Consider the following 52,897-nt stretch of genomic DNA (forward strand, 5'->3'; position numbering starts at 1 on the left):
GAATACCCAATACAATACTTTGGGTATTGTTCTGGGTACGTGGCAGGACTAAAAAAAATATATAACAAGACACTCCAAACAATTTCAGTGCATCAAAAAGCTAAAACAAAACACTCCAAATAATCTCAACACATTAAAAAGAAATAAAACAAAACAATAAGCCAGCACACAGAAATTAAACTACAGCAAAGAATTAAACATCCTAATTAGTTTAAACATCCACAGCCATATAAAAATATTAAGTTTTCAACAGTCCTTCCAAAGAGTAAGAAGCCAGCTCACACGAACAACCACCATTCTTCTGCCACGTAACTCCCTAAGCCAGCAGTTCAACCTTAGCTTTTTCCTAGCGTTCGCGAACTGAATCCCCTTCCTCAGTTCAGTTCTATCTCCTCTCTTCCGAACTTAGCCCTAGCCCAGGAGAGTACTCGTGACACCTGCCGACAAAAACTACGGCGAGATCTTCAGTCTTCCTTGACCCTGCACAGATAAACAATAAGGAGAGTCGGGAAAAAAAAAATCATCCATTAAACCAAAGAAAAAACATTAAAATAAAATAAACATTACGGGGGATCAGGGAAAGGTGTATCCGTGAAAGCCAGCTCCATTTTGTAATGTTCCTGGCGATACCAAATTTTAATCTCCTCTCCAAGATCAAATTTCCGAGCGCCGCTTGCCATCCAATTTTAATCTCCTCTCTTCATTTTTACTCATTTACCATACTCAATCACCATGGCCGATCGGACACCACTTTTCGTAAAATATTTGTCTAAGAAAGACATGAAAGACAATGTCGTATCGAGTTATCCGAAATCCGAGTTTAACTCATTTGTCAACACCATTCCTCCACAACTTTTAAACGTCTCTAATCCAAATGCTCATGTTGAAATCCCTACCTATATAATATTCAGAGAAGATGTCTATCATGAGATCTTATGGTATTAGTGTAATTACCGGTGACATTATACCATAATATGTCATGATAAACACTTTTTCTGAATCTAATGCAGGTAGGGATTCCAACGAGCAATCGGATTAGAATCATTTATAAGTCGTGGAGGAATGGTGTTGACAATCGAGTTAAACTCGAAACTCAGATAACTCGATATGACATTGTCATTCATGTCTTTCCTAGACATATTTCACAAAAAGTGATGCCCAATCGACCAGGGATTGAGTATGGTAAATGAGTAAAAATGAAGATAGAGTGGGAGGGTGACGGAGATAACAGCGGTTAAGGGTGTGCGTCTTTATATAGAGGGGCGGGGATAGCAGGAGATTTATAAAGAACATCATATTATGAGAGAAAGAGGAGAGCTTTTGGCGGAAAATAAGCATCATTTCCTTCATTTGGAAACTGGTAAATCGAGGGGTCGAATCCCAGAAGCATCCGGAAGAAGAAGAAAGAAAGGGACCTGCGTGGACCACTATGAGGAGAACAAGCCTTTTAATGTTCTTGTGAGAACGTCGGAAGTGGCGTGGCGTGTTCAGGTGTCTAGGACAGGGGGAAAGTCAGGTTTTTAAGAGCTGGTATTGACCGGAGGGATCTATTTGGGAAGGGAGGGATCCAAATCCTTAGGGCTACGTGGCAGGACTATGTTGGCAACTGCTTTATTTATTTATTTTTTAATTTTATAAATCACTTGTACGGTTCATTTACTACCCACTAATTTGTGGACAACTCACAGCATTTTTTATTTTTTTTAAGTGGACAACTCACAAATCACACCATTTAATAATCCACCAAACACACCTACTGTGTGCTTTCTTTCATTACTTACCATCAATGCTTTTTTTAATTAAATCACATTTAAGGAATTGTTTTGAATTTTATTTTAAAAAAATTATAATTTTACAATTTTAAATCAAGGATAATATGTGCTTTTTTTAAAAACAAATAATTTTAAAAAATAAATTATAATTTCAAAGATAAAATTACAATTTAAACGAATATTTAACTACATTTTCAAATTATATATTTTAAAATTATTATTTTTATATCGCACTATTTAAAATTATAAGCCGAAAAGTACCCTAAACAATCAATTGATGGAGAATAGCAAGATGTTTTTTAATTGTTTTTGGACGGTGAGAAAGAGAATCTGATCCACGCAAGAATATACCGCGCAGAGAGGTTGCTGTCCTGCTCCCTATGCTACCTGTACATGTATATACCTGTCACAACGCGCGTAAACGAGCGCGTGTACAGTTTCATATTATATGGACTTGTGATCTCCAAAAACTATAAAAGAATTATATATGGGTATAATGGGTAAAAAAAAAAAAAACTGTTTTGTTTTATCCATTCTAGGTTTTTTTTTACCTATTCTACCCCTGGCAGGGAAAAAATTATCCGTCGTGTATAGGGGTAAAACGGGAAAAAAGTTTTTCCTATCATGAAAAAATTGGCTTAATTTTTTAGCCTCCTGCCAAAAATCTGACTTGCCAGTGCGCGCCAGAAAAGGGAGAGGGAGAAGGGGAAGGGGGAAGATAAATATGAGAATGGCATGGCCGTTGATTTAAGATTTGTCTTTTGGAAAACATCCTAACCGTACTTCTGAGGATTCAATTATGATGTAAATCACGTGTCTCGGCAATGGGAAAGTCACCATTTACCGATGCTTTTCTTTAAGAGAGCTCCTCCATTATGATACACGCAAGTATTTTCCATCTCTTTCCTTTCAAAAACATGCCGCGCGGAAAGGTCGCTGTCGACTGTCCTATCCCTATGCTACTTGTATATATACCTGCGAGGCTGCGACAACGCAGAGGTTCGAAATTTACTTTATACGGGGAAGTCATGGATGACCCATCGTAAAAATGACTGTCAGTTACCTAAAAAAAAAAAAAAATGACTGTTAGTTTTGTACAGTGCAATAAATGAAGCCCGCTGTTATCTCTCTCCTGTCAGTTCAGCGGAGTGCAGACATTATTATTTATCACAGATGGGACGTAGCTTAAAGTCTCTTTTTCTTTTTATATTATTAATTGTATCTGTCTCATAAAATTTAATATTTATAAATGAAAAATATTCTAAACACTGAAACTTTCATTAATGCCAACTAATATACGGATGCGATGTAGGCTGAAGTCTCTTTTCCTTTCCCTTAAATATTAATAAATGATTTTTTTTTTTTTATATTAACAAAATAAATACAATTTCAAACAGACGAATACGAAAGCTCTCATAATTTGATTAAATATATGCCAATAGTAATTATTAAATGTATTTGTAATAGGTTTGAATCAAAATATACAAAAATACATGAATTCAAATATTTGTATAAAAATCAGTAAAATAAAATAACTATGTGTCCGTTCTAATTTTGTGAGATACAACATTTTTTAATTGTTAAATTATTAATTAATTGTTAATTTAGTATTTACCTTAACATTTGAAGATAAGTAATGATTTAACATATTAATAAAGCAAATTTTTTGAGTTTAAATCCTTCACTTTTTATTTCATATTTCAGTTAAATCGTGTTGGTCTAAATTATTAAGAGAGAGTCGGTGACTAATGGAGATAAATGACTTACTTATTTTTTTTCATTTTTGGTAAACCAATCATTTTTTATTAACTTGAATTTATAAGATAAATGGAATGATTTAATATGAATGAATAATTTCGTACTCAGCATTTGCCATATGATTTTGGTATATATATATATATATATAAGAAGAGTGTTATTTTTATTTTATTTAATTAAAAGAAATATGACCCATAAACTTCCTTCTATTAGAAGACACAAGGAGTTCAACATTTACGTGAATTACATGTTTTCTCCTCCAATATCCATTATTATATCATTAAAAAAAAAAAATTGAAGCTCGCAAACCCGAATAAAATTTTCATTAAGTTGAGTTAGAAATTTTTTCAAACTTAATTTATTAAATCAACAAGTGTTCGAAATATATATAATTTTTACATGCATTTTTAAAAATGCGTATAAAACTATAAATCGTATGTGAAGACATGTTGGCTCAATAAATAGGTGGGAGAAAATTCTTCAAAATGGGAATCAGGATGCAAACACAAAATTTATTCATTAGTTTGATAGTGGTCATTATAATTGGGAAAAAAAAAAAAAAAAAATCATATTCGGGGCTTAAATTTTTATCTGATTTGGATTTAGTTCTTAAGTTTTCAATTTAAAAAATAAGGTTCTTAGATTTTACCCAAATTTCAAATTAATCCCTCTATTACTTTACCGTCAAAGTGAACGATTTTTCATTTGTCACATTTGTTCATTTAACACTCTAGAGTTCATTTTAACACCCAATACAATGTCATTCAATATCCATGTCAGCGTCAAATTTAACAGTTTTTCATCTAATCTCAAATTTAGAAGATTAAGATGACAAATAATATGATTTTTGTTTCTAGAGTTAGGTCTTCTTTGTTTGGATGACTTGTCGCTTAATGATGTTTTATTGATATTAAGTGTTAATATAGATAATAATGTCTCAATTGAAACACACGTGAAATATGACAAATTATTAATTTAAAAAAAAAAATCAAATGATCTATTTAAAATTAATGTAAAATTTAAGAATCATATTCTTAAAATTAAATACTTAAGCACTAAATTCAAATAAGACAAGAATTTAAGAACTAAATATAATTTTTTTTTCTTATAATTAAGTTAATTAGTTGTCGACGTTTTTGTGAAATATTTATATATTTTATATATTCTTTTTTCTTGGAAACGTTGAACTAGAAAGACTCCAGTCACTCAACAACAAAAGTTCACGTTCATCATGTCAATTTGATAAATATCTCCTTGGCTGATCTACCACCAGCTAGCGCGTGGATTTTACGATGGAACTGATCAATAGTGATTTTAGAAAATAAAAAAAAAAAAAAAAAAAAAAATAGAAGAAAAAATAGATAAAGGCCTTGTTTGAAATCCCCATTCCCCTTCCCTCCCCTTCCCTTCACTTCTCCCAAAAAATATCAATTTCAAAATATTTTTACTTTTTTCACTTTTTATATCACATCAACACTTTTTTTATTACTTTTTAAATAAAAAACTCACTACAATACAAATTTTTTTCACTTTTTCATATAAATTATTTCAACTTTATATCACATCAATCATATTTTTTAATCATTAAAAAAAAATTCCAAAGGAAAGGGAAAGGGAAAGGGGATTTCAAACGGGCCAAAGACTGGAAGTTCATTCTCTGATATTAAAGGTTGAAAAGAGAGATTTGGGTGCACAAAGGCCAAAGCTCCATAAAAAGGATACTGACATTTTCAACGTACAAGAGTCGGTCCCTTTCTCTCTGATATGGTGTTCTTTATCTTCTGAAACAAGAAAGATCCCGGGAGATATCTGCGCTTTAAAGGACAACCTGCGGATCAAGAAGCCCTGGCAGACAGAAAAGATTCCGTCGACCAAGACGATCAATAGACGGAAAAAGACGGAATGCTTGTTATTATCTTTGTGTTTTCTTTTAAAAAAAAAAATGGATATAATTTTTAAAATTTTAATTAATTATTATTTAATTTTAATTCAATAATAATTTTAAGAGTTATATTAATTTTGAGGATAAAAAAAAATATAAATAAAATATGTAGTATTACTAATAAGACGACAAAAAAAAAAAAAAAACTAAAGAGGAACGACTTATTAAATAAAAAAGAAATTAATATTTTTAATTAGTTAAAATAGCAAACGTTGGTAGATATATAGTCTCATACTCTATGTTGCACAATGGCCAATGCCGAGGAACAAAGCCCCTAATGAGCCGGTCCTAAGTTTTGTTGAAATTTCCAACCCTATTTCATTTCATTCAATTGGAGCATTGGTAATTAAGGATGGTGGCCGTAAAAGCAAACCGCCTCAAATAATCAAATTACAGTAGGCAAATTTGGTCTTTCTCATTTACCTACGCAATAGAAGCATAGGGCATCCATGAAAAATAATGCCACCTATTTTTATTGGCATGTAATTAATGTAAGGTAAATAAGATGTATACTTCAGTATTCTTCTTATGCAACCCTCATAAAATATGGTGAAGTAAAAACTGTATTAATTGACGTGCTTTAATTTTTTGGACAAATGAATTACAATGAAATGTCAATTACTTGATCAAAATAAAAAATATAAATATAAATCATTTAAAATACGATTCTTGTTTGCACAAGCAGATGTGGTTATAAAAATTCTTATCCATATATGCAAATGTGAATAACAATTTTAGAATATATGAATGTAGTTAATAATGATATCCACGTACATTATATATTTTATTTAATAAATTCACGAAAGGCATGTAAAGTGACTTTTTATAGATTTGATTGTTTTTGCAAGGGCATTTTAATTGTGAACCATTAAGTTAGCGACAATATATATTCCAGTTAATAAGTACCCAACCCAAAAAATAAAAAAGTTAATAAAATTGGGGGCCAATTTGCAGTCTATTTATTGATACGAGTATGGAAATGAAAATGTTGGTAGTGGATAAATTTTGAAGGGCTCTCGAAGAGATATATATATATATATATATATATATGATTTGGATATGTAAATAAAATGATAAAACGACATTAAAGCCTTTCTTGAATATTAGATTAAATGTTAAGAAAACAAATTAAAAATTGTTCAATATATACTTTTAATTACTAATTATGGATTGTCACCTTAATTTAGTAAATGTTTTAGTAGCGTTGCTTGCTACATGTTTTTGTAGTCGTTTGTCTTCAATCTCTTCTAGGCATGGTGTAAACTGTAAAGGCATAAAAAGATAATTTCATTGATAGGAAAATCTCTTACAATACGTACGGACGTATATCAGATAGAGAAATGCTTGGTTGTACACTCTCATCCCACCCCTATCCCACCCGTGTGTACCTGGACCAATAATGTGAGAGATAGTCAATGATATTTCTTGGGATTGGTTTGTTGACCATCCTCAGCTTGTTGCGGAACAGTTGTTCTCAATGATTTCCTGATACTGGTACTATAAAACGATTTATGATCTATTTATTAAGGCATTCACAGAACTCTTCATTTTAAATTTTCTACTAAAATTTGATACAAAATTCAAAATTCAAAATTCAAAATTCAAAAAAAAAAAAAACTCATTTCATCAAATTCTTTATAATTTTTTTATTTTTTATTTTGGCTCATTTCAGAATTTCACTCTAAATTTAGTTCAAAATTTGCATGAGCTATTCAATATTTTAATCATTTTTTAGAATTTATCTTTCATTTCACTTCACTTTTCATTCATAAGAATTTCAGAAAATTAGTAGTGCCTTGAAAGTTTGGAAAATTATGCAAACAATTTTCAAAACAATTTTATTTTATTTTATTTATTTATTTGTTTTTAATGTGATTTGAAGTTTAGAAGTATTTTTGGGTAGTCCATATATGAAGAAAAAAAAAAAAAAATCTCTAAGTGCCCTGGCCTAACCTAAAGTGTTCAATTATCATCAGTTTTAATTTGTTTTTCCATTTTCTTTCCGAGACATGAGATATCAAATTTTAGATTTGCAACCCACTAGGTTTGAGCTAATATTTGGTACGTTAATAGTGCATCTTAACTCAGAGATTCAAGTTTAAGTGCCCCATTTGATCACTATCTGCCAATTGATGATATATATTACAAAGAAGATCCATACAATATCACCTCTTTTTCTTTTCGACGACCCAAAAAAAAAAAAAAAAAAAAAAAAAAAAAATTAGCACAAAAGAAAATAGGGAGATAACAAAGCGTGGGAGTACAAATTAATTTAAACGTTCCATAAAACAAAAGATAAAAGTCATCTGATGTGCATATTTTAACCCTATCAAATAGAAATTTAAAGGCTAATAATAAGATATTAACAGGACGTAAAAAAAACGACAAACTTAATTATTTTAATGCTTCCCTCACACAAGCATCCATTCCATGCATATATATAATAAATCAAGAATAACAGAAATGCTTTGTCACTTTGTGTTAGTCATACAATATTTATTATATTAATTAGAGGAAAAAAAATGTCACGTGTCACAAATCGGTTTGTAAGAAATTTTCTATAATCCACATATAATAAGAAGATTGTCTAAAATTGTGACACGTGACATTTTTTCCTCCTCCTATGTGTCCGTTGCTCTTAGTGAAACGTTGAAGCTATTAGTGAAATAACCATTTCTACACTTTCTTTTGTATTTAGCATTCCACTTTTAAGGCAATTATTACATGTGAAAACACCAGGCAAGCAACGTGGGTTCGTTCAATTTATCTTTAATTGGGGTAGCTTAATCGATTAAGGATCACACCTTTTGAAGCAAAAGTCATTACACTAATTCGAATCCCCCCTCACACCTCTTGTGTGGACATGTCAAAAAAAAAAAAAAAACTAAATTTTCCAAATATTTGTTAGGTTGGGTGAACAAAATATTTGACTTCCTTGGAGCATAGTCCTCCAAACAAACAGGCGGTATGTTTTACCTAGCAATTTCCAATGCTTTTTTTTTTTCTTGGTAATAGTCGTTTCTAAATATTATTTGAGAATTTTGTTTGACCCGAATACAACGCATGTTTTCACAAATATTTTGAACCATATGTAAAAACTAAAGAAAACATAAATCAATGAATGTCTTTATGCAATTTACTAAAATTCAAGTAGTAAGTGTTTATTTTTTGCTATACTTAGTCTTATTTCAATATTAAGATGATGCATGAAACAATGAATCGCAATTGATATGCAACTCTCATGAACATATAGTGATTTTTGTTTGTGCCAAACGATAGCAAAAATTGTGGTACCCATACATTCATATGTGATGGTTTTTGTTTGCTTTTGTTCACATTGCATTGGATTATGTATCCAACAGGCAATGGTCACAATATAATCCTATCTCCAAAATCTTACGAATTTTATTGAAATAGAAGAAAGTATACAAAAAGACAATTTTTTCTAATGTATTAGTATTTTATCATTTTCGGTTTGTCTTTATTAACTGTGGTTCTATTCCCCTGTTTCTGTTTTTTTGTTCTTATTTTCAGTTCTAATTTATATATCATTTTTAATTTATGTTCTAAAAGTAGTTTCTTTATATATATAAAGATGGTAAAAAAAAAAAAAAAAAAAATCTCTATGTCAAAGGACTTCTTCCTATCCCTATTAATTTATTTGGAATAGGGAAAAGTATATAGAAAAAAATATTTATTTTATATTATATTATTATTTTCCATTTTCCATTTTTTGTTTCTGTTTTTATTTTCTGTGATTTTCTTATTCCTTTCCATTGTTTTTCCTTCTAATTTATATATATATTTTTTGAATGAGTATTCAGTTGAATTTTTTTGCCGGGGCCATGTATTAGCATTTTCTATATATATATATATATATATATATATATATATATATATAATCCAGAGTTGTTTTGTCTTTGTGGGTTTGATTTAGTAAGTAGCATTCATACACTCATTTTCTTGTCTTTGGAAGGATAAGAGTTAATGATATATTTTGTTGTTATTTGTGAGAGAAACATGAGTAATTTTATTAGTACATTAAGTGTCTATTAAGTATTTATAAAAAAATGAAGTGATTTTTAAAATTACTATTAAGTGTATAATTGATTAAATGGTGATTTTAAAAGCCATTTTTTTTTTTTATGAACACTTAATAAATACTTATGCTCCGTTTGTTTTGACGTAAAATAGTTTCCGTCGTAAAATGGTTACAGGGAAATCATTTTTCTGGAAAATATTTTTTGCCGAAAGCATTTTTCGGTGTTTGGCGCGTACAGAAAATCACAAATATTTTTCATTCAATCATATTAATCTATAAAAATTAATTTTTATTCAAAACATATAAATATTAATATAAAATAATATAAAAATCATCGATGACGATATTCGGTCACTGACCGACAAGATTCTGACTATTTTTACTTGATTCCGGCTAATATAGCCAGAATTCGAGATAAAGGCTGGAATCCGGACAGTTTTGTCGGAATCTGGGATAGCTGGATTCCGGCGAAAGTGGCGGGTTCGGGCAGTTTCGCTAGAATCCGGCCGAAAACCGGCCTCTCTGGCCAGATCCAGCCAGATGGCCGGAATCCGGCCGGTTTGGCTAGATCCGGCCAGATTGGTCACCGGAATCTGGCTGACCTGATTCCGGTGAAGGTGGCCGGATTCCGTTGCTAGATTCCGGCGACATTAACCGAATGTTGTCGGATTCCGATACCGGCAATATTTCGATGGTGGTCGGCTGCTTGAACGTGAAGGTCGACTATGCCGTTTAAAATAGATCGACAGCGTCTGGCGTTTTCGGAAAACTATTTATGCTTTTAAAAAGCGTAAATTATTTTTTGAAATTTACTAAGTATTTTTGGTCAAACAAAAATCATTTTCCGGTTGACTATTATTTTCGCCCCTACCAAACACCGAAAAATGCCGAAATCATTTTCCAAAAATCATTTTATGCCGAAACAAACAGAGCATTAATGTACTAATAAAATTATCCGAGAAACATTAAGTTGTACACGTTTTTATTCCTTATGTTTCACCATTCTACGTGGATCTCTCCTAATTTGGGTGGTTAGGAGGGAAGGCTGCCCTATGTTCCGCGGATTTGAGGGTTACCCAATACCCACCTCATACTCTCATAGGCATCTTTTCTTTTTGGATCAGCTCTTAAGAGGGAGGCCCATGAATACTTTTTATTCGTTTTCCTTGTTCAGGGGATTCGACATAAATGTAGACATTCTTCCTTCCTCGTAGGTCGCATGGGAAAAAGGGGATTCTCTACACACTAGAGCCGCATGTAGGTCCAATGGTGAATCTGGGCTTTTATGGGCTTTAATCCTGGGCCGGGAGCACTCGTTGTGGGCCCTGCATTCGGGTACACCATTCTTTGATTCTCGTTCGACCCTCATATCGTCGAAAAGGCTGGGGAACCAACTAAAGAAGCCGAAAAGGATAGCTCTTGATTCTCTCTCTATTGCTCTGTTATTGGAACTCACTTTCCTGCGAAGGACGAAAGTGTATCTTCTCGTTAATGAGCTGATGAACAAACTTTTGGGTTAATTTAGGTGTGTCATTTTTTTATATTATTTTTAAACATAATTTTTTTCATATCGGTTTGAAAGAAATTTTTTTCAATTCATTCTATAAGTGTCTTTTAACACGTGATATATATATATATATATATATATATATATATATATATATATAATTTTTTTCAATTCATTCTATAAGTGTCTTTTAACATGTGAAATATATATATATATTTATATACACACATATATGTTGTTACAGTCTCCGTTTTGGTGATGCGTTTGCTCCTGGTTGGATCCTCCCTCCGGATTCTTCAAGAATTATACAAAATGAGCAAACCTAAGGGACCCTTCCGGGGGTCCCTTCCGATGCCTAAGTTAGCTTCTTGCTTAAAAGAGTCTGTTTCTCTCTCTAAAAAATTCAGTCTCCTTTTACATACCAGCTAAGCCTTCTATTTATAGGCTCTCTGAATTGCCTTGCGTGTGTATGGTCCCATTTCTCTTTGATTTCCAACCACTCATCATAAGGTGAACAGTGACAACAACTAGGCGCGGTGCTCAAGATTGACGCCTAGTCAATCTCCTGACTTGATTTGATAAGGTTCATAAATGCTACAAATTCTAATAAATGTTGAGGATCTTGGTTATACTTGATCTGTATACAATATGAGATCTACTGAGCATTTTCAACCTATACCCAACCCAAGGGTATATCCCGAGCGCGTGTTCTAGGGTTGTACAATCCGAGTGCCCAATCCGGGCTCACCTATCCTAAGGGGTAATTAATTTCCCCAACAATATATATTTTACGTTCTTTAATGGCCATTAACTCTCCTTCTACAAACTTTGGAACCCAAACATATTAAGAACACGTGCCATTTATTGGAGTAGATTGAAAGAAAATTATGTCTACTATTTTAAAATTATGAATACCGAGAAAATTAATGTCTTTCAGTTATTTACTAGAATTTGACATAATTAAGGCTGGTGATTGTGATAGATTATTTATTAGACTCATATGATAAAATAAAAATTAGGCTATCTAACTACTTATTCGGTCATGTGAATCTCATAAAAAAATTCGGACAAATTATTATAGATGATCTTAATCCATTTGAAAAAAGATTACCAATCTCAAGTTGAGCCCAATCAAGAGCTGCCCCGGCAGCTCGGATAGGCTCGGTAACTCCAGGTCGGCTCGAATTCAGACATTTGCCCAGCCCTAGTAGCATACAACGTTGAATAGAAATATTTGGTGGATGTATAAGCCTAAGAGTAGGTGGCCGGGGGGGGGGGGGGGGGGGGGGGGGGGCGTGGTGGGGAATGAAAACAGAAGAACCTCCTTGGCTGCACATCTGAAGCGATTCTTGTCTGCTTGAACCGACTTGAGTTATCCTCTATCCCATCAAATGTGATACCAAAAAACAAAATGGAACAATGTCATTCTTTTTGGGTTGGCAAGCATATCTATAAGGCTTTTATTATATAATATATTAGGCTAAGATGAGAATCCTTTTGCTAAAACAGAAACCCTTGAAAGTTATCCTTTTCATTAAACAAAGTCCAAAAAGAATCAAAATGGCCGGCCAAGATAACTCTCAATTCTTCTTTGATTCCATAAACACAAAGGAGAATTAAAAGAAAGTTATTCCTTTCCTAAATTCTAATCTTCATATAAATTGAAAAATGACCCATTGGTAAGCGACAAGGCAACCCAACAATCAAGCAAGTTGATAAACAATCTATGTCAAAAAACATTCCATTGCACTGACTAATCTGCCCTTCTACCATTCTGAATTACAAGTGCCCTCGGGTAATTAATTTGGATAAATTACTTGAAAGCATTTACTCGAGATTTACCCGTACCTTAGCGGAAGATGATTCAAAAAAAATATTTAATTTCATCTGACGGTGTATATGTTGATTTTCTTCTTTTAGTTTAACCTCCTTTTGACAATCTTTTACTAGTTTAACCATGTGATCCTTTTGACATGTCAGCAGAAGGGTATTTTGGTGACCAACGAATAAATGAGATCAAGAGAGGAATAATTTAGGACACAACATCAGCAAGAAAATAGGTAGCAGATTGGCCGACCAAACTTTGAAAGTTATTGAAACCATCATATCCAGCAGAGGAATCGGGGATATATAAATATATAACCATACTCCCAAACATGAACCTCAAGAAGACATATATAACAACTCTCTCTCTCTCTCTCTCTCTCTGGAGTTGTAATTCTAATCCAAGAAGCCATGGATGTCCCAGAGAAGCTTATGCAGTACAGATATCATTTCACCATAGCTGTCATTATTTCAGTGGTCCTTTCCTTACTGTTGTATGGAGCCCCTCGGCTTGTCACCATCCTGGCCTACTTTTGGCCTCTCTTTGCCTCCACAGCTGTGTTCTTGGTGGCAATAGTAGCCTTTGGCGGCCCTTCTCAGTTGGCAATCGATCGAGCTCACGGTGAAAAAGCAGGCGAAGGGATCCTGGATTATGTTCAAGGCCGACCAGAACATACTGAACAGCCTCAAAAATTGGAGTAAACTTTTAGGAGGTTCAACTATCAAGCTTTGAGAAGTGGGTACAGATCTTAGATTAGTGTCCGTTGATCTGTGACATCATATTCTCTGTAATTATGACTGCATGATAAGAAATTGCAAACTCCCACTTTGTTTGTTCTTTTTCTCATTCTAAATGTGAAAACGACTTGGATGGCAATGGAAAATGTAAACTCTGCAAATAAGGATTGCAAAGACAGTTGGGTTCTCTGTCTATATCTTCCTCTTCCTTTTGTTGTTTCTGACATAGAGACTCATACAGCGTATGATACCAAACATTACAACACATAGCCTGAGATTCACCAAACAAGAAAAATATTATGTGGAATTTTGGGAGGTCCAAAACTAAAAATATAAAATTTTGAAAGTAAAAATTAATTTTAAAGGATCCATTTTATACAGATACCTAAAATTTAGAAGTTTTCAAAATTTTGTGATTTTTTTTTTTTTTTTTTTGAAAAATTGGAGGGGCACGGAACCTTCTATGCCTTGGGCTGGTTCTGTCCCTGTGTGGCACCATTTCATTAACCGGCCCGCCTTCACCATCTGCCCGCTTGCATGGGTTACAGGCAGATACAGTATCCACTATCTGCTCATATATATGCAGGCGGACAACAAATTTTAGGTAGGCGATGACAAATATTATCCACCTCTACTTATATATATATATATATATATATATATATATATTATATTTTAAAACATCGTTTTTTTTTTTTTTTTTTTTTTTTTTTTTTTTTTTTTTTATATATAGGTACGTTAAGAAGAAATTACATTAAACTAGGGCTGAGCAACCCATAACGTTAAGAAAAAAACATTAAAACCTATGAATGAAAGTACGCGGAGGCAATGCTTCCGAAGATGCGGGCCTATTGGACCTTGACACGGATGCCAAGAACCTGGGCCACCATTAAAGGTGGTAAAGGGTGGTTGCAGAATCACAAGGATCCAAACACCACTGGGGTAACCATTACAGAGATTACAGTAGAATATACAACAGAAAATCCTACATAACAAAGAAATACAAAAAACACACCTAAACAAAACTGCCCAGAAATACAAAAAGAAAAAAAACACAACAACACAGCAGCAACCGGTCAGCAGAGGGGCGTGGGCTGGGAGTCCCCTGAGACAGCGCGTGGAGTCCACGCGCCTACACCAGAGGACCTCTCGCCATCGGCTAACACCACGCACGGCGCGAGACCACCAACAGAGGCGGGGGAAGGGGGAAAACCGGTTAAGTCCCTGGCGGCGCGTGCAAATCACGCTCCGGTTCGCGGGAGGCCGGTGGAACCGCTTCTGATGTCGATGGAGTCGGATGGTGGCGGCGAAGCTGATGGAGAGGCGCGTGCCCTGCAAATCATGGTGGAGGATCATAGATCTGGAAACAAAATTTCTAATCCAAGAACCCAACCAAAAGACACAGTGAGCACTATGGATGGAGGAAAAGACCGGTAGATGAGGAGTTGAGGAGCAGAGAAGCAAGAAACATAAGGCAAAAACAAGATCCAGCAAGAGAAAGGCTAGAGCATGTTGATGCAGGATAAAGGCTTCTTCAGAGGAAGAAGCAAGAGCCACAACGGAGGCGGCGGTAGAGGGGGATAAGGGGGAAAAAGGAAGAGGGGAAAAAGTAAAGGGAGAGAAGAGGGAGGGAAGCCCAGAGCTTCCCTCCCATGGCGATGGGATTATTTGGGGGTTCAGGGGAAGGGGAAACAGGAGAGAGAAGAGAGCGTTTTTATTATAAATTTGAGTAGTTATAAACATCGTTGTTTTGTCTAGTTAAAGAATACTTTCTCTTTCTTCCTCATTTTCGAAAAACAACCTTCCTCCTCTCTCCACAGCTCCCAGCCTCCCCTCTGGACCCCTTTGGCCTTCATCGTTGCCTCTCTCCATGACATAAAGCGGATGTTAGTGGCGGTTAGTAAAAAAAAGGCCCACCCATGGGTGGTTATGGGCGGACGATTACTCAAATCCCTTCCCTTCCGCTGATCGAGGGCGGATGCGTAGGTAGAAAACCACAGTTCTCCACCCGTATAGGGCAGTGTACAGACCTAACTTTTACCGGATTGGTTGAGTGATTTTGGTGGGTTCCTTGTTTTGAGAAGAAAATAAGAGTTGAATTTTGGGAGTAGTGATGGTAGGAATTTGTTGATGTCAATCATTGATTCCTTTATGAATGGTGATATCATCAACCTTGTCAAAGGAAACTACACTTGCCAAAGATCCTCTCTCACCTTTTCTGCTCTTAGCTTTCCCAATTCCATTTCGAGCCTCTCAAACACTGTCATTCGAAGCTGCATATCAATGTTATTGGTCGAGTATTTCAAGATGACTCGAGTCCAAGGATTGCTGTAAGTATTTCAGATGGCTTAAGTTCCTGTCATACGGCATATTTTTTAAATAGAGCTTGCATTTCCTTATTTTGCTTCCTTATCTCTTGATTCTCCTGCCCTTGAAGGTCCCTTTTTCTCTAACAATGAGCCTTGGATGAAAGCATGGAAGTGCTTCTCCCATCAAAATAAGACACCAAAAGAAAATATCTCAACACATTTTATAAGTTATTATAGAAATTAGAAAACGGCATAGTTATGAACTTTCAAAGATCATGTTTGTCAGATCTGAGCTCAGGATGATTGAGATAGCATAAGATCAGATTTAGTCAAAGTTCCAGATTGATCAGCATCAAGTCTCTTGAATGTTTCCATCACAACTGAAACATCCTCGCTGCTAATCTTCCCCATTTCCTTAAGCTTGTATATAACAAACTCTGCAGCACTGACAAAGGAAACCAACAAGACACATAAGAGTTATGCCAAAACTGCGGAAATGACTGAAAACACCAATTATAAGACATAGCTGATTTACAAACGAGGTTTGATGGCATAAGAATTACGGTAGTAGTTGTTAAATCATCAGTTATTTCAAAAGTTTAACATAGTATTATAGTGAAGGTTTTGAGTTCGAACATTATTTTCGTTATTCAACTCCCATTTGAATTTAATATTCTATGTGTAAGACTTCAATTTATAAAGAAAAATTTAGTAAGATGGAGTTTTAGAATATTAATTAAATGATTAAATCAATTATTTTTTATCGGCTTAAACTTTTAGGATAAGAAACAATTTAAGAGTGACTATGCGTAAGTATGTGCGGTGAAAGAATGAGCCTACCAGTTAATTTATCTTCATTTAGGTTTGATGCAGTCAACATTATGCAAATTACTCTTACCTAACAACTTTATCACGATCAAGATCTGCTGCCTCAAGATCCGAGAATGTCAATTCTCGTGAAAGAACCCAATTCACCATTGATATTTGCCTTCTTTCAGTGTATAGTTCAGCAAGGTAGAGAAAGAACTGTGCCAAGCAAATGGTACTGCCCAGCATCCAGAAAATAGCAAAAATTCGACCTCCTGCAGTTGAGAAGCTCTGGTCCCCATAGCCCAGAGTGGTGATGGTTGAACAAACACAATAGAATGCGTCCATAAAGTTCAATTCTTCAACTAAAAACAAGAAGACAGTTCCTACAACAATAAGCACCAGAAGAAGAACTCCCACCATAATAAATTTGTATTTAACTTTGTGGGTTTCGACCTCCTTAAGAATCTCATTTGGACTGACTTTTCCACTCATGGAAATGGCTCTGACTACAAGGATTTCCTGCTTTTCTACCATGTAATCCGCTGCCTGACTGAGAATTAGCCCCACAAGAGCCATGCCTGTGAAGACATAAATGCATGCAAGTAGTTTTGCCAGTTTGCTATCTGGGACAAGGTCCCCATATCCTACAGTGGTCATTGTAACAACACAGAAGTAAATGGCATCAAGAATCCCATTTGTTTTTTGACCCTTGATCTGATTTCTGATGAGGAAGAAACAAAGGGTGCCCCCACCTAGGTAGGCAGCCAACAAAAAGACCACATGCTTGATGCTAAATTGCTGTTTCACAGATATAGGTTCGTGAGGTAAAGGAGATTCCACTCCATTTTGTCTTCTTCTCTGGAGGGCATTCTTTTCATTGAGATGAGAACGAGCTTTCGTATCTGGAAGCAATGATTCTTTAGCATCATCAGAGACAGAGGCCATCATAAAATTAAACTGAGGTTCATCTGATTCAGGGAAAACCTGCAGAATTCAAATTATGAGAGGAGCTTAATTAATTTAGCCCTGAGGAAAATTGTAAAGCTAAACATAAATGGTTAATCATTACTTGAAGAAAATGAAACGAATTAAAATATCAAGCCATTTAAGATGACATTGTGCTTTTGCCAATTCGTTATCAGCAGTTTGACAATTTTAATTTTCATGAACCAAAAAAAGAAACGCAAGAAATGTCAAAAGAAAAAATAAAAAAAATGAATGTGAAATTCATATGCATTTTCTTCCTGATCCCATATTAAAGAAGATGGATCAATCTAAAATCAAATATTTAAAAGAAAATATAAAGAAAGCAGAGAAAGTGATGTTTATGGGAGATAGAAAGTAGAAACAAAACCTATACTTTATTGAAGACGAAAAAAAAAAAAATCTGTCTTAGCTTACCTGAGAAAGCTGGTTTTTCGCAAATCAATTATGAGTTAGAAAGTGATGCTTGAACTTTTGCATGTCTTGCAGCGATCCAGAATGATTGGAGTCCCGAAAGAGGTGTCGTGTTCAAGGAACAGAGCGATAGTTTCAAAGTGATCCAAAGGAACCAAGATTCACTCTGCTGCTTCCAACTGGCCAGTTTCTCACCGCTTAAGAACCAAGCAGGTACCTTTGCCAGTTTGGCCTCTCTTACGTATTAAGACCCACATGGCCACATGCCCAACATCATGAACAGAAACTAGAAACTACCTTCAAATATCAAATGCATGCCCCAAAAGTCAACAACGTAATTTAAGATCTTTATAGTGCAACCAACCCCCGCCCCTTATTGGAACTACGGAGCTAATCTTAAAGATTGTTGGAAGTTTCTACCAATTATACTAATAAACTTGATAGAAGAAGGTTCTCTGAATTCTAATGAATTGACTATATTACGATCAAAACAATCAATTTTACCCGCCCAAAATACCATTGGAAATATACTTACTTCACACCATGATTGTTTGGATATAGATTCGCGGCAATTCGATGACCAAAATTGTAACATGCTCGACTCTCTAATAAAAGATTCGGATAAGTACTCTAACCGTTCGAGACATGGTGTTCTTATAAATAAAAATATATGGTTGGTGTCATTTTCTTGTACATATCTTTTACACATTTTTTATACAAGATGAACAAGAGAGATATAAAAAATATAATACCAAACATTCTAAATAAATTCTATGGAGAGTGGAGACCCTCTCTTAATTTGCCGAATTGAAGGGGATCCCGGTCTTCATTGAATCATTGTCTTGGCTGATGACCAAGTGAACCACCCAGGCCGAAATCTAGTCCCAGAGGCCCAAATCAGCCAGCCATATGGGTGCTCCGAACCCAGCCCAATTGCGGCCTGAATGATTGGTTTCTTCTCTTAGAAGCCCGAGAAAAAGGCCAGCTATACCCCGTACCCACTACCCACTGAGTCGGACTTTATTTTGTGGGATTTTCCATAATAGAGGGAAAGCCGAGATCAGTCGCCTTAGGGAAGAAGAAGAACAAGGGTTTAAGCATTTCCCTCTCCCACTCCCTCTCCCACTGGTAGGTGATATTTCATCACGTAATAAGTTCTCTTAGACCAACTTCAAGCCTAAATTACTGTGTTTTTCACATATATTTTCTTTGTCCATCTGCTCTGTATTTTTTCAAACACCTTGCATCTTTAAACCCGTTAATTCTCATAATTTGTAGGTAAAAAAATCTTGGCATTACTGGGTTTTAGTGTTTAGCTCATTGCATATATCTTATGATCTTATCCTAACAAGAAAATCCCATTTTTGTTCATCTTTTAATTTTTCTGTTTGCTAACTTTATTGTTGAATTTGTACTGCCAGCTAGTTTTTGGGGCTTTGGGTAAATTTGACTGAGCTGTATATATTCAATCCTAGTGTAAATAATGACATCGGTACCGTCGAAAAACATATGGATACGACGGCAGCAATGCCCATGTGGGGATTGGAAGTGTTATGTTGCAGATGAGGGTGATGCTGAAGAAACATCCCTTGCATCTCAATTGGTGAAGAATGATACGGTGCCATTAGAAGCAATGGTTGCTCCTTATGTTGGAATGGTGTTTAAGAGTGATGATGATGCCTTTGAGTATTATGGCAATTTTGCTAGAAAGAATGGGTTTTCGATTAGGAAAGAGCGGTCAAGACTAAGCCCGCAACTGGGTATTTATAAACGCGACTTTGTTTGTTATCGTTCCGGGTTTGCGCCTGCAAAGAAAAAGCCTACTGGGGAACACCATAGGGATAGGAAATCTGTGAGGTGTGGATGTGATGCAAAAATGTATTTGTCAAAGGAGATTGTTGAAGGGGTTTCTCAGTGGTTTGTTGTGCAGTTCAGTAATGTTCATAACCATGAACTTTTGGAAGATGACCAAGTCCGCCTCCTTCCCGCATATCGTAAAATTCAAGAAGCAGATCAGGAGCGCATACTGTTACTTTCTAAAGCCGGGTTTCCCATTCATCGCATAGTAAAGGTGCTGGAGTTGGAAAAGGGGATTCAAGGAGGGCAATTGCCATTTTTGGAGAGAGATGTTAGAAATTTTGTTCAAAACCGTAAGAAGGTTGTTCAAGAAAACGATGCTTTGCTCACTGAAAAAAGAGAGACTGATACAATGGAACTGCTAGAGGCTTGCAAGGCCACAAAAGAGACTGATGAAGACTTTGTTTATGATTTTACTGTGGATGAGAATGATAAGGTTGAAAATATTGCTTGGTCATATGGTGACTCAGTTAATGCATACACCATGTTTGGCGATGTAGTTTATTTTGACACTACTTATCGATCAATCACATATGGAATGCTTTTTGGAGCATGGCTTGGCATTGACAACCATGGTAGAACCATTTTCTATGGTTGTGTCCTGTTGCAGGATGAAACACTCCGTTCCTTCTCATGGGCTTTACAGGTTTACTGCTAATATCTTTTGTATTCGTTTTAGTTATGTTTTCATTTATCTTCCCTTTCAACAATTTGTTTTTCCTCCTTGGATACAGGCTTTTCTCCGTTTCATGAGAGGAAGATGTCCACAAACAATTCTAACTGATCTTGACCCTGGGCTTAGGGATGCTATAAGAAGCGAGTTACCAGGCACTAAACATGTCACTTCTTTTTGGAATATTCTTTGCAAACTACCAAGTTGGTTCTCTCTTCCACTTGGATCTCGCTATGCAGAATTTAAATCCGAGTTTGATGCGTTATATCGTGTGGATAGTGTGGAAGAATTTGAACTTAGATGGAATCAAATGGTTCCAATGTTTGGACTTGGTTCTGACAAACACATTGCTTTACTCTTTTCTTTACGGGCATCATGGGCACTATCCTATATGAGAGGTTACTTTCTTGCCCAAATGGCGTCTCAGGCATATTCAAAGTCTGTAGATGCATTCTTGAAAGGTGTTTTTAGTGCACAAACATGTTTACGTAGTTTTTTTGAGCAGGTCGGTTGTCTAACGGTTTCTTATCTGTTCTCCTTGCTATGATATATGCTGTTATGCTCTGTAGTCCTTGTTCTGATATTGCTTCTTTCACTTGGAACTCTTTCAGGTTGGTATTGCTGCCAATTTTCAAAATCATGCACGTCTAGAGATGCAGTATATGCATATTAAAACATGCATACCCATTGAAGAGCATGCACGAAGCATTCTTACACCTTTTGCCTTTAATGCTTTACAAAATGAATTGGTGCTGGCCATGCAGTATGCAACATCTGAAATGGCTAATGGATCATATATTGTACGCCACTTCAAGAAGATGGATGGAGAATGTCATGTCATATGGATGCCTGAAGACGAACAGGTCCATTGTTCCTGTAAGGAATTTGAATCTTCAGGAATTTTGTGCAGACATGCTCTTAGGGTACTTATAATAAAAAACTACTTTCAGCTTCCTGACAAATATTTTCTAAGTAGATGGCGACGAGAAAGCTCTCCAGTTATTTATGAAGATAACGGTACTCAAAATGGTGAGGATGAATGGTTTCGAGAATATCAATGCCTTTCTGAAACTCTATTCACAGAATCATCCATTACAAAGGAGCGTTCTGATTATGTCCGTAGCGAACTGACCAAAGAACTCACAAGGCTCCTTAGTGAGGTCAGAAATCTACCAGAGACTGATGTTGTTGCTATGGATTTGACACTGTCACCAACTTGCTGATTTAAAGTGGTGGGTTCCATGTATTCCAGCAAATGCAACCACTAGGCACTTCATCTAATGGAAAGAACAAACAGGTGAAAGAAAGTACAGAGTGAAAGTTGAAGAAGGGTGAAAAAAGGGACTGATAATGCATTCTCATTGACCACTTTCAATCAGAAGAGGTAATATTCCGGGAAGGGTTAACTAGAAGTGTAAATTAGAATACTGATCGTTGTTCAATTGCCAACAGTCATAAGGGCTTCCTGTATGAATAACTAGGCTGAAAAGAAAGTAGATGAGGTCAAATAGATATACCTAAGATGGTGTACATTGTAAACTGGCAAAATTCTCTTCGAGTAATGAAGCAAAGCATAGTTTTCCTCTTATGCTGCTCTTACCTTTTCTCTCCTTAACTTTGAACATGTGTTTTTCAATTAGTGCTTGCTTGATTTAATAAGGTATGAGAATGATTCTTCTTTAATACTGCATCCATTCTTTCTTTTGCTTTTATCAGTTATAATTGACATAGGGTACGTCTAGATGCTGGATTTTGAGTAGGTTTCACCATCACAGCCAATTTGTTTGTCAAAAGGGATAAACTGATGAATGTGATAATGTTGCAAGATAGAATCCTTGTGCTCTCCCTGGAGAGATTCTGAGTGTTGTACACCTTTAGTTTTTATGAGTTTACGATGAACAATTGGAAGATTTAGGTGCTGCAGTTAGTTAATTTAAGTACCTATTTATGAGGTATGTGGCGTTTTATATTTGGATAGTTTATACCCATTCCAATGATATGCGGTAAAAAATTTTTATTGAGTAATGTTACACTCCCATTCACACACTTCTTGATGCGGTTTTTAAAATCAACATTGAATCAAAATTCAATAGTAATCCATCTCAAATCTAATGGTGATTTTAAAAGCCACGTTAAGGAGTGAGAGTGTGAGATTAAGAGTATGTAGCATTACTTCTTTTTATATATATTTTTTCCTTGACTCATATATTGCCATCCAATGCTTTGTATTGATACTAGAAAGAGAAATGCTAGGCTTATCAAAAAAAAAAAAAAACTCTTAGAAAGTACTGATGTGGCACAACATGATTGAATTTCTCAAAATTTGGATTCATCTCCTTCTCAATCATGTTGTACCACATCACTTTGTAAGAGACTTTTTTTTTTTTTTTTTTTTTTTTTTTGTAAAATATTTTGTAAGCCTAGCATTCCTCATCTAGAAAATTATTTAAACATCTATATTAGATTTCATATATATAACTCTTTGTACTATTATTACTAGCTGCTTCTCAACGTTTTTGCTGTTGTTTCTGTTTAAACTAGTGATGTCATTAGCTATTTATATTGATTGTGATGTTTAAACCTATTTGTGATGCACCATGTTTTGAATGAATGTGAAAGCCCGTTGATCAAAATTCTTGCACATAAAAATTTACCTTAAAATATATAATTGTATATAGCCCGCTGAGTCCTTGCGAATTAGCTCCATGACTAAAATTACCAAAATCACTGACAATGCAAAGTAGAAACTCTCTCATTTACTCGTTTCTAACTTGAAGTTTAAATTATTAATGAGAATATCATGCAGTCTCAATGGACACCTTTAAAAATATGATGGACTCAACTCCAAATTTACATAAAAGAATAACATGAAGGGTTTTATTGCAATGGGGCTTTAAGCACCCCTGATATTGCCAACAATTAGTAAGTTTTAAAGTAACTAAGGCCTCTTGTTTTCTTTTACACACAAGTCCTTTTTGCTTACTTGATTTTTTTTTTTAATTGACTAATTATAGAGTTAACTTGTGCTCTTGTATAATTTGCTATGGCTATGTAAACTTCAAGATGCAGGACACCCAGTTACAAAATAGTTATGGTCCATCCTGTATGAATGGAGTTGTAGTCCTTTGTCTGAGGATACTGTGAGTGAAGTTCCTAATCTGCTGAACATTCAGAGCAGTGTTACATAGTCTTCTGTAGCCAAAGTCATGCTTGAAAGTATCAAAAAGAGTGATTGGTTTGTGGATTCATGTGGAAAATTTATAATCCAGACATAACCTCTACAAATGGTTCGAATTATAAAGTTTCTGGGGACTGGCTTATGTGTTGTTTCATGAGCAGCTGGACTGGGCAGTATATTTCCTTGATTGAACCCAGCAGAGCTTCAAGAAGGAATTGACATATGCGTTACTGAGGTCCCATTATTTTTTTCTTGTTGACATGCTTCCTTTACTGATACTTCTGCAGCTTTACCTTCAACTATTCTTCATGCTTTTCCTTTTTAATTAATTTTCTGCTGTATCAGTTTAATAAGGATTTGTATCTACAACACTCAAACTGATAGGGAAAATTTGTGTACAAGATATACTATGAAGTGATCAATGCCATGGTTGTGATCCAATTGCTCCAATATGTAGTTTTCACCTGACCTGGGATGGTTTCTAAGGCTCCACTTGATTCAAATGAATTCAGGTTCAATTATCTGGACCCACATTGACATGTCTTACTGATCTTCATACTATTAGAGCCCCCAATTTCTTTCATAAGAATGCAATTTTTCGTTCTCTTAGAATCATTTTTGAACTGTACCATACTAGAAATATTGACAATTATTTGGCACTTACACTCTTGTCCTTATTTGCAGGCAGATAAATCTGGTTTTTCCTTCTCATCAATATATGGGCCCTTCTAGATCTTTCTTCCCCATGCTTGATTTGCAGTTGCAGGTAAAATTTGACACGATTCATTCAATTTAAAGCATAACTCCAAAGAGGGTACCTTTTGGGAGATAACCTGTCCATGATATTTTTGTGAAAATATTACTAATAAAACAATGAAAACGATTGAATATCAGTGTAAGAACCCCATTGAATGGTCGGTTTTGTACATGACAGATAGGACAAATATCATCTTGTCATCTTCAAATACTGATGTTCCTATGAGGTTGATGTAATGGTGTCAATGGTCATGTAACCTTTTAATAATGTCGTTTATATGTTATGGTAGTCACAGAATGACAAGTTGCTTCAACCCCCTTTGAACTTGTAGTTAAACGTACAATCAGTAAAACTTGCTTTTATATACCGCAAAGCAGCAGCATTATCTTAACATTTCCTCTAATTACTAACAATTGTGTACCTTTTTTCTCTCTTCTATATGTTGTTGAAATTATTTGACTAATTTATTCTATTCTTCGCACTAAACAACTTGTCCAAATCTTCTACGTAGCCTTATACTTTTCTAGTATTTTCCACAAAACTCGGGCAGCAAGTCCATCAAAATAGACGCGTGGGGTTCACAAGAAGGAGGCTGGACTTGGATATCCTCCTCTTCAAACTATAACTTGCCTCTGTTTCACCATATGGTCTAAAACTCTTCTTGAAGTAATGCTGTCCATGTGCTGTTTTATCTAATTAATTAATTCGATAACCACAATTATCAGCACCTTTTACGAGTGTGAATTTTCATGAAATTAGACTTAAATTGCAGCTTTGCCTAACTAGTTGAAGTAAGAGCATTCTCCTCATTAGACTAGTAAAAATAGGCAAAAAAGTAGCTTCAATTCGATAACCACAGTGCTTAGAGCACTATTGTAATTCAACGATGCCTAAAAATGACTAGTATGTTCTTTGAGCTCGTGAGAAACACATCGAATTATTAAAAAACGATGTGTTTCTCGCATCCTAATTAAAAAAATGTATTTTTCACAAACGGATTTATAGATTCAGTTTGGAGGAAATTTATATCCTTAAACTGAAAAAAAAAAAAAAAAAAAAAAATCGATTCTCTTTCCTCTTGGAAATAGTAAAAGTGAACAAAAAAATTGAGTAGCTAAAAAAAAAAGGAGGTAATTCTTCGGTTAAAATTTAGCTAAAATTTACTGAGTGAAATGCTCTAAAGGAACAAGAAGAAAGGAGCAAAGTTCTACATGCATATAGGGATGTAATTGAGCCGAGCTAAGTCGAGTTTGAAGATTTCAAGACTGGCTCATTTATGAGTCGAGCCTAAATAGTCGAGCTTGAATTCGAGCCGAGCTATAAATTGCATGTTCAAGCTCGGTTCGTTTAAAACTCGGGCGAGCTTGAGCTCAAACTCGAATTCGTTGAAAATGACATTCGAGCCGAGCCGGGTTACTGGACAAGCTCGGCTTAATTAGAACTCGATGTAGACTATTAAATTTTTCAATGAGTAATCAAAGCAGAATTCAAGCCCAAGTTTATGAACAACCTCTATGCATTTATTAATAACAAAAATATATAATATGTAACTATATAAGGCATATTATAAAATATAGTACATAACTATAGTTTATAAGTAACAAATTAACAATATGTTATTATATATAAGTAGAGAGTATAAACTACGGTATATGTATAACGTGAACAAATAGTAAGTCTAATATATTCTATATAACTAAGTAACTAAAATATAAGTATAATATATAACTATTGTTAACCATGTGTGATGTGATATATGTGTTTATATATATATATATATATATATATATATATATATATATATATATATATATATATATATATATATGCTAACTATTTAATATTGTTATATTGTTATATTGTTATATACTAAGTATTAATAACTTAATATGTTAATTTAATATACTAAATATTGTTATCAAAGTATTATAATTAATATGTAATACTATATATATTATACTATATTTACTATTTACTAATATATATGTAAGATATGAACGAGCTAACGAGTTGAACTAACGAGCCGGGCGAGCGATCCGGGCGAGCGATCCGGTCGAGCTTTAAACGAGCTGAGCTCGCGAGCCCCTATCGAGTTTTGTCGAGCGAATCGGGTATGTATCACTTACTAATCGAGCGAATTTCTACGGTATGGAAACATGTACTGTAGAAATAGAGCTTTTGGCTAGAATAGCAAGTATGAGAAACATGTACTTCCTTTCCGGGGTGTGCGTGAAGAGTGAGAAAAGGGACGTGGAAAAGTAGACGCTGAAGGAATGTGGAAAGAACCAGATGAAGCCTGAGGAATAGCAAAGAAACAGAGAAAACAGAGAGACTGAGAGAACAAGCTGTAAAGTCCTTCTCAAGAACTGGTACTTGTCAAATTTGTCAGCAGTTTGGAGCTTCTGATCCTCATTTTTCTCCATCTTTGTTTGTAAAGCAAAAGAGGGAGCTTTTTGTTGAGAGGAATATGGCCTTGAAAGGGTTGTTTTTGCTTTTGAATTGGTATGTAGGGTGAACATGAAGTCCCCCTCCAATTTATACCAGTTCTAAAACTGCTACAGTTTCTGACTGAATTTACAAAAAATGACCTAATTTATTGCATAAAAAGGGATCCGGATTCTGAATAATTTATTACCCGACTAGGACAGACCGTCCGAAACCTGCTCGAAAAAATAAACCCTATAAAAACTCTTTCAAATTTATGGTTGAAAGTTGAAACTACGTACTAATAATCTAAACATCTAAATTGTTGAGAATATGTATCCCATTGTACATAAATTGGAACTCCGAAACAACCATGGCAAGTAGACCTAATTCATTTCATTTCTGGTTAGTATGACCTTTATTTGAAAGCATCAAATGCTAAGAGACAGAAGATGCGGTTACGAAAGGATTTTCCTTGAAGTTTCTAGGCTTCTTCTAGCTGTCACCATCTTTATGTTTTGGGATTCGGCTTGGGTGACCCACGGCCGGCGTTGAGGCGTGTCCCTTTGCTTCATGTCATAAGATATATATTTTAATTTCGACTGAGACCGACTGGAGCCAAACTCCAATGTTTTCCATTTCTAGAATTTTTATTTTTTTTTGTTTTTGCTACTTTCTCACTCCACTAATTAGTTTTGCGCCTAATATTAATTAAATGATTAAATTTTTAGAAATAATACTTTTATCTCACTTTATTGATATGTTATTGTCAATCAACTTTTTCTTTTTTAATAACAATAACTGATTTAAACTGGCAGGTCAGCATGATAAGATAGTAGTAAAATAAAAAAAAATGTTTTCTAACATTACTCATATCATAGAACTCCACCTTCCTGGTGGCCGGGGCATGCCATGGCCGGCCTTGGTGGGTGCCGTGGTATGCTAGCTATGGGTTGCCATGGTGGGCTTAGTGGCATGCCGTGGCATGCTATGGCCGGCCTTGGTGGGTGCCCATTGGCTACCTTAGTAGGTATCGTGGCATGCTCATAGGCACTACAAACTGAGGTTAATTAGTGGCATGTAAGGGTTGGCTTGGTGGTTGTCATGGACTCATGGCCAGCATGCCATGGCCTGCCTTGGTGTGTGACATGGCTTGCCTTGGCCTGCCTTGGGGGATGTCGTGGCATACCATGGCCTGGCTTGAGGGGTGCCGAGATATGCCCATGGACACTACAAACCGAGGTTAGTGGCATGTCATGGTCTTCCTTGGTGGGTGTTGTGGGTGCCACGGCATGCATGCCTTGGTGGGTGCCACGACTTGTCACTACTTGCCTTGGTGGGTGCCACGGCATGCCTTGATTGTTACCATGGCTTGTCACTACTTGCTTTGGTGGGTACCATGACATGCCTTAGTGAGTGTCATGGCTTGTCACTACTTGCCTTGGTGGGTTCCATAGCATGCCTTGATGGATGTCATGGTATGCCTTGGTGGGCATGCTTTTAACAAAATTGATATAAAATGGAGTATGTACGGGCAAATTGTAGTTGATATTCACAAGGTCCTTTGTTCCTTCTAGAGCTGAAAAATATGTCATACAAAAAGGGAGGTAAATTCAGCGGCACATAAGCTTGCAAAAGATGGGGTCTATTATGACACAAATTGAATATGAATTGATTGTATCCCGGAAAGTATTTGAGAAATTGTTCTATCAGAGATTCGTACTCTGAAATTTATGAATGAAATTAAAAATATTTATTCAAAAAAAAGAACTCCACCCTCCTTGTCGTGCGTGAATTAAGAGTCGATATCTGCCCCATGAACACTAAAGAAACTATCTTAATTATATAGTTTGTTTACTTGTGTAACAAAATTCAAAACTAGCATAACTAGAAATGATACAGTTAGTTAGAGTAATTATAGACGTTATACTTATGTTTTTCTTGTATTCCTCTAAAAATGATGTGATTTTTAAAATTATCATTTGATTTATGATAAATCACTATTGAATTTTGATCAAATTGTGATTTTAAAAACTACATGAGTTTTAGAGGGATACAAAAGAAACATGAATATATGACGTCTAGAATTATTCAACTCAATCACTACCATTTTGTTAGCAAAACCTCGTAATTACCTCCGAAGATTGGGATATGGCTTGGATCCAATTCCAGAATGGAACTCGGCCTATTAGAATTGGGGCATGTGTCCAATAATAGAACACAATCAACATGTATTCTAATCTCAACGGGTCCAAATTAAATGCATGTTTGCTTGAAAAATGGGACATATATATTGCGTCTAACACAAATCAATGGACTTCACGTTACATGTGGCCAAATCAATTCCATTTTTATACACAATTCAAAGGCTGGCTTCCTTTGCAAGGTTGCATATGTTTACGCGAATCACGGCTCTCGTCCAGCCAGTCATTCCCCATTTTAAGCAAAATCAACTTTGAAATTCTGTTAATGATGCATGCCTCCTTGAAATACGACTCTTGTTTACTCATTACTCTCTTCTAGACCCATAAGCAACTGACAGCAAGAATTTCATCCAACATTAATTGCTCAAGTTTAAACACGATGTGCATTCCATTCCTAACGATCTCTTAATAAAAAATAATTAATTTAATCATTTAATTAATATTTTAACATCTTCTATCGCATGTAAGCTCAAATTCTTCCTCAATAGAATGAGACCTAACACATAATGCACATGAGATGTGAATATTACATAAACAAATTTTGAATTCAAGACTTTTGCTGCTTTGATACCATGTTGAATTACCAATTATTCTAAAAGTTTAAGGTAATAGAAAAAAAAAAATTTATTCATTTGATTAATATTTTACCAGCCGAGACTTGAACTGGCAACTCTATTTTTCATGTTTCTAAGGGTAAAATTGTTTTTCTTAATTATATCAAAACTCAATGGGAGATTTTAATAATATTGCTTGAAAAAACTTTCGGGCCATGGATGCATTCCCATTTCTTCAACCCCCAACCCCCCCCCCCCCACCCCCCCCCCCCCCCCACCCCCCCCCCCCCCCCCCCCAAGTCCAGTTCCCAGTTGTCTAGCTTCCTGTTTCTTTTTTTTTTGGTTTTAGTTGTTTGTTTTCTACTTTTTGTTGTGTTATATTTGCCCAGAAAAAGAAAAAAAAAAAGAAAAACAACAACAACAACAAAAGTAATGATGTTTCCATCTGATGAAGACATTTAAAACATTATGAGAAAGAAAAGATCGATACAACTATATATATAGTGAATACATATGCTTAAGGTTGTCGTTTATTCTAGCATGCATGCATACGAGTATTTTTCATATATATTATAAACCAATATTATTACATGGAGCTAGATTGGGCATGAGGCCGGTGAGATCGATCGGGAGTACGTAGCGCGCACTTCAATATTCGCCATGATCGAACATGGGTAATCAATATTGATTAGGCCACAGGAATGCCCCCATTGCATATGCCCTCTTTTCATCAAGAGTGCCCTCAAAGCTCAGCCCGTATTGCTTGAGAAGAAGCTCCACCTTCCACTCCTCCATCTTCTCGTAGTCTGTCTTATTGTAGCGAGGGTAGTGGAGAGGCATTTGGAACCCTGAAGGCTGTTTCTCCTCGCAAGCCTGCTGCATCTCAGGCAATATAATTCCTCCATTACTAGGGACCTTTAAGATCTTGACATGATCTCCTTGCACGCCTTCTTCATTTGCGTGCATCTTAGTGTCCTTTGGGGATCCCAAAATATGACATGCAGAATGGAGAAGCCACCTGAAAGCCATGTCTGTCTCTCGATCTCTCTCGATCCCTCGCTCTCTTTCTTCACAGCTAGAGAGAGACGTACGAAACTTTAATTTAGACAATTTAGACTTTGCGTTTTAAAGCTAAAATCTTAACAGACTGCAGTCGTTTATATAGGCAGCTAGCCATAGGACCCGTGACTCGTGAGCGACAAAACTGCGCGTCATATGCGCGCATTAATACAGGCAAAATTTGAATCCCATACGATATCTAAACAAAAAAAATCAATAAATATCAAGAGAAATGATCCCTACACTTATTTTTCACAATAGTTTTATAACAAGATGACGTGGTTGGTAATATTTTATTATTTTTTTATATAAAAAAAAAAACAAAAAATAAAAAAAATAATAAAAATATTATCAGCCACGTTAACTTGTTGTGGGACTGTTGTAAAAAATGAATGTAGGGATCATTTCTCAAATATTAATTGAAAGGTGTCATTATAATTAATTTGATTGTTATTCCTTAATAGGTTACTCTATATTTATTATATGATTAGTCTCTTTTCTCGTACGTAAGAAAACAATGATTGAGTCGCTTTCTGATCAGGAACCATTATTCAATAATGTTGAGTTGCTTCTTAATTAATTAGAATTTTCGGAGTCTTACGTGCTATCACTAAATGGGGGTCTTAGCTAGATGAGCTACCTATCCTGTTAATTGGCCGGCAAAACAAGCAAGGCAATAGGATATTCCTTTAAAAATTAAAAGAAGAAGAAAAAAAAAAGTTGGGTTTGTTTTTATGCAGTCAAGTTGTTATTATTATTATTTGATTTAAGACTATTGGTAAGATTGAAATTTCTTATAATTAGAGTGCTCAAAGTGGGAGTGCGTAGGCTCATGACCTGCCTTCCAATTGGATTGCATGAAGAGGGGTTGTGGGGCTTGCCTATATATAATTTGGGCAGTCCACAAAGAATGGGGTGTGGGGGCCTACACCTTTAAGGGTGAGTGGGCTGTAATTCCATTTTTTGCAATTTGGTTACCCTAAGAACATCTTAGTGAGTTCTCTATTTTAAAATTTTCATCAAAATTTGGTAAAAAACTAAAAAAAGTATACTTCAACAAACTTTCTATAATTTTTCTATTTTGCTCTTATTAGAATTTCATTTCAAATTTAGCTTACAAATTTCATGAACTATTGAATATTTAATCATTTCTCTCTCATTTCGCTTCACTTTTCATTTTTCCTCTGTTCTCATTTGTTAGGAGTGGTTGCTTAAAACCAATTAAAAAATTAATATCTAATTGAAATAGAGAAATATTTGAAGAGTTTGATGTAGAAAATTTGTTAAAAGTAGTAATTATTAAAATAACAAAACTAGATTTTTTAGCTAAAATTTAGAAAAAATTTGGAAAGCTCACTAGAGATGCTCTTAATTGTAAGAAAAGTAATACCACCTACTACATCCTCATTTTATTGGATTTATGTGTCATGTTCATCAATCAATGAATAAACTATTGTTAAAAAAAAAAAAATCAATGTCTAATGGACACTAGCACATATGTCCAAATACAATACTACAATAAAATGGGATGTGGTGTGTTCTTATAAAATCTTAAGCGCATGAATCATGCAACCAAACTGCATACCCTTTGTGATTATTTATACACTATTTGAATTTGTTTTTGTATTGTTGTTGGGGAACTCACCTCATTTTCATTTATAGGATTGTCCATTATTTCTTCCTCTCAAATCAAGAGTAGAAAGAATTCTCCTCTGTAACCATTTCCTTATTCAATTAAAAATATATATATATGTGAAGCTATCCAAATTACACTTGAAATGGACACCACCATGTCGGAAGGATAAAGATCCTCCATAGTTAAAATTAATGGGAGAGGAGCCCCTTAGTATAAAAATAAGGACAAAATTATTCTTTCATAATTTTTTAGACAATTTTATCCTCCTACTTAAACTAAGCAAGTTGAACCGGAAAAGATCCAAATAGATGTAGGAATTGTAGCGGGTTCAAATGTTGATCCCCTACCAATACTTTGAAAAGTGGCACAATTATATATCCTTACCAATTTCAGACAGAGTTAAATACAAATAAAAAATTAAAGAGTCGGTTCCCCTTTGCTAGCTGGATCCACTCAGGTAGGCCTATAAAAAGAAACAAAGCAAACCCAAAAGAAACCCAAAAAGAAGATAAATGATTCCCGCACTATGCTAGCACTTCTTCAACACAACAGGCTGACGTGTAAAGCTATTTGAAAGTGAAAACCGATTGGAGGGGAATGAAATTTCATTTCCCCCCAACGTAGCTCTCTCTCTCTCTCTCTCTCTCAATGCAACGTTGAGCTACTAGAAATCGCCGCCGGTCGCTCGCCGATCGTCTCCTTCAGTATGCATGAAACCCCCGCCCCCTCTCCCTCTCTCTCACTGGCCGGTCATCGACGGTGTTGGTTCTGTCTCGCCGCTCGCTCGCCCTTTTCTGTCTCCTCTGTCTGAAACCGACATTGTCTCCTTCGTCCAACCCCACCCCTCTCTCTACGTTGAACCGGCGGCGTTTGTTCTCTCGGCGGTCGGCCATCCTTCACCGGGGGTTTGGCGACTGGATCTGTCTCCGGCGACGCCACAAAAGGTACTCTCCGGCTCTCTCTCTCTCTCTCCCCGTTGAGCTAACATTTTTATTTTATGGTCTCCATTTTTATAGATCTCATTGCCGTCCTCTGTCTCTATTAGCCGTTGTTCTTCTCTACCAGTACCGTCTCCACCGCCGGTGACTCTCTTTCTTTCTCTGAAATTATTGTTTAAAATTATTGAATCATATTGTTGAATTTTTTTGTGGGTTCTGATTCGGTTTGAGGGAGAAATAAATTCGGTCTTTTGTTTGTTGTTGGATGATGTTAGTGATTTTCTTGGTTCTGATTGTTGGAAGGTGTTTGAGATTTTGCTTGGTTCTGATTTGGTTCTGTTGTTCTGCGTATTGCTCAAGGGACTCCTCCACTGGTAAGTTGACTGTGAAGAGTTTTCCATGTGATGATTTTTTGTTCTCCATGCTAGTAATTAGTATCCATCGTTTGCTTGCTTTCATATTGTGGGAGTTGTTTTTATCTCATTGAATGTATGCATATAGAAATTGCTTTGTAAAGTTTCTGTTTTGGAGTATTTATGTAAAATTCTATTAGATACTTAATCTTCATGTATCACTGATTGTTTTGTTGCTTATTAGAATCACTTTGTTAGGTTTCTGTCATGGAGTAATTATGTCTTGTCTTGGATACCCAGTTTCATTTACTTGTACATATGAAAACTTGAAATTTTCTGAGTGCATGTGAAGCATTGCGTTAATGTTACCTTGCATTGGTAGGCTGACTCTTGCTTGCATAAGGGGTGGGCATCAATGCTCCAGTAAGTAGGTGATGCTCCCCTGATCACCTTCATGTTTTGCATGCATGTTGAGTGTAGCCACTTCATTTAATGGTTGTCAAAGATTAGGATTGAATAGTGCTTGCTCATTCCTGCCCTTTAAGGCCAACATTCAGTAATGAGCTTTTAAACCTTTATTGTTGATTCAATTTTAAGAGACAATTATATAAACTCATAGCTAAGTTCTTACTCTAGTTTGTTTTAATTGTAATATTATTTGAGTATGAATTAAATCCACAATGTCAAAGCTCAATCCAATGTGATCGTAACAATAGGATATTCCTTTAAAAAAATTTAAAAAAAAAAGTAAGTTGGGTTTGTTTTTATGCAATCAAGTTGTTATTATTATACTTACAAAAAAAAAAATTGTTATTATTATTATTAGAAAGGAAAGAGCGATGACATTATTATTATTATTTAATTTAGGACTACTGGTAAGATCGAAATTTCTTATAATTAGAGTGCCCAAAGAGAGAGTGCCTACGTAGTTCACCTGCAATTCGGACAGTTAACAAAGAAGAGGTATAAGGCTCATGACTTGCCCTCCAATTGGATTGCCTGGAGAGGGGTTGTGGGGTTGCTTATAATTTGGGTGGGTTGTGATTCATATACAACAAGATTTATACAATTTTTACACAATACACTCATATAGGGTACGGTGGGATCCATGTGGTGGATCCCACTTACATGAGTCACATTCATGTGAGTGTGTTGTGTAAATTTGTTGTGTAAATATCATTTCTCAATTTGAGCAGTCCATAAAGAATGAGGTGTGGGGGCCCTACACCTTTAAGGGTAAGTGGCGTTGTAATTCTATTTTTTGCAATTTGGTTACCCTAATTGTAATAAAAGTAATATCACCTACTAAACCATCATTTTATTTGACTTATGTGTCATGCTCATCAACCCTTGAATAAATTATTATTAAAAAAAAAATCAATGACATATGAACACTAGTACATATGCCGAATAAAAATGGGGTGTAGTGTGTTCCAGTAAAAAATCTTAATTTGTTATGGGTCTATTATTGGAGAGCCCATTTCATTTTTGTTTATAAGATCGTTCACTCTTTCTTCCTTTAGGATTAAAAGTGTTGGTACAGTTTTCGGTATGGTGACGTGTCGCCTGATGATTCGCTGCTGGGTTCTGATCTACTACCTCAATCCTGCAAAAAGAACAAACAACTCGTCGGGGGTGCCGACTACGCCCACTCCGATGCCTAAGTCAGTTTAAATCAATTTTCTGCAGAGTATTCTTAATCTTAATCTCAAGAGCTTAGAGAATTCGTCCCATACCTGGTGCGGCTATCGTATTTATAGGCTGGACTTGCAGTCTTACCAGATTTGCAATCTTACTAGAATTCTTGACACCTAGTTGGATTAGGAGTTGGAGTCCTAGCTTAGTTGAACTTTAACCATATCTTCAGGGAATTCGGATGGGATTGTAGAGTCGGAAGTCGATTGCGTTTGTACCTCTTTAAACTTGATTCCGTATCAATAACTATCTTATCCCATTAATTATGGAATTGTGGTTTATCCCTGATCTTCTGGGATTATATTCTCATCGCATTCTAAGACAACTGCGGCATACTTCAATCAACCTCCGAGGTGATGATATCCGGGATATGTTCGCTCCGACTTGGAGATCTCGGGGTATCGCCGCACCATAACAGGTTTGTGTAAGGCCGAGATGTTGTCGCGCTGAATCGATATTACACCGAGGCGTTATTACCCCGAGGCGCTATTACCCCGAAGCGTTATTACTCCGAGACACAGATACCCGAGATATGTTTGCTCTGTTCAGACTAGGAGATCCAGGGATATACCGTAGCCTGAAATGTGAAGACCGAGATGTCTTTATATGTCCGAGACGTCTTTATACCTAGACGATCTTTCTTTGTTGGGCGGAACAAATGTCCGAGACATAACTCCGAGATGTCTTTGAATCCACGTGTCTCTAGGGTTGATTTTATCCCTAACAAAAAGCGGAAATAATTCCCCTCTATATCCCTTTCCTTATTCAATTGAAAATAAAATAAAATAAAATAAAAAAATCTTTGAAGCTATCCAAATTATACTGAAAATGGACACCCCCATGTAGGAATCCCAGTGGGTTCAAATGTTGATCCCCCTACCAATTATCCTTACCAATTTCGGACAGAGTTTAATACAAATAAAAAATTAAAGAGTCGGTTTCCCTTTGCCTTTGGGTCTGAATTTGCTAGCCGGATCCACTCAAGTAGGCCTATAAAAAGAAACAAAGCAAACCCACAAGAAACCCAAAGAGAAAGAAGGAAATTAATCTCACTCTCTTTTGGAACACAACAATGGCGGCTCTACCGTGCGGAACGAAGAGAAACTTCGAACACGTCTCTCCATCTCCTCTTGTTTGGAAGAGGGTTCGCTATAACTCATCTTCTCCTTCGCCAATCAACACGCAACTTCCCTACATTAACAATTCAAACGCCGCCACAGAAAACCCAGCTTCTCCTGAAGAATTAGACTTCAAGAATGGCTTTGCGGCCGCCAAGAATGGCGTAGAATGGACGGATTCCCTTATCAAGAAACTTTTGGCTGCAACGAGCGTGGATGAGGCCATGGTTTGCACTACAGGAGTGCTGGAGGAATTTGAAAGAACCGTGGGCGCACGGGTCAGTGCCCATCACAACAAGGAAATCATGGCGTTGAAAGAGCAAGTTGAACGGCTAACACAAGAAAACGCCATTGTGAAACGCGCGGTGGTCATCCAACATGAACGTCAGAAAGAGTACGAGAATAAGGACCGAGAGTTGCAGCATCTGAAGGAGGAGTTGGTGCCTCAGTACAAGGAGCAGTTGAGAACAATGGAGGTCAACAATTATGCCTTGTCAATGCATTTGAAGCAGGCTTGCCAAAACAGATCCATTCCCGGGGAATTTCATCCTCATGTCTTTTAATGTGATCAATTCTTTTGTATTCTTTACTTTCTTTTCGAGTTCTAAGAAAGTAACCCCACGTTACTAAGGTTAATTGTGCCTAATTTTTCTTTTCAAAGGCAGTGGATCGATCAATGAAAAAGGATATATATATATATATATTTTATTTTTTTTATTTTTACCTTTTACTTCTTCCCATAGAGTTACTTCTTTGATAGTTTGCTTTGGTTTGTGTCCTGTTTTTTTGTGTACACAATTGTCCTGATATCCGACGCCTAGTCCTACTCTTTTTTCATAGGGTTGTATAAGCGGTGATAATTAATGGTTATTGGCTAAAATTGATAACCGCAATCGCCTAACGCGGTTATTGAGTTTTAATAACTGTAACTACCTCTGCCTAAGCGGTTAGCGGTTATTATGCTTATAACCGGCGGTTTGAAAACCTCTTTTTAATTTGAGTTTTAGGCCAGTTTTTGGGCATGTTTTAATTTTTTTCAAAAAAAGAAGAATTTTTGGACTTTTTTGGTACAAAATTAACAAATCTAAATACAAATCCAAAATATCTATTAAAAAAAAAATACAAATCCAAAACATTACAAATACAAATAACTAAATACAAACAAATTTATATATATATATATATATATATATATATATATATATATTATAAGGGTAGGCGGTTATGCGGTTATAAGCAGTTAACGGTTGCGGAGCGATTATAACCACCCCGTTTGTACAAGCCTACTTTTTTAACACTTTAGATATGTAAATCTACTAGGTCTCACATATTTAATAATAAAATTACTCATTAAAAAAAAAATCATAAAAGAATAAAATCAAACATGTTTCATTAAATATATAAATTGTGTGTTTTTTTTAAGACTTATAAAAGGGATGCTAAATAAATAAGTGATTGGTGTAATAAATGTTGTAATTAACCATGTGCTGCCGCGTGGCCCGTCTCTCAGACTCCCAGTTAAGGTGTGTAAAATATTACAAACCCCTAATGATTGCTAAAGTCCAATAGTTGAGGCGGTTGCCCGAAGACAGAAGGCATCTATTGGACTTGGTCCGGCCCATATCCCTGATGCCCGATACTAACATAGGTAACCTTTTCGTCAAGTCCACCTCGTAGGAAATTTCTTACAAATTAATTTATAAGAATTTTTTTATAATTCACATATAAAAATGATATGTGTTTTTTAAGTATGTGAGAAGCATAAACTATTAAAACAATATGTGTTTCTCACATGTCAAGAGACACATGTCAATTTTACATATGATTTGTATAAAATTTCCTACAAATCAGTTTGTAAGAAATTTATGTCCTTTTAATATTAAAGAAATGGATCAGAATCCGGTGAAGTTATGTTTCCAGCTTCATAGAGAGGCGAGGTTCGAGGTCCACCTGTTTAGATAAATGAATTTTTGCATTTTAAGCTATTCGAAAAGGTAAACCCCGACTTGCACCTATTCTATCTATTAAGCTGCTCATACTGCATGCAATACGGACAATTAATTCCACCAATTATTTTTGAGAAACAAATAGTCGGACGAAGAAGTGAGAAATTTTAGAAATTTGATCAATACAAGGGAGATCGTTTTATAATTTGTATGTTTCTTATTCTACTGTTCTTGATTGAAAATATTATTAGAACCTACAATATATCTTACAATCTTTAAGAGTCAAAGATTTAACTAAATCAATATCCAATGGTATTAAAACTTTGGAAGGTCTGAAGTTTCTAGAGAGAGAGGGAGAGAAAAGTCATGATCTTTGTTCGCCGAGGGGGAGGCTTCTCACCTCCCCCTCCTGGTGCTGGTGTTTTCCCTTAGCCTCTAGGGCTAGGCTAGGGTAGCTTTTGTTTCCCCCTGGCTTGTTTCCAGTGGTGGGTGGTCTCTTTCTCCAAGCCTTTAGGGCTGTTAGAGCTTTTGGTCCTCCCGGTGTTTAAATCGGTGGAGGTTGTTGGTGTTTTTTCTTTTGTTTTCCAGTTGTTTCTTGTTTGCAAGCAGATTTTTTCAGGTACTGGCCCGTGAAGCTCGATGGGTGTTGGTGGATTTCTGGTGGAGGTGTTTTCAAAGTTAGATCTATAATCCTTGGCTGATTTTTCTTCGACAAGAGCCTTCCAGTTGCGATTGCCGACCTTTTCCGATCAAGATGGTCACTCAACAAGACTTTGCGAGTCGCTTCTATTCGGCGTGTGACCCACACACGCCGAGGGCTTAGCTGTTCAATTTTTGCGCGTGTGGGTTACGGCGTTCTTTTCTGGTCTTGAAAGGCGTCGATCTGTGTTCCTGAAGGTCGTCCGTTGTAAGGGGGTTCCCGGAGAAGGTGCGTGCTTTACACGCGCCGACTCCGGTGGTCGTTTTTCCCGATGCTTGTATTCTAGGGTTTCTGTTTGGTGTTTTTATGTAAATTCTTCCATTTGATCACAGTCTACCGTTTGGTAGCTGCTTTAAGCCAGGTTTTTCCTGGTTTAGTGGTAGAGATTATTTATCTCTAGTTCACTATCTTCGACATTCGGGGTCTGATTTCGCTTTCGGGCTTTGTGGTTGTATCTGGTGCTTTATTCTTTGTATTGGCTTTTTGTTTGTGTACCCCTTTAGGAATTGCTTCTCTGTAATGAAGAAGATGGCACTGTTTGTTAAAAAAAAAAAAAAAAAAACTTTGGAATCAATAATTAAATTCTTAACCAATTAAGTGACATCAAAATAAACACCACATCACGTGTTCGCTTCACAATAGGTGCGATGTGATCTTCTTTTCCTTTTTCTTTTGTTTTTAATTTTTCTAGTTGAACAAGGAAAAGGACTAGCGAAAGGAAAAAAATAATAAAACATCCGATGAGAAATCTGGTAACAATATAATTCAAAGACCAAACGTAACCCCAACATCAAAATGACGTCGTAGAAATGAAAATGTTGAGCATGATGTTACTGTAACTTTTTTCTGTGTCTTTCAAATATAAATGACTTGTACTATGTCTTTCATATATATATATATATATATATATGTAACATTTTTCTTTTCAAGTGTAGGACATGGGCCTTGTCGTCATTTACCCCACCAATAATACCATGCCAAGGATCACTCATGCAAGATTTCTGACGCTAACAAACAGCTAGAGAGAGAGAGACGAAAGAAATTAAATGGCAGGGTTAATGTGACATGTTTCTCCTGACCTTGAGCTACCATTAATGGGAGGAATTCCGTACATTGACTCAAGAGGAGGAGAGCCCGCTCTTTCCGTACCACTTAATTAGGTGGTCATATTGAGTAACGTTAGAAGTATTACTTGTATTATTTATGTATCCCACTAAAAATGAGGTGGCTGGATAGCTTTTAAAATCACTATTAAGCTTGTGATTAATCATTATTAAATTTTGATCAAATAATGATTTTAAAAGTCACCTTATTTTTTTGAAAGACATAAAAATGACATATGAGAAACTTATAGGATTAATATAAAAGCTTAAATATGAAAAACTTAAGAAGTAAATTTGCATTCTAAAAGCAAGAACAATTAATTTTTTTGGAGTTTTTGGCAGATCCCTATACAACAAGCTTGCTCTTGGAGTTGGAAGAGATTGTTAAAACTCCATGATATTGCAAAATCGTTTATTCGGTTTAAGGTTGGCAATGGTAATAGGATTTTCTTGTGGTTTGATCAGTGGCATCCCTTTGGTTATTTGCTTGATAACCTTGGCCATCGGGTGGTATATGATGCTAGTTTTCCTGTTGGGGCAAAGCTGTCCACCATTATTAGAAATGGTTCTTGGTTTTGGCCTTACGCTCGTTCGGATACTATAGTTGCAATTCAAAGTAAACTTGCTGATGTGCCTATTGGGAAAACATATTTGCAGGTTTGGAAGTCCAGTAATGGTATTTATTCTTGTTATGCTACTTGGGAGTTATTGAGAGAGAAATGCCCTATTGTGGTATGGTGGAAGATTGTTTGGTTCTCCATGTCTATTCCTAGACACTCCTTCATTCTTTAGTTGGTTTTCCGGGATGCTCTTGTAACTAAACAACGAATGTGTAGTTGGGGCTTTACAGGGCCTTCTAATTGTCTCTTTTGCCATGGATGTATTGAGAGCAGAGACCATCTTTTCTTTCTTTGTGGGTTTAGTCGAAGAATTTGGTTTGCTCTTATGAAGGCTTGTGGCTATTCTGATCCTCCTTCAGACTGGGATTCAGTTGTGGTTTGGAGTGCTGCTAGGCTAAAGGGTAAAAGTTTAAAATCTTGTCTTGCAAAACTTTGTTTTGGAGCTTGCATCTATCATTTATGGAAACAACGAAATGCCCTGCTTCATGGCATTACTCCCAAAACTGAAGAAGCCATTGTTTGCCAGATTAGATGGGAAGTACGTTCCAAAATCTTGGCAAAAGTTTCGGTAAAACCAGTGGACAGAGATTTACCTCTTACTCTGCAGTGGAATCTTTTCCCTCTCTTGTAATTTGTTTCTGTTTGTGGTTGACTATTGACCGGTCGCTTGGCCTTGTAATGGTTGTTGTTTAGCTGGTTTTGTGATCTGTAGTTAGTGTGTTTCTTGGTTTAGGAAACGTGGGTCTAGGTAGCTGGAGTGACTTTCTGTATTGCTGAGTTTTGTTCTATAAAGGTCTTAATTCATCAAAATATATATATATATATAAAAAGCCTTAATTAAATTTATAATATTAAGCCTCAAAATCTAGGGAACGGCCCCTAGATGGCAGATAATTCCTTGGTCTCCCAAGCAAGGGGTGCATGTCATGAAGCCGTTAAGAGAATCTACGAGCCATGTATATATGGAATCTTTCGAGTCATCGATATATCAAATAAATGGAGATATATATATATATATCAAATAGCTAGATTACAGATATCCATGCTGATGCTGTACAGCCTTTTCTAATCTTGGAATATTCTTGATTGAGAGTACTGTTAGAAAGATAAATTGACCTTTTCTGGTTTGAGAGAGCTAGGAAATTATGAGGGCCGCCTATAAAAAATTTAGTCACATCTGATTACCAAACCAAAAGAATTATCAGTTTTACCTATTAAGGAATTACCCCAATTATATATTTGAGGTGAAGAACGGAGATTAGTGGCGGTGAAGCCCAACTAATGTAAAATTTAACACTCGTGAATATTTTTATAATTTAACAACTTTATGTGAATTATTTATCTTTTTAATGTTACAAAAGAATTATATTCTTAACACGTTGCATCATGCATGTTGGATTGCTATAGCTTTATGTTAATTTAGCGAACTCAAATTGTAATCCTTAGGGTAGTCGCAATTTTTGGGGAGTGTGGATGGATCCTTAAACATGCTCCTGGGGGTGAAAGAAAATACTGAAGCTCCGTCCCATTGCTAGATCTTTTCTTAGTTTCATGGTTGGTGATAGTTCTAATATTTTTCTGTGGTATGATACTTGGCACCCTGCAGCGTGCCTTACTGAGAAATATGGCTTCAGACCTATCTATGATGCTGGGCATAGTATTGGTCCTATGCTGTCTTCCATTATTAGAAATGGAGAGTGGTTTTGGCAGAGTGCCCGTTCGAATACTTTGGTTAAAATACAAAGTCGGCTGCTGGAAATTCCAATAGGTACTGCTGATATTCCTGTTTGGAATTCCAGCAAGGGGACCTATTCTTGTTCAGAATCCTAGGACCTTTTGAGGCTGAAGTTCCCGGTTGTAGATTGGCATAGAGTAGTGTGGTTTCCCCTAACCATTCTTAGACATTCCTTCATCCTTTAACTGGCGGTCAGGGATGCTTTAGCCACTAAGGATAAGCTTTGTTCGTGGGGCTTTACCAGTTCAAGTCTCTGCTTGTTTTGCTATGGCTGTCAAGAAAGTAAGGTTCATCTCTTTTTTGAATGCAGCTTTAGCTGCAGGATTTGGAGAGCTTTGATGTTCAACTATTTTGTTGATGATCCTCCAGTTCAATGGGATGATGTTATTCACTGGTTTATTGAGAAGGTGAGGGTTAAAAGTCTGAAAACCAGCCTCTGCAAGTTATGCTTCGGGGCGGCTGTGCACCACCTCTGGAAACAGAGGAATGCCCTTTGCATTGTAACTCTCCAAGCTCGGAAGAGACAATTATTTCCCAGATTATGGGTCCGTTTGGATTTGCGATTTCAAAAAGTGCGATTTAAAATAACGATTTTAAAATGTGCGATTTGAAAAAAGTGATTTTTAAAAACGCAGTTAAGCGTTTGGCAAAATCACAGTTTAACCTTTAAAATCGCGAATTTACTTTTTAAAATTCTGCGTTTTCAAAAAAGCACCATCTTATCTGCGATTTGAAAAAGTAAATTTTCTGCGTTTTCAAATCGCAATTTTTAAAAATGCAGTTCCCAAACGATTTATGTTCTGCGATTTGGTTTAAAATCGCACTTATTGTCTACGAAATCGCAATCCCAAACGCACCCTAAATGGCAAGTTTAAGTTAGGATGATGGCTAAAGGGCCAGTGAAGATGGTTGGAAACAATATGGGCCTGGTTCACTATTGGAATTTGCACAATCTGATCCAGAGTGTTTGCTTTGTTCTGGTTCTTTTTGGTGCAGTTTCAGTGGGTGTTTGTTCTGTTGAGCTGTTGAACTTCCTTTCTTTTCTTTTTTTCTTTTTTTTGTTGTTGTTGTTGTAGTTGTTCTAACTGCTCTGTTTTTGCAGATTGTTGTTTAGTTAGGAGGGTTTGAGTCATGCTATCTGTGTATAGCTTCTCTTAGTTTTCTTTTGGGATAATTGCACCGTTGGTCCCTGTGGTATACCATAATTATTTTTCACTCCCTATGGTTTAAAAAGTTCACTGGAGGTCCTCGTGATATGCAATAATTACAAATCGATCCCTGGCGTCAAATTCTGTTAAAATTTTTAACAGATTCCGTCAAATGCCACGTCAGCGCCACGTGTCGCCAATAAGATGGCGACACGTGTCTATCGTAATAAAAAATATAAATTTATCAAAAAATAAATAAAAATACTTACTTTTTTATAAAAAAAAATTCAAAAAAAAAAACAAAAAAAAAAAAAGCTGAAGGGGTGGCCCAGCCACCCCTTTGGAGGCGGCCTGGCCGCCCCCAGCCACTGGGGGTGGCCGCGCGCCACCCCCAGTGGCTGCAGGGGGTGGCGCGCGGCCACCCCCAGTGGCCGGGGGTGGCGCGCGGCCACCCCCAAGGCCCAGGGGGTGGCCTTCGGGCCACCCCTAGATCTACTAAGGGTGGCCCGATGGCCACCCCCGGCCACTGGGGGTGGCCGCGCGCCACCCCAGGTGGCCTCTGGGGGTGGTGCGCGGCCACCCCCAGTGGCCGGGGGTGGCCATCGGGCCACCCTTAGAAGATCTAGGGGTGGCCCGAAGGCCACCCCCAATGGCCTGGGGGTGGCCGCGCGCCACCCCCGGCCACTGGGGGTGGCCTCGCGCCACCGCCGGCGGCCTCTGGGGGTGGCGCGCGGCCACCCCCATGGGCTGTGGGTGGCCTGGCCACCCCTTTTGGGGGTGGCCAGGCCACCCCTTTCCCATTTTTGTTTTTTTCTTTTTTTTTTTTCTTTTTTTCTTTTTTTTTAAAAAAAATAAGTATTTTTTATTTATTTTTTAATAAATTTATATTATTTTATTAAAATTAGACATGTCAGCGCCACGTGTCACCAATAAGATGACGACACGTGGCGCTGACGTGGCATTTGACGGAATCTGTTAAAAATTTTAACAGAATTTGACGCCAGGGATCGATTTGTAATTATTGCATATCACGAGGACCTCCAGTGAACTTTTTAAACCATAGGGAGTGAAAAATAATTATGGTATACCACAGGGACCAACGATGCAATTATCCCTTTTCTTTTTCCTGACTAGGGGGTTGTCTCTACGAAGGAGTCTTGATCCAGATTGTATGGAGTGTATGATTTCTTGAGCTCGTGCTTATAAGAGATTTAATTCATCAAAAAAAAAAAAAAAATCCTTAATAAATTGTTTGTTGAGATGTGTTTTGTGTCTTTTCTTGCATATTTCTCTCTTAAGTTCATCAATGATAAATTTGCACATCCCTCGTATACAGAAATGTACAAGAAAATAAAATCAAATATTTTTCTTATTTGATTAATGGATGCACAAGAACACACACTTCAAAGCACAAAACCCCAACTCTTATCGCTGCCATTAACACATGCAGATGGTACATGGGTCGAGGTGCCCAAAATGCTGCCAGTGGATTGCAGTCTTGGCCTTAAAACCAGTGGGGTTGAGCTCAAGTCGGGATGGAAAGAAGAAGGAAGGGTGGGTCAAACTTTTTGATTCACGAAATATACAGTCACCAAATTCTTTTCAAAAGTGTACGTGGATATAACAAGAGACCAGGGTTATTGCACCATTCAATCAAGGTTTTCAATGGAAATTTTCATAAACTTTTAGGGAAGCAAATAATACTAAAGGTGGATTAATTGGCTTTTACATGTTACTTATCCTTAAAACAAAAATATATCAACTTTTACTATATTGGATGCCCTGGCCTATTCCATGCATAGATCGAGTACTAATTATCCATCGAGTAATTAAGGTAAGAAAACTTTAATGTGTTAAGTTGTTAGAGTTATTCTGGTGGGGCCTACATTTGATAAAATATTTTCTATAGAGACCCCACATGCTTATTTCAAGAAATTCGAACAAATGTAAAGACCTACTTATAATTTTACTTTTATTATTTTTTTTTTTAAAAAAATTTGTGTAATTAGCCTAGGTGAAAGAGAGCGGTAGCTATAAGGCATTCCTAACCAACACGGGATGGTAGTGCAACCACTCTGGCATTTGTATTGTTGTGCATGCCACCTCGAACAACACTTTTGTGAGTACACAACCACCCCGAGTAGGACATGGGTGGCTACGTGACAACTCCTCTTCCACTTAGAATGGTCATACTACCACCATATATTTTTTAATTTTTTTAATAATAAGTTAACTCTTATTTCAGCAAGAGTCAAACGCATGATTTGTCAAAATATTCATACAACAAGAAAAGAACATAAATTTATAAACAAATATTTTGTGTTTAGAAGTGTTTGTTTTATAAAAAGAAATAGGGGTTTGTCCCACATCGGCCAAGAAGAGCGAGTTGGATGGGTTTACAAGCTCTACAAGGCTCTCATCGATCATTATTTGGTTGAATAAGATATTTTTGTGGGTTTCACTAATAACTCATTCTCTCCTATACAGTTTTGATAGTGTTTTTTTATTTATTTATTTTTTTTTTTATCCCTCATGCAAATCCCTTTCTTTGCTTAGGGAATAATATCCTTATTTTGAGAATTGGCAAATAGCCATTATTTTTGGATCTCATTTTTGTAGTACTTAAAATTTAAAAAAATAATAATATATTTTTTAAAAAGAAAAAGAAAAAAAGGAGGGAGGCAATGAAACTTTAATTAGGGTCGTATAGTATGAGGTTAAAATATATGATAAAAAAAAAAAAAAAAAACAACAACTACACAATTTTTACACAAAAATCACTCATATAAGGTGAGCAAATGTGATTATAGACATCATACTATATAAGTGATTATTGTATAAAAATTGTATAATTGTTATTTTTCTACCCATAATCATGAGGTTAGAGAGGGAGCGGCTGAGAACTTATTGAACGAAGGAAACGAAATTAATATATAATAAGAGGTTTGTGGGGAAGGGGAGGAGCGTGGGGCTGCCGGGCTGGGATTGGGACAGAAAGACCGACAGGCAAGTCAGTAAAATTACGCCGCTCACAAAAAGCCTGCTTTTGGCGGCTCCTCTCCATAAAAGCCTCTCTCTGGAGACCCTACTTTCTTTGATTCTTTCCCTAGATAGTTCACACACGTACATACGTCTACACTCATCATTATTTTGTATTTAAAAACTCTTTTAAACTCATTTTTTTTTGTATTTAAGGCATTAACTTCATGGATTTTCTACTTGAATCATTGGTTTTAACAGGTATAAGACAATTATCCACATGTTCAGATAAGTAAATTTCATTTCTTTTTTTTTTTTAAAAAAAAAAAAACCTTTTCACTTTATTAATAATCTGAACGGCAAATTTCTGTATAACACGATCCCTTATTATTCTTGCAAGTCAACTTTCTTTCTTTCTAATTGTTTATTAGTTAAATTTTTTTTTCTTTTTAATCCGGTAATTGGGCTTCCGTGTCTCCCTGGACATATTCCAGTCAAAGGACAACCGAAGAACATAATAAGCTCTCTCTTCGTACGTGTTGGAAGGCAGTATTGAACAGTGGCAGCTTTGTAATAAAAAGGAGATTGTCGTCTACTTCTCAATCTAGCCAGTACGCTCGTGTTATAAATGTGGTCAGTTCCCCCAGAAGTACGTCCCCTTCACATCCTCCGGCCACATCCCTCTACGCCTATCTTCCACTGCATATTTCACGTATATACGACCCTTTTATTTATCAGAAACTCCTTTTTCACCTCGTACTTTGTGATTACTTACAAGAAGCTCGCGGAAAAACCTCCTGACTCCCTGAGGTGAAGTCTCACCAGATTGTCTTAAAGGTTTCTGCTTTCTACCAACTCTTTTTTTTCTTTTTTCTTTTTTCTTCCTCTTTTCCCCCTTTCTTTCTGCTAAAAATGCATTGTTTTCAACAGTGTTCTTGGGCATTATACATGTCGTTTTTGTGTGGGTATGTTTTGAGCATGCAGGTTTGCCACCATGCGAGGTGTGCTTGCTGTCAGGAGATCAGTGTGCTTGGTCTCTGTGGCTATTACTTTCGCTTTTGTCCTTGCTGTGCTCTTTGGTAACACTTTTTTCTCTCTTTCTCTCTCGTTATATATATATATACACACACAGACACACAATGGATTGTTGTGAATGAAAATGAGCTTAGATTGATGGTTCTTACTTCTTATGCTCTGTTTTTGGCCTTGTTTGCAACGTTACACGTTGTGCAGTCGTTGCATGAAAAAATTCGAACAAATTATCTCTGTTTTTTAATGATTCCGATCATTCTATTTAGGGTTTCTTTGTGTTATTTTGGAAGATCAATCCGATCTGGATTTTGTTGAATGTCCTTCTTGTTGTTGAAGCTCTACCAACAGTTTGGTTATCTAATAAATATCTGAACTCTTATAATAATTGCATAACTAGAGGCTAGAGCTAGACTGTGCAATGCTTATATATGTTTGAAATTTGAAATGGAGTAATGTTTATGACAATGCAGTGTTTCATCCGAAACATGTTGGTGAAATCGGCATTAAAGGTCTGGTCTTTTCCAAGGAAAATAGCCCTGCCGTTGCTCGGAAGCTACTGCAATCAGCTGGTAAGGGCAAGTGGGCAACTCTCCTTACTCCTCGGTCTTCTTTTTTTTTTTTTTTAAATATTCTTTGAATTATTACACTATAAACAAACAAAGTACATTATTTAATTTGGACCAATTGTTGAGAAAAGAAAACCCAACAATGTAAATAAATATGGTCAATTTAGTTACCAGAAAACAGAACAATTAATCGAATTATATATCAACTGCAAGTTAATTCCACGTGCTTGTGAGTTAGTGCATGATATCGGTAAGTGTTGCCAATAGTCTATCGCCTGCCACTTGGATAAGTCCATTCAGAAATCCCCCACCTCACCCATCTTCGAGGAGGAAGCTTTTGCCTTTGTCAATCAATGCAAGAAGGGCAACTTGTTCCGATCAAGCACAGTACTGGTCCTTCTGGAGGAAGGAAGGTCAGAGCCAGACTTGTTTTTAAGAACCTGATCTCTGTCATAGACGTGTCCATTTCAATTAGGAAAATCTGAAACATCAGATGCTAGAAAGAAAACCATGTCTGATAGGGATATCTTCATTAATGTTGTTTGCATGTGATTATTTGCATTCATGGGGATTGGCCTTATAATTGACTCAATCGTGTCAAGATAACTCTAGGCACAATCTTTGAAATCTCTTCATATAAATGGTTTTGGTTTTGGGTTGTATTGGGACAAGTCTTGTTTTTCATCTGAAGTTTCCAAACTGGCCAGGTTGGAAGAAATTACTCTAACTTAGTCCGGTACTAAACTAACATCTGTCCTTAGAACATGTAATTCTTACATGCATTTTTAATAGACAAACGGAACATTTGATTCTCATATGGTTTGGGCCTGAATTTCAAATTTGCTTAGCATTTCTGTAGTTTTGACCTTTTACCATCTCAAGTCCATCTTTAAAGGGTTAAAAGCAGCAAATTGGATTAGGGCATGAATGTCATGGACAGGGGTTTGTAACCTCGTATGTTAAATCACAATTTCTCCAAAAAAGCTTAAGCTGATAGAAAAAAATGAATTTAATTATTTAATTAATATTTTAACAAGCCCAACCATCTCAGTTTTACTTGGAGGGTCAAAGGCCGATTGTATTAAAAAACTTTAAGGCCCCTTGAAAGCATGAAATCCTTTAGGACAAAGCAAAACCATGGCATTATAGCAAACCATCCTTCATCTAAATTTAGTGCATTCAAATGCGAAGTCACATTTGCATACTTTGATGCAGATGGAGGTGACATGAACCGTATCGGCACAGCATGCTCAAAGAACGACATAGTCATCTATCAAGGATCAATAGCCCCACTTCCGACTGGAATTCCAGCATACACGGTTCAGATTCTCAATACCTGCGTCTCTGGTTGCAGCATCTCCAACATTCACATCAGCTGTGGGTGGTTCAGCTCAGCCCGGTTGATAAATCCTAGGGTGTTCAAGCGAATCTATTACGATGACTGCCTCGTCAACAACGGGGAGGCTCTTGGTCCCGGAGAAAGCCTCTCCTTCCAGTATGCTAATAGTTTTCCTTACGGTCTAAAAGTTGCCTCGGTTGCTTGTTGTTGAAGCACAAAGTCACCGCCGCATGATCCCAATAATACCTACTTTCCGGTCTATCATATGATATTATATATATATATGCAATGTAGATAACAAAAACGAGGACGGACTCAACTGTACTAGACCTGAATTATATTGCTGTTGAAGCATGCAGTACCAAGGCAACATTTTATAAATCTTTTGTGATAGTCAAGGGCAAGGAGCCAGAAGGTAGCCCTTGGGCCTTCAAATTAATTAAGTTGTAAGCCCAACTAAAACCAAGGGTCCGTTTGGCCCGTTATTTCGCATGTGTCAAAAGAGTGTTTCTAAACAAAATTGCATTAAAAAAAAAAAAAAAACCCTAGAAAACATGTAAAAATCCATGTTTTCAAATTGCACACAAACCACGATTTTACCAAGTAGTTAAGTGTCTTTTACATTAACTATGTTTTAAAATTGTGGGTCGGCACCTCCAAATGAGAGTAGTTTGAAATCGACTACATTTTGAAAACGTGAATTTCTTCATGTTTTCAAATCACTATTTTTTTAAAACACACTTTCAAACAATACTCTTTCCGCAATTTTGTTTAAGAACACATTTTTAACTTGCAAAATCGCAGGCAGAATGCACCGTAAGTCTTACATCCAAGGCCAAAGATTAACCTTATTAGTTGTATAGTATGCTTGTTACAGTATGCTAGCAGTAAGACAAACCAAGTATTTTTACCCCCTTTGGTGGCCAAGTGATTAAGCAATGTCAAAGGTTTTAACTTTTAAGGATGGGAATTAACAAAAGAAAGGATTTTGCTTTCGTGTTGTGTTGGGAGTTTTTTTAACGGTCTATATTCAATTTTTCTCTCTCTTTCTCATTAAAATAAACAAATTTGAAATTAAATCTGAAAAAAGATTCACCATCTAAGCCAAATCCCAAAAGAAAAACATGTACTCTTTCATCTTGAGAACATTTAAACATAAGGTGAGCAACTCGATTTCCCAATTCTCACAACTTGCTTCTGCTAAGGGACTAGCCAAAAAGAAGGTAGCAAGCAAAATCAAGGCAAAGAAACCTCTTCATAAATTAAGTAAACTTACAATCTAATATGCATACTCATAAGCGAAATCAGTGACACCAACCATAGCAGAAACAACTTGAGAGATAATGAAAATTCCTCCCCCCAAGATGATTAGAACTAGAACTGCAGAGATGGGGTTCTTGAGCAACTCGAATATAGGTTGGAAAATTGTGTAAAGAGCACCTGTACTTACTGTGAGAGCATAAAGACCATATCTCCTTACATTTTCCCAAAACTCCTCCATCAGAGGCCCCTCTGGACCCAGAGCCAACGCCTTCTGGCCATCCATCCCCATAAGAAACAGCACCAATCCTAAAGAAACAGCTCCTATTATCACAACCCTTGAATTCCCATGTGGGGAAACTTGAAGAGGATCCTCCTTCAAGATTTTTTGGCATTTGGGTACGATTTCTAAGCTTAGAGGCTCGTTTATATGATTGGATTTTCCAGAGATTTTTGGATATGATGGGGTTTTGATGGGAATGAGAAGTGGAGGACGTGAAGCTGAATTGATGAAACTACTGTTGCAGCGAAGTAGGTAGAATTGGGATCTCAGGAATAAGGTCTTCATTTCCTTGAATGCTATCTATATTGTGCTGAGACTATCTAAGCTATATGAAGTAGTAAAGTGAAATGAATGGGTGAGAAAGAAGGTGGACATAATAATGGCCACCTTATCTTTATTTGCTTACGCCTTATCTTTGAGAACAAAAATAAAGTTCATTTGCAGTACGGGAACTGCCACGTTTCCTCGGCAGAGACGGCTAATCATTTAGGAGTGAGGGTTTTTTATAATTATTTGTTTGAATTTAAAAAAATTTAAACAAGTAATTATAAAAAATTACTTATAGAACTTATATGATCAAATAAAAGTTGAGTTTTATAAGTAGTTTCTCACAATTACTTGTCTAAATTTTTTTAAATTTTAACAAATAATTATAAAGATCCTTATCCATCTTCTAGTGCCTCGACAGAGACCGATAACTATTTAACCAAATTTCAATCATAGTGTCTTTTCATTCGGTACTAAAGCCAAATGTTTTCTAAAAGTGTCAAATTAATGTAGGGCTCGTTTTGTTAATGATGTTGAGGATTTTAGCTTTTAGAAAATAAAATATATATATATATATATTAACAAATAATTAATCACTATAAGTCTTACCGAGATCCCTAGCAATTTGCTGGCCGGATTGCTTGGAAAATCTTTATAAAATCCACCTAGCCCAATAAATGTGTGAGCTATTCGAGACTGCTCAACCAAATAAATTTCATATAAATTATCTTATATTTATTATAAAAATTACTAATAATATGAAGAAAAAAAAATTATGATGATTTCTATCCCATTATTAAATTTATTTTATTTGTAATGTCTAATCAATTCGTTTGAATAAAAGTGCGAACATTTTGGAGTAAAATATGATTAGCAGTGGTCAACAATTTCACTTTAATGACTTTTTATGCTTTTGTGCACGTTATTCATTAGTTTTATTTACAAAATCCCTGTCTGGGGTTACTGACCCACCTTGACCTGGCAACGGCCCTGCCACTTTCCACGACAACATGCGTACGACGTCGTCGGTTGAAGCTGTCAAAATTTGCAAAGGTTTTTCCAAATCCAAGTGGTCATCTGTACGTAATGTATTAAATTAGCAGAATTCTAACGGTTGGTTTGAAACAAGGTTAGATGAGAATTGGACATAAATTTGAGAAGCAGAAGATCTCTTTTTAGAAGACAAGTGCTATTTTTCTAATTCTTGTCCAACTCCCATCCAACTTTAATATTTTTTTTTTTAAAATGAAAAATTAAATATATAAGACACACATGTAAAAAAATAGATTTATTGGTTTATTTAATATCTCTATATAATATATCATATATGTGACATGTGGGCTACTTAAATCTCTTGATAGGAAATGTGTTTT

At 36.0% G+C, this 52,897-nt stretch overlaps 8 protein-coding genes across 10 annotated transcripts; 4 read left to right on the plus strand and 4 right to left on the minus strand.

Annotated features, from left to right (window-relative positions):
- Positions 1–14,332: 14,332 nt before the first annotated feature.
- On the minus strand, positions 14,333–15,341 carry LOC133869429 (uncharacterized). The gene is made up of 2 exons (XM_062306420.1): positions 15,015–15,341; positions 14,333–14,915 (listed from the first exon to the last, which is right to left on the minus strand). The coding sequence occupies exons 1-2, from the start codon at positions 15,324–15,326 to the stop codon at positions 14,343–14,345; spliced, it is 885 nt and encodes a 294-aa protein (XP_062162404.1). The 5' UTR covers positions 15,327–15,341; the 3' UTR covers positions 14,333–14,342.
- A 749-nt stretch (positions 15,342–16,090) lies between these two features.
- LOC133869427 (two-pore potassium channel 1-like) lies at positions 16,091–18,483 on the minus strand. The gene is made up of 3 exons (XM_062306419.1): positions 18,104–18,483; positions 16,791–17,686; positions 16,091–16,337 (listed from the first exon to the last, which is right to left on the minus strand). Exons 2-3 carry the CDS (start codon positions 17,648–17,650, stop codon positions 16,187–16,189), a joined length of 1,011 nt encoding a protein of 336 aa, XP_062162403.1. The 5' UTR covers positions 17,651–17,686; positions 18,104–18,483; the 3' UTR covers positions 16,091–16,186.
- Positions 18,484–19,098: 615 nt separating this feature from the next.
- LOC133869834 (putative protein FAR1-RELATED SEQUENCE 10) lies at positions 19,099–22,218 on the plus strand. Of its 3 annotated transcripts, XM_062306920.1 has the most exons (6): positions 19,099–19,228; positions 19,522–20,603; positions 20,692–21,135; positions 21,242–21,506; positions 21,607–21,790; positions 21,883–22,218. In XM_062306920.1, the coding sequence occupies exons 2-5, from the start codon at positions 19,584–19,586 to the stop codon at positions 21,759–21,761; spliced, it is 1,884 nt and encodes a 627-aa protein (XP_062162904.1). In that variant the 5' UTR covers positions 19,099–19,228; positions 19,522–19,583; the 3' UTR covers positions 21,762–21,790; positions 21,883–22,218. The 3 variants fall into 3 exon arrangements, with proteins under 3 accessions (XP_062162904.1, XP_062162902.1, XP_062162903.1); XM_062306918.1 differs by having other exon boundaries at positions 21,242–21,790; XM_062306919.1 differs by having other exon boundaries at positions 21,607–22,218.
- A 7,959-nt stretch (positions 22,219–30,177) lies between these two features.
- LOC133868657 (uncharacterized) lies at positions 30,178–30,889 on the minus strand. Its single transcript, XM_062305593.1, has one exon. It carries the CDS (start codon positions 30,774–30,776, stop codon positions 30,426–30,428), a length of 351 nt encoding a protein of 116 aa, XP_062161577.1. The 5' UTR covers positions 30,777–30,889; the 3' UTR covers positions 30,178–30,425.
- A 2,071-nt stretch (positions 30,890–32,960) lies between these two features.
- Positions 32,961–35,725, plus strand: LOC133869725 (uncharacterized). Its single transcript, XM_062306800.1, has 3 exons — positions 32,961–33,386; positions 33,459–33,524; positions 33,684–35,725. The coding sequence occupies exons 1-3, from the start codon at positions 33,153–33,155 to the stop codon at positions 33,756–33,758; spliced, it is 375 nt and encodes a 124-aa protein (XP_062162784.1). The 5' UTR covers positions 32,961–33,152; the 3' UTR covers positions 33,759–35,725.
- A 458-nt stretch (positions 35,726–36,183) lies between these two features.
- Positions 36,184–37,247, plus strand: LOC133869480 (uncharacterized). Its single transcript, XM_062306505.1, has one exon. It carries the CDS (start codon positions 36,501–36,503, stop codon positions 37,107–37,109), a length of 609 nt encoding a protein of 202 aa, XP_062162489.1. The 5' UTR covers positions 36,184–36,500; the 3' UTR covers positions 37,110–37,247.
- Positions 37,248–47,426: 10,179 nt separating this feature from the next.
- On the plus strand, positions 47,427–50,095 carry LOC133867723 (TPD1 protein homolog 1-like). The gene is made up of 4 exons (XM_062304490.1): positions 47,427–47,614; positions 47,762–47,856; positions 48,280–48,378; positions 49,591–50,095. Exons 2-4 carry the CDS (start codon positions 47,772–47,774, stop codon positions 49,923–49,925), a joined length of 519 nt encoding a protein of 172 aa, XP_062160474.1. The 5' UTR covers positions 47,427–47,614; positions 47,762–47,771; the 3' UTR covers positions 49,926–50,095.
- Positions 50,096–50,814: 719 nt separating this feature from the next.
- On the minus strand, positions 50,815–51,629 carry LOC133867721 (uncharacterized). Its single transcript, XM_062304489.1, has one exon. The coding sequence runs from the start codon at positions 51,540–51,542 to the stop codon at positions 50,994–50,996; it is 549 nt and encodes a 182-aa protein (XP_062160473.1). The 5' UTR covers positions 51,543–51,629; the 3' UTR covers positions 50,815–50,993.
- Positions 51,630–52,897: the final 1,268 nt, after the last annotated feature.

This window comes from Alnus glutinosa, chromosome 5, assembly GCF_958979055.1.
Source record: "Alnus glutinosa chromosome 5, dhAlnGlut1.1, whole genome shotgun sequence".
Classification (NCBI taxonomy): Eukaryota; Viridiplantae; Streptophyta; class Magnoliopsida; order Fagales; family Betulaceae; genus Alnus; species Alnus glutinosa.

Excerpts from the sequence above, each read along its gene's own strand:
- LOC133869429 (XM_062306420.1), bottom strand. The coding sequence starts at position 15,326 with ATGTTTATAACTACTCAAATTTATAATAAAAACGCTCTCTTCTCTCTC. Across the intron at positions 14,916-15,014 it reads CCTCAACTCCTCATCTACCG|GGCACGCGCCTCTCCATCAG; the intron begins GTCTTTTCCTCC and ends CATGATTTGCAG.
- LOC133869427 (XM_062306419.1), bottom strand. The coding sequence starts at position 17,650 with ATGATGGCCTCTGTCTCTGATGATGCTAAAGAATCATTGCTTCCAGAT. Across the intron at positions 16,338-16,790 it reads GATCGTGATAAAGTTGTTAG|TGCTGCAGAGTTTGTTATAT; the intron begins GTAAGAGTAATT and ends TTCCTTTGTCAG.
- LOC133869834 (XM_062306918.1), top strand. The coding sequence starts at position 19,584 with ATGACATCGGTACCGTCGAAAAACATATGGATACGACGGCAGCAATGC. Across the intron at positions 21,136-21,241 it reads TACGTAGTTTTTTTGAGCAG|GTTGGTATTGCTGCCAATTT; the intron begins GTCGGTTGTCTA and ends GAACTCTTTCAG. Across the intron at positions 21,791-21,882 it reads TCACAAGGCTCCTTAGTGAG|CAAATGCAACCACTAGGCAC; the intron begins GTCAGAAATCTA and ends CATGTATTCCAG.
- LOC133868657 (XM_062305593.1), bottom strand. The coding sequence starts at position 30,776 with ATGGCTTTCAGGTGGCTTCTCCATTCTGCATGTCATATTTTGGGATCC.
- LOC133869725 (XM_062306800.1), top strand. The coding sequence starts at position 33,153 with ATGAAACCCCCGCCCCCTCTCCCTCTCTCTCACTGGCCGGTCATCGAC. Across the intron at positions 33,387-33,458 it reads CTCCGGCGACGCCACAAAAG|ATCTCATTGCCGTCCTCTGT; the intron begins GTACTCTCCGGC and ends CCATTTTTATAG. Across the intron at positions 33,525-33,683 it reads CAGTACCGTCTCCACCGCCG|GTGTTTGAGATTTTGCTTGG; the intron begins GTGACTCTCTTT and ends GATTGTTGGAAG.
- LOC133869480 (XM_062306505.1), top strand. The coding sequence starts at position 36,501 with ATGGCGGCTCTACCGTGCGGAACGAAGAGAAACTTCGAACACGTCTCT.
- LOC133867723 (XM_062304490.1), top strand. The coding sequence starts at position 47,772 with ATGCGAGGTGTGCTTGCTGTCAGGAGATCAGTGTGCTTGGTCTCTGTG. Across the intron at positions 47,857-48,279 it reads TGTCCTTGCTGTGCTCTTTG|TGTTTCATCCGAAACATGTT; the intron begins GTAACACTTTTT and ends ATGACAATGCAG. Across the intron at positions 48,379-49,590 it reads GAAGCTACTGCAATCAGCTG|ATGGAGGTGACATGAACCGT; the intron begins GTAAGGGCAAGT and ends ACTTTGATGCAG.
- LOC133867721 (XM_062304489.1), bottom strand. The coding sequence starts at position 51,542 with ATGAAGACCTTATTCCTGAGATCCCAATTCTACCTACTTCGCTGCAAC.